We start from the raw sequence: 72,089 nt of genomic DNA, 5'->3' as shown, positions 1-72,089 counted from the left end.
GTAGAGAGGATATAAAATGTAGACTGCCAATGGCAAGGAAAGTGTTTCTGAAGAAGAGAAATTTGTTAACATCCAGTATTGATTTAAGTGTCAGGAAGTCATTTCTGAAAGTATTCGTATGGAGTGTAGCCATGTATGGAAGTGAAACATGGACGATAAATAGTTTGGACAAGAAGAGAATAGAAGCTTTCGAAATGTGGTGCTACAGAAGAATGCTGAAGATTAGATGGGTAGATCACGTAACTAATGAGGAAGTATTGAATAGGATTGGGGAGAAGAGAAGTTTGTGGCACAACTTGACCAGAAGAAGGGATCTGTTGGTAGGACATGTTCTGAGGCATCAAGGGATCACCAATTTAGTATTGGAGGGCAGCGTGGAGGGTAAAAATCGTAGAGGGAGACCAAGAGATGAATACACTAAGCAGATTCAGAAGGATGTAGGTTGCAGTAGGTACTGGGAGATGAAAAAGCTTGCACAGGATAGAGTAGCATGGAGAGCTGCATCAAACCAGTCTCAGGACTGAAGACCACAACAACAACAACATACACTGGGATGTCTACGGATTCACTACAGGGGGTGCAGACAGACAGTCTTACGACCTACTTTTGAACACGTTTTCCGAAAACGGTTTTGAGCAGCTAGTTCAGCAGCCCACACTCAGTGGAAACATCTTAGACCTGCTAACTACAAATAGGCCTGAACTTATCGATGCCCTCAGTACAGAGATGAGGATTGGAGACCATGATATCATAGCGACTACGGCTACGAAAGTTAATAAATCAGTCAAGATGGATCGGAAAGTATTTCTGAAAAATAGAGCAGATAAGAAGTTGTTAGCATGCCACTTGGACAAAGAGCTGCAATCACCTATTTCCCGTATGATGGACATAGAGGAATTATGGGCATAGTTTGAACAGACTGTAAACCGTGCTCTGGAAAACTATGTGCCTAATAAGTGAATTAAGGACGGAAAAGACCCACAGTAGTTTAACAACGAAATTCGGAATATGCTGAGGAAGCACAGGCTGTTCGTTGTACGCTCAATTTAAAAGAGAACGCGGAAATGACTATAGGCAAACGTTAGTAAACATTCGCGCGTCTGTCGCCAGGTCCGGATGGAATCCCAATTCGGGTTTAAAAAGAGTACACCACGCCACTGACCCCTTACTTAGCTTGCATTTATCGCGAATCGCTCACCTACCGCAAAGTCACAAGCTACTGGAAAAAAACTCAGATGAATCTAATATATAAGAAGGAGTAACACCTTATAAAAAAATCTTGGTTCACCTGGCCTGGGTGATAGTACCTCGTGAGGGCCCCTTGCCAGGGACACGGTCAAGACCTCAACGGCAGTGAAGGCGGAGATGAAGATCATCGGTACGGCGGAACTGGCGGAAGAGGCAACCTTGCTTTTTGGGATACTATGAAAGCTATCGTCCAAGGTTACTTGGACAAAGGGCATGACGGTTCCACAGGTTAGTGGCGGTAACCCTACAGCGTCTGTTCCACATGTTAGTGGCGGCTGATCTATAAAACTCAGAAGTGGAACTCTGAGCTTAACCAGACTGAAATCTCAATTTCAGTCACAAACCCAGTCCAATTAAATCAACATGGATACAGCACCTTCAAAGACAAATTACCCCAGTGGGTCAAATCCCACGGTTGAAAAACCGCAAGTGGTCTATTCGGATTCTGGGGAGACCACAGAAGTGTGCATGGAGGTAAATCGGAATACCTCAAAATCCCGTAATAACAAAATCAAACCAAAATCTAGAATTTGGCTAATGACATTTAATGTAAATTCTCTCTTAAAAATGGGAAAACTAAAAAACATCCTGGACAAATCCAGAGAACGTAAAATCAAAATTATTGCATTTCAGGAATCACGATATACAGATGAAAATCCTTTTGATTCGGAAGGATACAGGATATACAAAGGAAAACCTGGAAAACGAGCCATGGCAAATTGTCCACAATTTGGAACTGGATTTATAGTAGATACATCAATACTTGATTCAGTCGTAACTTTCAAATCTTACTCGGGTCGGCTCTCCACGATGACAATAAAATCAGCTAATAAGATATACACCCTAATCAACGGACATGCACCAACTAACATCACTAACAAAAACAAAATAGAAGTAGAAGAATTCTGGAACCAATTAGATAATATTCTCCAAAAAATCCCAAATAACCATGTCAAAATCCTTATGGGCGATTTCAATGCACAAATCGGTAAAGAAAAGAAATATCGATATTGGGTAGGCAAGTGGTCAGGGCATACACAGACCAACCGGAATGGCATGCGACTCATTGAAATCTGCAAAAACCATGACCTATTTTTCAAATCAAAATTTTTCAAGAAAAGAGCCTCGAAAACGAAAACTTGGATCCCACCTAATCCATTACTAGGTGAATATCAGTTGGATCATGTAATGATCTCCCGCGTAAATACAGTAGAAATCATGAAACTTAAAGCCCTTAATGGACTAGACCTAGATTCCGACCATTACCCAACAAAATTCTCCCTAGATGTCATTCCAGAAAAAAGAAAATTCACTAAGAAATCTCCACACCGTAAATATGATGTACAAAAGATAAATGGCAATGAACAATTTACAAAAGAAACGCAAAATTTAAAACCACAAAATTGGCAACAACTGCAAGCAGGACTTTTAAATGCAGCTGAAACTGTAGCACCGCAAACAAGAACACGTAAACACCCATGGTGGACAGATGAGTGTGACCAACTGATAAATCTCAGACAACAGGCGTGGCAAAATTGGTTGTGCAACAAAAATCAAAAGACCCTGGAAGATCTCAAAGATACCAGGAAAACAGTCACAAAAGCAACACGAACAGTCCGTAAACAACACGAAGACAAAAAATTGTAGGACATAGAAAATGATTTCAAGAAAAACAATTCCCGAAATTTCTACAGAGTATTCAAACAAAAATTAACAAAGTACTCTCCTCCATCACTCCAGTTCAAAAATGACCATGGGGAAATTGCTCATACCAACACCGAAAACTGTGAAATTCTTGCAAAATACTTTTCTAAATTACTGAATTGTGAAAAGCCTGCAGAAAAATTTGAGTTCCATCGTACACAACGAAACCCAGACTCAAAGCCACCAAGTTTACAAGAGATTAAAGAGATAATTCAGTCACTGGAAAATAACAAAGCATCAGGAGAAGACCAAATCATCGCAGAATTATGGAAAAATGCAGGAGAAAATCTTATTGCAAAACTCAAAGAAATTATACATGAAATCTGGAAAACTGAAAAAATCCCCACAGATTGGAAGACTGCAATCATACATCCTCTGTACAAAAAAGGAAGTAAGACAGACCCCAACAACTATCGTGGTATCTCTTTATTGTCAATAACATACAAAATTCTGTCTAAAGCCCCATTAACTGCGCAGAACCTCAGCTGGATTCAAAACTAGGCGAATCCCAAGGTGGGTTCAGAAAAGGTCGATCTTGCATAGAACAAATCCTTAACTTGAAAAACTCAATGAAATACTTACATAGTACTTCAAACAAAAGTTATGTCATCACGTTTGTCGATTTTAAAAAAGCATATGACAGTATAGACCGAGAATCCCTTTTTGAAGTATTAGCAGAATTTGGACTAGATCAAAAGACAACAAACATCATAAAAGAAACACTCACGGGGACCAAATCCAAAGTAAAATTTATGGGAGAATTGAGCACAGAATTTGAAATAGACACAGGAGTACGACAAGGGGATGTACTGTCCCCAGTGCTCTTCAATTGTGCTCTTGAAAAAGTTGTTAGAGAATGGAAAAAAAGCAGGTGCACCAGCACACAGACTGGGACCAAGACATAAGGGCATAGAATTACACTGTTTAGCATATGCTGATGACATGGCACTGATCGCACAAGACATTACCGATGCACAGAAACAGCTAGAATTATTACAAGAACAGGCAGCTAAAATAGGATTACAAATTTCATTTGAAAAAACAAAATTTATGACTGACGTCAAAGATGCACCTTCTGATCTCAAAATTGGTAATAACTACATCTCTCGAGTAAAAGAATTTAAATATTTAGGTGAATGGATTGCAGAAAATTGTAATGAAAAGAAATCTGTCTGATCAAGAGTCCAAAAAATGGAGACGGCGTTTCAGTTAACAAAAAACATTTACAACAAAAAGAGTCTCTCGTGTAACTGCAAAATACGACACTACACAACAGTAATTAGACCCGAATTTCTCTACGCATCTGAGACACTAAACCTTCAACACAGAACACTAAAAGAGGAATTAGAGGTGAAAGAACGTAAGATAATGAGGAAAATCCTAGGACCAAGAACTAAAGATGGGGTACATTATCCAAAACCCAATGCAGAAATATATAAAAATATCTCCAAAATAACAGACGCAATGCGCATGAGAAGACTCCAATTCATAGGGCACTTAGAAAGAATGGACTCAAACAGGTTAACGCACAAAATCCATACATTTTTAAAGAACAAAACTAAAAGGACCGAATTGGTACAAACAGACGGAAAAAGACCTGAGAGAATTAGGGTCTCCAAATCTACATGATAGAAATGAAATAAGAAGAGTCACAAACACACGGGGATTTGAGGAAGAAGAGAGAAAAACTAACCGACATACATGGCCTACGCAACGAAAGCTAGCCCATTCGTTGTTTATGAAGGAATACTGGGCGAAAAGGAAGGCCAACAAATGTTGATTACGCGTGGTCCTAAGTGATCCATCCGCGAAGAAGAAGAAGATAAGAAGGGTAAAAGAACGGATCCGCAAAATTACAGACCCATATCTCCACTTCTGATTGCTGCAGAATCCTTGAACATATTCTCAGTTCAAATATAATGAACTTTCTTGAGACTGAGAAGCTTATGTCCACGAACCAGCATGGTTTTAGATAGCATCGCTCGTGCGAAACTCAAGCTTGCCCTTTTCTCACATGATCCATTAAGAACTATGGATGAAGGGCGACAGGCAGAGTCCGTATTTCTAGATTTCCGGAAAGCATTTGACACGGTGCCCCATTGCAGGCTGTTCACAGATATGTGAGTGGCTGGAATACTTCTTAAGAAATAGAACCCAGTACGTTGTCCTCGACGGTGAGTGTTCATCAGACAGAACATTACCGTTAGGAGCGACCCACGGAAGTGTGATAGGACCGGTATTATTTTCTATATACATAAATAATCTGGCGGACAGCGTGGGCAGCAATCTGCGCTTGTTTGCTGTTGATGCTGTGGTGTACAGGAAGGTGTAGAAGATGATCGATTGTGCGATGATGTTAGATGATAGACAAAATTTCTTGGTGGTGCGATGAATAAAAGCAGGCTCTAAATGTGGAAAAATGTAAGTTAATGAGGATGAGTTGGAAAAACAAATCTGTAATGTTCGAATACAGCATTGCAAGTGTTCTGTCTGACAGTCACGTCCATTAAATGTCTAGGTGTAGCGTTGGGAAGCGATATCAAATGGAATGAGAATATGAGAACTGTGGTAGTGAAGGCGAATAGTGGACTTCGGTTTGTAGGGAGAATTCTACAAAAGAGCGGTTCATCTGTAAAGGAGACCCCTTATAGGACGATAGTGCAACCTGTTCTTGAGAACTGCTCGTCTGTTTGGGATCCGCACCAAGTCGCGTTGAAAGGAAGACATCTAAGCAATTTACAGGCGTGCTGCTAGATTTGCTACCGGTTCGAGCAACACGCAAGTGTTCAGGAGATGCTTCGGAAACTCAAATGGGAATCCCTGGAGAGAAGGCGACGTTCTTTTCGAGGTGCACTAATGAGAAAATTTAGAGAACCAGCATTTTAAGCGGACTGCAGAAAGATTCTACTGCCGCGCACATATATATCGCGTAAGGACCACGAAGATACGATACGAGAAATTAGGGCTCATACCGAGCGTATAGACAGTTGTTTTTCCCTTGTTCTATCTGCGAGTGGAACAGGGAAGGAGTCGACTAATACTGGTACAGGGTACCTTCCGCCACGCACCGTACGGTGGCTTGCGGAGTATTTATGTAGATGTAAGGAAGTCGTACTTCCCCCTTATTAAAAACATCGCGGAAGTACTGATAAACCATGCTCATCGTACTGCTGAAACAGGAATAGCTAATTTACAGACACCATTCGTGTAAAACGACTAACGAAGCAACTACTAAGAGAAATCGATTTTTGATGGGCTTACATGCAAATACGACAGCGAAAATAGGTTTGCGAGATTCGGTTTACGTCTTCCGCAAACTGTGTTGCGTGTACACGTGGGGACAGACTGCTTGTAGCGGGCAGACGTCAGCCACGGACGCGGGAACTGGCTGTTGGCCAGCTAACGAGCCCGGCCCTCGTCCACCGCCGCCCCTCCACCTCCTTGCTCTGCTCCGACGCTCTCGCGTTTTTAACGAGCGCCCGTGTTTACTGTGTTAATCCTGGGTCGGAAATGCGCCGCGCTGTTTGTTCAGCCAACAAGTCTAACCTAATGTTTGCGATACGGCGTCGCATCAGTATGTAAATCCTTACGAGAACAGCGCTTAGAACAGCGTCGTCTGCAAATAATGTCAGAACGCTACTGTCACAGCCGAAAAGTCGTTCATATAATTTCCGAATGTTAAACAGAAACGAAAGAATCATCGACTGCGCCCACAATGAAGCGTAATCGGACCTCACATCTAACACTCTAAATGTACACAAACTATTGTCACATATGATCAGCAGCACGATCCACTGGACCACAAAGCCATGCCACTCGCCTGTGTGTAACATATTACGAGTGGCGTTCAATAAGTAATGCAACACATCTTTTTTTTCTCTGCCAATTTCGGTTGAAAAAATGCGGAATTTTTTGTGGGTCATCCTGGAGAACTCCTGCTTCATCCCCAACAGTTTCATGAAGTTCGGATAAGCGGTGGCGGCATACGTAGCCATCAAAATGGCGTCTGCAACGGAGATGCGTTCCAAGCAGAGAAAATGGCTCTGAGCACTGTAGGACTTAACATCTGAGGTCATCAGTCCCCTAGAACTTAGAACTACTTAAACCTAACTAACATAAGGACATCACACACAACCATGCCCGAGGCAGGATTCGAAGCTGCGACCGTAGCAGTCGCGCGGTTCCGGACTGAAGCGCCTAGAACCGCTCGGCCACCTCGGCCGGCTGCCAAGCAGAGAGCTGTCATTGAGTTTCTTTTGCCGAAAAAACAGAGCATCGCAGAATAACTACGGAGACCTGGCAGTGAACATGAGCACGGTGAGTCATCACCATAACAAGGTCGCGCAAACCTATTCGATCTAGAGTGTGCCGGTCGGCCGCATACAGCTGTGACTCCTCTCATGCGAGGTGATGGCAGGATTACAACCAAACACCTCACTGCACAACTGGACGTTTCTGTTGGTACAGCTGACACACTCTTCCACAATTTGGAATGTTGAAAGACGTGTGTCTGCTAATCTAGACAATTTTTTGTCGAACGTTTTCACAAGCGACGCAACAACGGTTCATCACTTCGAGGCGGAAACAAAACGACAATCCATGGAATGGGTCCACACCATCTCTCTTCCAAAGAAAAACTTCAATGCCCTATCCTCAGCCGGTACAGTAAGGGCGACGGTCTTGTGGGATTCTGAAGCGGGTATTGTGTTTGGTGTTCTCTCTCATGGTGCAACGATCAACTGAAGCGTATTGTGCTACCCTCAGGAAATTGAAGAAACGACTTCAGCGTGTTCATTGCTACGGTGGGAAACTACTCCTCCTCCTCCTCCACGACGACGCAAGGGCTCACACATGTCTGTGCGCCCAATAGAAGCTCACAAAACTTCATCGGACTGTTCTTCTACAGCCTGTATCTCGCCCCCTCCTGACCTCCATCTGTTTGGCCAGATGAAGGATGTACTGCACGGGAAGCAGTACGTGTACATTGGGGATGTAGCAAGACGTTGGCTCCAACGTCGACCAGTAGGGTGGTGCCATGCAGGCATAAATGCCCTCCCAGTGAGGTGGCGTAAGGCTATCACATTGAACGGACCTTATGTTGAAAAAAGGTTTATGTAGCCAAATGAGTTGAAAATAATCTTTCTTTTGCTGGTGCCTTGTCCCGCAGTTTCTCAGGGTCGGCACGGTTTGGAACGGATTTGGCAAGGTTAGTTGGAAGGGGTGGCCAGATCCCCTTCCTGCCGCCACCCCGTACTCCCCAGGATGGAACTAGTGTACCCCAGCTGTCTGCATATAGTGTAAATCGTGAAATAGCGCGAACGTCTTCAGATGTTTGCGAGTCGTGTAACTGAGGCGGAACGTGGGGACCAGCCCGGTATTCACCTAGCGGGATGTGGAAAACCGCCTAAGAACCACATCCAGGCTGGCCGACTCACCGGCCGCCGTCGGTAATCCGCTGGGCGGACCGATGCGCGGCCGGCGCGCCTGCCCGAGTCCATGAAGCAGCGCATTAACGCTCTCGGCTAATCTGGCGGGTAAATGAGTGGAAAATAATATGGTGTATTAAATCCTCAACAAAACCAAACTGCTTTCAGGAAAAGAAAATGTGTTTCATTACTTATCGAACGCTCCCTATTATGTACAAGGAGCTATAATTATTGAACGAAACTAAGGAATTGCCGAAAAGCCTGACTTCAAGTCAAATTGACACAATATCTCGACGGTACACATGTTCGTCATCTTCAGGTGAGACGCTGCCGTTGCCGAGTCTCGTCAAACTGAAGCTGCGCTGGAGGTGGAGCGTCTACATTGGCCAGCTGAAAGTACTGAGCGCATGCGCAACTGTCGTGAGTGCTGCTCCCCTGCAAGAGGTACCAGCACAGCCGTCCGTGGTGAAGGCAAACAGAACTGAGGCATCGCTGTCGCTGTTGAAATGTAAGTATCATGGCGGATGAAGTTTGCATCACTACGATGCAGTTGTGTACAAGAACGTAACGTAATCGTGAAATTGTAAGTGCAGAGAGCAGCTATCTTTACTTCGTCAACGCCTAGTGCAAAATTTAGTAGATCATTTTAAACATAAATAAATGTAAAGGAAGGCACGAAAAGAGACGAAAGGATCGACAACCACTGGAATCAGTCAGGACCACTGAGTATCTGGAAGTTGCTTCCAGACTCACAACGGGAGGCCACGACGTTGGGATCACAGATTTACTTCAAATTTCGTACACCTTTAGTAGACCGTTAAAGAAACGTAATGTGAAAGTAGTACGGTGCTATACTGTGGCAATTTCGAGAAAATTGCGACAGTTTTACACGTCTGTTATGTACCGGACGATCTGTTTCAAAGGCACCGGCCGTAACAAGCCACTGTGGTCACGCGGCTAGCGGTGGCGCTTAGCTGAAGGGTCGTTGACGAGGCGACGATTCGAATCCTGCAAGCACTTATTTCTTAATCTACATTTTTTTCATCACTAGTCACGTTATTTAATTTGTATGATATTTAACAGCTAGTATAATGAGAAAACCCACGTGCCTTTTCAAGAAGCTGTAGTGAATTTCATATGTTATTTGACTATTTACTACTTGTAATTAAATTTTCAAGGACGAAGGACAGGGCAACGAAGCCCAAGTCAAACCTCGATAAATAATGACGCGAATGACGTTATTGACAATCATTAATATAGTAAGTCACAGTTTGCCAGACCACAAGAGTAATATAGAATTACTGGTCGGATGTAGTCTCGTCATCACACGTTGCAGGATGTTAACTGTCATACAGTCCGCCCCCGGTAACTGAGTGGTCAGCGTGACACACTGTCAATCCTAAGGGCCCGGGTTCGATTCCCGGCTGGGTCGGAGATTTTCTCCGCTCAGGGACTGGGTGTTGTGTTGTCCTAATCATCATCATTTCATCCCCATCGACGCGCAGGTCGCCGAAGTGGCGTCAAATCGAAAGACCTGCACCAGGCGAACGGTCTACCCGACGGGAGGCTCTAGCCACACGACATTTCCAACTGTCATACAGACATGGAAAACATAAATTGAAACTTCATGCTCATACTTCGTGGAATTACACATGTATTTTTTCCATGATATTACCTCTCAAATGTCAAAAATTAAATAATATGACCAATGATGAAAACAAACAAAACAGAATGATAATTATGTTTGAGCGGGAGTCGAACCGTCGCCTCATACACCACCACGAACTCTGACAAGCGGTATTTGCGCACAGATACATACGCCACATAATAGACGCGTACAACTTCTCTTGCGATTTTCTCGAAATTGCCAGAGTAGCGCAGTTACTATTTGCACATTATTTTGTTTTAATGGCCTAGTAAAGACGTACCAAGTTTGAAGAAAATCTGTGATCTCAACGTCCTGGCCCCCCCTAACCAGGCCAGCTGCAAGTGTCCTAAGTACATAAATCATACAAAAAAACAACTGATTGCTCACAAAACCCTCGTCCGAGTAATTCTTGAGTACTGTTCGCAGGTGTGGGAGCCTAACGGAGTTGGACTGCTGGAGGAGATTCAGATGATTCAAAGAAGAGACACGCCTGGCATTACCTGAATGTTTCGTCAGCGCAAGAATGCCACATGGAAGCTCAACAAATTTCAGATAAAGACGCTAAAAAAAGGGTGCTTCCTTCGTCCGACAGAAAACTGCCACAATCCATATCCAAAAAGGTCATGCTACGCATTACGGCCCCAAGCAGACATCACGCATAATAATCACGATGGTAAAAATAGAGAACTTGGTTGCCATACAGAGTCGTGTCGACAGCCTATATCGCCATGACGTTTGAATAGGATTGCTTGGGAATATATCGGATGAAACACACACCCTCAGCCACGCCCCGTTCAGTGCCTTCGCAATTACATATGTACATGATACAAGTTCGTAGCTGTGTGAGTATCTGACGCGATGAAATGTTCGTGTGGCCCCAAGGAGACGTTACCTGTCGCGCACCAAAGGCTCCGAAATACACTTGTCGGAATTACGTCGAACGAGTGGACACACCAAGTCTACATACTCGTCGTTCCACACAGCTGTTACATGTACGGTCACTGTAAACTCACACGAGATGTAGAAACAGAGCATTACCCAGAGTCGCTTACCGATGAATACCGTCGATCCGAGCGTGTTGCTCACTAGAGCTGTTTTGCCGCTTCTCCAGAAATGACATCAGCCTAATGGCAGAGTCTTCCAGTGACGCCACGCAACTGAAGGTTAAGCTGTTTACGTGGAGGAACGCGTAAGTGACTTGGTATTCGTGTTAACCGGTAAAGCGTCAGTGAAGGAATTTTCAGTCCAGCAGACTCCGCAAAGTCATCTACAGCAACATACATATTTCACAAGCCATTGTACAGAGCGCGGCGGAAGGTGCTTCGTAACAAGATTAGCGACTTTCTCTGCCATTTCATCAGTTTGGTGAGCGAGAAAAAAGTCTGCCTATAGCCTGTGTATGCGCCCTCGTCTCCCTTACCTTTCTGTCATGATGTGTACGCTATATATGTGATTATGGCATTGGTATCCTCCTATACCGGATATCTATAGTTACCTACAAGCATTATTCAAAGACTGCCATGAATAGTGTCCAAAACTGCAGTAAAATGTGGTGCAAAAACTACGCATTCACATTTAAAACATAAACAAATGAAATGCATTTTGAATTATCATGTTAAATTATACGAGCAGCACTTACCAAAGATGTAATAAAGCAAAACCCCAACTACCATTGTTGTTTACTCTACTGACAGTCTGCTACTATTCATACAACCGCATGCGTTGCTGGGGCATGTATCGCATCGCGAGACCAGTTTTAATACACTTTTATATTCCGACTGTAAAAACGACGGTTTAGTTTATAATACAATGAACGTTCATAAAATTTAACTGTTGGGCGCACCAATTTAAATAGTGATACCTAGAAATAAGTACCATGGTAACTAATCTACAAGCAATAAATGACAGAGATTACATATGAAAAAAACACGAAAGAACGGTATACATACTCTGTGGACGATCTGTAGCGTATCTCCGTTGAAAATACATTCTCTGCAACTTTCTAATTGTACATTTCTGCTTTTAGTGTGTACTGTGCGGTATGAAATGTGTAAATGGTGTTTAATATGTTTGAGTTTCTGCATAAGACGACGACCAGAAAAACAGCAAGAACAAATTGGCATTAACCATAAGGAAATGACGACCATTAATTACGGAACTTTGCATGTTTCTGTATTACAGTAAATGCACCAGATTAATGCAGCAGCTGCTACATTGTGAACGTCACGCATAAATGACGTAACACGCGAGAAAACACACTTGAAAATGAGAATAATTTCGAAACAAGTCGTACAAGAGATAAATAGAAGAAATTCGGGACTGGGAGCAGATAAAGTTCTCGTGTACGACTTCGTACACAGTGATAAGAAGAGGTGAGCTACAGGGTGGTGTGGCGACTGTCGTCGTATGAAAGCTGGGCGGGAGAAGAAATGATCAGTGAACAAGTATGACAGAACTTGTACTTCTCCGAACGTACAAAGTCATGACCAGTGAAAAGACAAGAAACAGAGCCCAGCTATCACAGTGTCAACACTATGCGGCGTCTGCATAGCATTTCGTAGTGGCGAGGCCCCTAATTTCCTACCGCTGTCCGTTCCACCTTGCGGCAGCAGAGGGCGCTCGTAGTACGGAGCCGCTGGAGGTGTGGCACAGCGGGCGCACACCACTTAGCCCGTCCGGCCCCTCGCGGTCGCTGTTGGTGTCAGACACAAACTTGCTACTCCATTAACAACGTAACAATGCCCGTGGGGTAGGTATCTGTGTGTGATACCACAAATGTTGTTTTATAAACAAACAGAGTCATAGTTTCCCATAGTTTTGGTATTATATACACAGAGCGGTCCACTGATAGTGACCGGGCCGAGTATCTCACGAAATAAGCGCCAAACGAAAAAACTACAAAGAACGAAACTCGTCTAGTTTGAAAGGGGAAACCAGATGGCACTATGGTTGGCCCGCTAGATGGCGCTGTCATAGGTCAAACGGATATCAACTGCGTTTTCTTTAAAATAGGAACCCCCATTTTTTTTATTACGTCTTCGTGTAGTACGTAAAGAAATATGAATGTTTTAGTTGGACCACTTTTTTCGCTTTGTGACAGATGGCGCTGTAATAGTCACATACGTATAAGTACGCCAGTGCGGACGGTATTTGCTTCGTGATACTTTACCCGTGTTAAAATGGACCGTTTACCAATTGCGGAAAAGGTCGATGTCGTTTTGATGTATGGCTATTGTGATCAAAATGCCTAACGGGCGTGTGCTGTGTATGCTGCTCGGTATCCTGGACGACATCATCCAAGTCTCCGGACCGTTCGCCGGATTCTTACGTTATTCAAGGAATCAGGAAGTGTTCAACCACATGTGAAACGTCAACCACGACCTGCAACAAATGATGATGCCCAAGTAGGTGTTTAGCTGCTGTAGCGGCTAATATGCACATCAGTAGCAGACAAATTGGACGAGAATAGGAAATCTCAAAAACGTCGGTGTCGACAATGATACATCAACATCGATTGCACCCGTACCATATTTCTATGCACCAGCAATTGCATGGCGACGACTTCGAACGTCGTGTACAGTTCTGCCACTGAGCACAAGAGAAATTACGGGACGATGACAGATTTCTTGCACGCGTTCTATTTAGCGACGAAGCGTCATTCACCAACAGCCCAACAGCGCTAACGTAAACCGGCATAGTATGCACTATTGGGTAACGGAAAATCCACGATGGCTGCGACATTGGCGAGTTAATGTATGGTGCGGAATCATGGGAGGAAGGATAATTGGCCCCAATTTTATCGATGGCAATCTATGTGGTGTCACCGCCAGACACCACACTTGCTAGGTGGTAGCCTTTAAATCGTCCGCGGTCCATTAGTATACGCCGTACCCGCGTGTCGCCACTGTCAGTAATTGCAGACCGAGCGCCGCCACACGGCAGGTCTAGAGAGACTTCCTAGCACTCGCCCCAGTTGTACAGCCGACTTTGCTAGCGAAGCTACACTGACCGATACGCTCTCATTTGCCGAGACGATAGTTAGCATAGCCTTCAGCTACGTCAATTGCTACGACCCAGCAAGGCGCCATAATCCTTTGCTATATATATTGTTGTTATAACATGTACCATCAAGAGCGATGTTCTACAATTGTGGATTAAAGTTAAGTATTATATCAACTACGTACTTTATTTGCAATTCTCAAGATATTGTCCTGTTCCAGACCTCACGCCAGTCAGCGTGTAATTAAACGCGTGCATTTCGGCCTCCTCTAGAAAAACAGTGCTGGCTCTTCTGCCAACACAACAATCTAAATGGTGCAATGTATGCAGATTTCTACCGATGTTACTACGTTTCACTGCATGACAGAATGGCGATGTACTTCGAACATGATGGATGTCCGGCACATAGCTCGCGTGCGGTTGAACCGGCACTGAATAGCATATTTCATGACAGGTGGATTGGTCGTCGAAGCACCATACCATGGCCCGCACGTTCACCGGATCTGACGTCCCCCGGATTTCTTTCTGTGGGGAAAGTTGAAGGATATTTGCTATCGTGATCCACCGACAACGCCTGACAACATTGTCAATACATGTGCGAACATTACGGAAGGCCACCTACTCGCTGTTGAGAGGAATGTCGTTACACGTATTGCCAAATGCATTGAAGTTGACGGACATCATTTTGAGCATTTATTGCATTAATGTGGTATTTATAGGTAATCACACCGTAACAGCATGCGTTCTTAGAAATGATATGTTCACAAAGGTACATGTATCACATTGGAACAACTGAAATAAAATGTTAAAACGAACCCTATTTTAATATTAAAAACCTACCTGTTACCAACTGTTCGTCTAAAATTGTGGGCCATATGTTTGTAACTATTACAGATTCATCTATCACAAAGCGAAAACAGTTGTCCAATTAAAACATTCATATGCCTTTACGTACTACACGTGTGGTGTCACCGCCAGACACCACACTTGCTAGGTGGTAGCCTATAAATCGGCCGCGGTCCGTTAGTATACGTCGGACCCGCGTGTCGCCACTATCAGTGATTGCAGACCGAGCGCCGCCACACGGCAGGTCTAGAGAGACTTCCTAGCACTCGCCCCAGTGGTACAACCGACTTTGCTAGCGATGGTTCACTGACAAAATACGCTCTCATTTGCCGAGACGATAGTTAGCATAGCCTTCAGCTACGTCATTTGCTACGACCTAGCAAGGCGCCATGTTCAGTTACTATTGATATTGTGAATAATGTACAGTCAAGAGCGACGTTCACCATTTATGGATTAAAGTTAAGTATTCCACCAGCTACGTCCGTTTTTTTCTAAAGTCTAATTGCCTTGTCCTGTTCCAGACCTGACGCCAGCCTGCGTGAGCTAAAACGCGTGCCTTTCGGCTTCCTCTAATAATCACGGTGTTGGCTCTCCTGCCAACCCACAACAACACGAATTTGTAATAAAATGGCGGTTCCTATTTAAAAAAAAACGCAGTTGATATGCGTTTGACCTATGGCAGCGCCATCTAGCGGGCCAACCATAGCGCCATCTGGTTTCCCCTTCAAGCTAGACAAGTTTCGTCTGTAGTTTTTTCGCTTCACGCTTATTCCGTGAGATATTTGGTCCGGTCACGATCAATGGACCACCCTGTATATATATAAGAAATATAACTAGCAGAGCTCCATATATCGGATGAAAGTATCGATGTATCGACGGAAGAAAATCGACGTACCAACCCATAAAAATATCGCCTGCACATTGTAAATATACTGCCGGTTTTAGAGCTGTATGTTTATTATTAGATATTCGGTACGTTAACAAACTAGGAGGCTGCCTATCCCCCCCAGAGAAAGAATTGAAAGGAAAACTATGCACGTTGACGCTTGGCGGTAACCACTTTGTTGAAAACGTTAATTGCATATAAATGTCACAATAAAAGGTGTCCGATGGGTCCGTTGCTCGGTTTCATCACATATCGGATTTGTTCGGAACACTTTATGTCGACCACCCCTTTTTTTCTGCCAATGCCAGCGACGTAGCAGCTGTAGTGTAAAAACTGAGTGGTGAAGTCAAATGTTTCAGTTTCTGTTGGTGTCGCCGAGCGCCAATTACATGAGCGTTTCCCCTCTCAGTCTCTGCCCCTGCAAAGACCAATCTTGCCATTTATATTTTTGTTCATCATTTTCAGCAGCAGCAATAGCGATGTGAAGAAATAGCAGACTAGCGTGCTGCTTCTTCACATCGGAAACCTTGTTATTCCATTCACACCGCCACTACCCCAGAGCAATCGGACTTCTTCAAAATGGCTCTGAGCACTATGGGACTCAACATCTGAGGTCATCAGTCCCCTAGAACTTAGAACTACTTAAACCTAACTAACCTAAGGACATCGCACACATCCATGCCCGAGGCAGGATTCGAACCTGCAACCTTAGCAGTCGCGCGGTTCCAGACTGTAGCGCCTAGAATCGCTCGGCCATCCCGGCTGGCCGGACTTCTTTCTTGTGCCACCTATGCTCGCTTCACACAGTCAAAGAGAAAGACTGGAAGTATGAAAGCTCAAAAAGTAGTAAGATTCCTTCTCACAGTGACAGTAAAATTACGTTCCTTGTCAACGACCCTTCAGCTAAGCGCCAACGCTAGCCGCGTGACCACAATGGCTTCAAGGCCGGCACCTTTGAACGGATCGTCCGGTACATAACAGACGCATTAAACTTTTGTTGCGATTTTCTCGAAATTGCTGGAGTATTGCACTGTACTACTTTCACATTACGTTTCTTTAGTGGTCTACTAAATGTGTACGAAGTCTGAAAAGAAGAAATATTTACCAAAAATTACGAAAAAATAATATATGAAATAATAATAATATTGGCACTCGATATTGCCATTTAGATATCTAAGTATCGATATAATGGGGAAAATGCCGCCAATGTGTATCGATATTTCTCTGAGCAAATACCAATATATCGATAAATTATCAACAATCCTAATACTTTATCATGGCACTTGTAAGTAGGATGTTTAGGTTTTTTTATTGGTAACGCCACGTAGCGCTCTGTATGAAAATCACTGGCTGTACTGTGTGCAGTCTGTGGCTGGTTGGCATTGTTGTTTGCTATTGTAGTGCTGGGCAGCTGGATGTGAACAGCGCGTAGCGTTGCGCAGTTGGAGGTGAGCCGCCAGCAGTCGTGGATGTGGGGAGAAAGATGGCGGAGTTTTGAGAGCGGATGATCTGGACGTGTGTCCATCAGAAAGAGTAAATTTGTAATATTGGATATCATGGAATGATATATATATTATGACTTTTGAACACTATTAAGGTAAATACATTGTTTGTTCTTTATCAAAATCCTTCATTTGCTAACTGTGCCTATCAGTAGTTAGTGCCTTCTGTAGTTTGAATCTTTCATTTAGCTGGCAGTAGTGGCGCTCGCTGTATTGCAGTAGTTCGAGTAACGAAGAATTTTGTGAGGTAAGTGATTTATGAAAGGTATAGGTTGATGTTAGTCAGGGCCATTCTTTTCTAGGGATTATTGAAAGTCAGATTGCATTGCGCTAAAAATATTGTGTGTCAGTTTCACAGTCATTTATAAGTTTTCTAAGGGGACGTTTCAAACTTTGTGCCTTTCAGGCGGTGACTGTTCCTTCTGCATTATCTCGCAGTCCGGCAAGGAATTGTGTGAGCCGCTGGTGGAGCAGAAAATCGCTGACAACCAGATTAGCACAGTGGTCCTACGCGAAGTTCGTGATTTTCGTGTTGCGGCCGAGACATAATTGTCAAATATAAAATCGTGACTTCAGAGTCATACAGGATGTTTCACGTAGGTATTGCCTTATGTGTGATAAGGACTTCATGGCGTTTAGATTTTTGCAAGAATCGTCTGACAGGAATGTTCTGTTGCAGATTACACTGAAGCACAGTGAAAGAGCTTTAAAATGGCACCCAAATCAGTTCTAGAGTTTAGGAGTCATACTCAAATTGACTTTTCAAAAAGTATGGAAGATCAGATAATATTTCATAGTTTGAAGTCCAAAAACCAAAAACTTGACATGGTTAAAATCTGTTAGAATTGGGAGTATTTGTTAACCGCGTGGACACTGTCAAACTTCAAAATATTTTGGTAGATCGAGGTAAGAAAATTGACCAAAATTGTTGTTTTTTGTAAGGACTGACTCTGATCTTGCTTCGCAACAGCTTAATTTTCAGAGAGGACGAAGGGTCATATACTATCGTTCATCAAATTTTCACATGCATTATACTAGACAAGGGAAATTTGTTCAGCACTCTGAAACAGAACATCATGGTAATGGTGGAATGACAACAATAAAACGGCACGCTACGTAAGAGGAAAATCCGTGAGAGCAGAGGAATCTGACAAAAATCTGCAGTGTCCCGGAGAAATGGCGTGAAGCCTGTACGGTTGTGGGCCACGACAGCAGGGCGGCGCGCCCACAGGTATGTTGGAGGTCGCCCTGCATCCGGCTGCCGCGTAATAACACAACAGCGGCCGTTATGCAACGCATTAAAGGCCCGCCGCCTTCCTTTCCAGCTGCTGCCAGCCCCGCACGCCGAGGTACACCTTCCCCGCGGCACTCCGGCGTATCGATGGGACACGAAATACTAGTGAATGTCCGCTCGAAGAACACACTAGGCGCCGTGGCTGATGAAAGCGGCTGTTCCGGCAGAAGTCGGAATACGGCGTCTGACTTAACACCGACTGTCACTTGTTTCCGGTCGCTACCAACGTCAGCTGCAGTTGTAACACTGGAAAGCCATGAAAGGCGGCCGATGGTTGAGAAGGGACAGCTCACTTACACTTGGATTCTAATTTAAATCTCAAAAAAGAAGTGAAGGTGCACCTTATCTCAGAAGACCCCAATGGTAGACGCAATGGACTGCCATTCCCCCTAATTGCTTTACGGATGACAGTGGTCGAAACATAAATTAGAATTTCTAATATGTTGGACACCGTTGTAGCATATCAATCTGTACATTGAGCAAGCAGCAAGGGAAAGTGAGGAGAAACTTGCAACGAGAATTTAAGTTCAGAGAACAGAAAAACTTTGCGGTTTGCCGGTTGTAACGGGACATCATCCTCTAGCACTACTTTCCCTTCAACAGTAGTTATCGATACCAGTATTATTTTTCGAATTTTGGACAGGTCAGTATTATCTCAACTGCTTTACTGAAAACTTACATATAATTTTATACACAGTATGTTATATTTCAAGCTAAAAATTTATGAAAGGAATTACTTTATAAAATATTTTTAGTGTCGAAGTTATAATCGTTAAGTACCAGACCTGAATATATAACTGAAATTATTTTTTTAGACACATTTGAAATTACGAATATTCGCACACTTAAAATTTCTATTATTAATTACCCAATCTTGTACTGTTTACTATGTTTATTTATGGATTCATTAATTAAATAATAATCAAAATTAATAATGTAACGAAAACTAGTAGGAATTCATTTGTTAAGAAAAATTGTAAGCCTTTTAGAATATTGTTAATTCCGCATAGTGTGGGAGTCATAAGCTTGCCTCCGATGTGATCGGACGTATATTTGTATGATATGTGCGAACAATGTAATTTCGGCTTTGTTAATGTGAAAAATCAAAATACTGCATGATATACTATAATATCAGAAAATCTGTGGAAAATACATATACGTAAAAAATTCTGCAACAGCAATCTTCAAATTTATTTAGTTCAAATCAACTGTGACAATCTGATGTTAGATTTTTAGCTTCAAGAATCAGACCCCTAGACAAGAAAAACTGGAGTCGTTTCAACATGACACGCTAAGTAAACTCGAAACTTTATTGTAACCTTCGCTCCTCTCAAATCTTAATAAAAGCCTTTGCTTATTAATTACTTGGAATGGGGATTGTTTAATGTCGACAATAGATGGAAGAAGGAAGGAGGGGGGAGATTACACGGTTACACTGTAATTCTATCAGAGATACCACAGAAATTGGAAATGCTGTTGAAAGAAATGGACAGTGTCTTGAAAAGAGTTTAGAAGATCAACATCAACAAAAGCCAAAATTAAATGTAGTCGAATCAAGTCAGACGATGCTGAGGGAATTCTATTAGTAAATGAGAAACTAAAAGCACTCGACCTGATTTTCTATTTGGCCAACGAAATAATTTATGATGGCCAAAGCAGATAGGAAAATGCCATTACTAAAGATAACAGAAGTATTCAGCAATGATATAATTATGGCTTTTGGAACAGACAAATGTAAGAAAAATAGCATAGTCAAGGGAAAACACACTAAACAAGAAGATTACATATTGGATAACCACAGCGACTGCATAGAAGCGATGGAAAAAACGGATGCCTATAAATATCTAGGATACAGACAAAAAAAATAGGAATAGATAATACAAATATTAAAGAAGAACTAAAAGAAAAATATAGACAAAGACTAACACAAATACTGAAAACAGAATTGACAGCAAGAAACAAGACAAAAGCTATAAATACTTAAGCTATACCAATATTGACCTACTCATTTGGAGTAGTGAAATGGAGTAACACAGACCTAGAAGCACTCAATACACTTACACGATCACAATGCCACAAATATAGAATACAGCACATACATTCAGCAACAGAAAGATTCACATTAAGCAGAAAGGAAGGAGGAAGGGGATTTATCGACATAAGAAACCTACATTATGGACAGGTAGACAATTTAAGAAAATTCTTTCTAGAACAAGCAGAAACTAGCAAAATACACAAAGCAATCACTCATATAAATACATCGGCTACACCATTGCAATTTCATAACCACTTCTACAACCCTTTAGATCGCATAACATCAACAGATACGAAGAAAGTAAATTGGAAAAAGAGAACACTCAACGGAAAGCACCCGTATCATCTAACACAGCCACACATCGATCAAGACGCATCCAACACATGGCTAAGAAAAGGCAATATATACAGTGAGATGGAAGGATTCATGATTGCAATACAGGATCAAACAATAAACACCAGATATTACTGCAAGCATATTATTAAAGATCCCAATACCACAACAGATAAATGCAGATATTGCAAGCAACAAGTACAAACACATACAAATACAAACACATACAAATACATCACAAGCGGATGTACAATACTAGCAAATACAGAATAAACCAGAGGACATGACAATGTAGCAAAAATAATACAACAACTTACCATACAACATAAACTAATAAAGCAACACGTTCCCACATGATGCAAGTATGCACCACAAAATGTACTGGGGAATGATGAATACAAATTATACTGGAACAGAACCATTATAACAGATAAAACAACACCACATAACAAACCTGACATCATACTCACTAATAAAAAGAAGAAATTAACACAACTAATCGAAATATCTACACCCAATACAACAAATATACAGAAGATAACAGGAGAAAAAAATTGAAAAATACATCCAACTGACTGAGGAAATCAAGTACATGTGGCATCAGGATAAAGTTGACATTATACCAATTATACTATCAACTACAGGAGTCATACCACACTATATCCACCAGTACATCAACGCAATACAGCTACATCCAAACGTATATATACAACTACAGAAATCTGTAATTATTGATACATGTTCAATTACCCGGAAGTTCCAAAATGCAATGTAATATATACCGCACAGTTAAAAGGAAGTTACGCTTGATCAGGGTCCGCGTCATTTTCCATTTTTAACCATACATAACGTCCGAGAGAGCAAAGAAATAATAATAATAATAATAATTGGTGTAACTGAATCTACATATGGTTGGAAAATGAGAAGTAATGAACTGATCTACGAAAACACAGAGAATATCAGAAGTAAAGGCAAAGCGAAGATTGATCATTTTTGGATACTTCTACCGCATGAGTAACCAAGGTAAGGAAGAAAACTATTCTTACATTTCTGTGTAACTAAATGGACAATAGCATGGCGCACTGAAATAATAGGACAACAAGAAAGAAACAATAAAAAAGAATGGCAGATAACAGAAATGAGCCTTTTGGGAAAAAAGTACTTAATCTAGAAGGCTTTTTAAGGAAGATGAAGAGAGAAATCAGGAGCAGTGTGGACAGAAGAAAGGGAAAGAAAGCACAGATAGAAGATGAAGGAATAGTGCAAAAATTGGAAACAACTAATAAAGAAGAGCAGCTGAAGTTGTTGTATCATCCTAATTGAGAACAACAGTATGAAAACAATGACGACAATAACCACAGTAACTAAAGAACAACACTACAGGAATGTCAGCGTTATTACTATTGTTTAAGTAATTTTCTCACAAAATAATGTTTCTGTCGAATAAGACCAACAACTTATTAGGAGACTAGCATGGAAGCAGCACGGGTGAAAACGTATCTGGAGGATAAGTTTGCTGGTCCGAGAAAGAGTGAAAAATTGGGGTACCGTTAGCAGATCAAATGGAAGATACAGCAGAAGCAAATGGGGAATAGGAAATCTGCGAGGACAGGCATTTCCGGGCGAGGAGCAGGGATAGGAAGCTTGCGGACGCATAAAAAAAAACCAGCGTCCTACCCCGTCACATACAGAGACGGGTCAATTCAGTATTAATACAAGAAAACGTAATCCACAGAAGGCTGTAATGTAAACGATGTTTATGTAAATCGTGCGATTAGCTAATTTCGACGATTTATCATTTTCAAGCACATGTGTCATATTGCATATTACATGTCGTAACTATCAAATTATTTTTCACTGCACATAAAAGTTAGATTTTATATTCCCTCCTTACACTGGGAATGGACCCACACCAAAGTTACAACTTTAACGTCGTAATGGTAACTTCGCTCTCATCTTTACATTACAGCCTGCTACGGCCCATATTTTCCTTTAGTTTTGTTGGGATGCGTCGTGGTACCCGCGGCTACACGAGCATATCAGTAAGATGTAATATGCATATGGCTTTGTTGGCCAAGGGATATTCTGTTCGGGATGTTCAGCTGCTTGGTTGACGCCACTTCGAAACTTCCGCATTGATGTCTACAGAAAGATGACGAGCGCAACATACACACGCAATCTAGGGCGGTGAAAGTCCGAGCCCTTCAGGAATCGAAACCGGAAAATCGTCATCGAGGGTCAGCAGCGCTAACCATAAAACCACGAGTATTTGACGTAAATCAGTACAGCTTGTTAGGCTGAGTGATGGAAAGAGAGCTAAAATAAAACGTGGAATTTCTAAAATTATTAAATAACGTTAAACTGACGAAGAATGAAAATAACTAATTTGTAGTTCAGTGCAGTGCAAAACAATTTGCACTTATTCTCACGTACAATAACGTCAACTGTCCTCCCGTATCTACCTGTTACCCGCGGCTTCTCCATATCATAATCAAATGAAGCCTCCCACGTCCTATATTTAGATGCACGCCGTCTTCCATTTTAATGTACAGCGTTTAAATGACGCCCCCGTTGTCAGTCTTAAAACGTCTCAAAAGCTGTAAGAGAAGCGTAGCGCTCAATGGCTAAAATGCGACGGGCTAGTGACTGATGTTAGTATGTAAGTATGGATTACACACGTTTAGAGTTAAGGGTCGACGGAAGCGTCCGATCCCACGCGTCGGCTTTGACCCGTCACGTAAGGGTGTTGTCGTGTGTGACGTCACGACGGCGCGGAGTTTGGTTTGAGTGTGGCTGTCTCCAGTTCTGTTTTATCTTATTTTATTTACTTTTCTGATCTGTTCGTTCTATCTCTTGAGATTTTTCTTTTTAATTTAAAAACACTTACTACTTATTTTAATTATCTGTTTCCTCCAATTTCTGTTTTAGTTTATTATATTTATCTTTCCGATCTGTTCGTTCTATCCCGTGAGATTTTTTTTTAAAGACAAAAAACACTAATCAGCTACTGAAGCATCTTTATCTTCTATGGGTTGCAGGGGTTACGACCCCTGCGGAGGTGGGTGGGTATTCATGCATGGCTATCTTCACTTATACGTTGTAGCTACGCAAGGCGTCTAAATTTGTTTATATTTAGTTTGCCCCCCACCCAAAACACCCCATTTCCCGCGCTTGTCCCGTTAGTGTCATTAGGCTTCTTGTGGAAAGTGTGTGTGTTTGTTTTTGTTTCCGCCATACTGTATGATTAAATGATGATGGCGTCCTCTTGGGTAAAATATTCCAGAGGTAAAATAGTCCCCCATTCCGATCTCCGGGCGGGGACTACTCAAGAGGACGTCGTTATCAGGAGAAAGAAAACTGGCGTTCTACGGATCGGAGCGTGGAATGTCAGATCCCTTAATCGGGCAGGTAGGTTAGAAAATTTAAAAAGGGAAATGGATAGGTTAAAGTTAGATATAGTGGGAATTAGTGAAGTTCGGTGGCAGGAGGAACAAGACTTTTGGTCAGGTGATTACAGGGTTATAAATACAAAATCAAATAGGGGTAATGCAGGAGTAGGTTTAATAATGAATAAAAAATAGGAGTGCGGGTTAGCTACTACAAACAGCATAGTGAACGCATTATTGTGGCCAAGATAGACACGAAGCCCATGCCCACTACAGTAGTACAAGTTTATATGCCAACTAGCTTTGCAGATGATAAAGAAATTGATGAAATGTATGACGAGATAAAAGAAATCATTCAGGTAGTGAAGGGAGACGAAAATTTAATAGTCATGGGTGACTGGAATTCGTCAGTAGGAAAAGGGAGAGAAGGAAACATAGTAGGTGAATATGGATTGGGGGGAAGAAATGAAAGAGGAAGCCGCCTTGTAGAATTTTGCACACAGCATAACTTATTCATAGCTAACACTTGGTTCAAGAATCATAAAAGAATCCTGGAGATACGAAAAGGTATCAGACAGATTATATAATGGTAAGACAGAGATTTAGGAACCAGGTTTTAAATTGTAAGACATTTACAGGGGCAGATATGGATTCTGACCACAATCTCTTGGTTATGAACTGCAGATTGAAACTGAAGAAACTGCAAAAAGGTGGGAATTTAAGGAGATGGGACCTGGATAAACTGAAAGAACCAGAGGTTGTACAGAGTTTCAGGGAGAGCATAAGGGAACAATTGACAGGAATGGGGGAAAGAAATACAGTAGAAGAGGAATGGGTAGCTTTGAGGGATGAAGTAGTGAAGGCAGCAGAGGATCAAGTAGGTAAAAAGACGAGGGCTAATAGAAATCCTTGGGTAACAGAAGAAATATTGAATTTAATTGATGAAAGGAGAAAATATATAAATGCAGTAAATGAAACAAGCAAAAAGGAATACAAACGTCTCAAAAATGAGATCGACAGGAAGTGCAAAATGGCTAAGCAGGGATGGCTAGAGGACAATTGTCAGGATGTAGAGGCTTGTCTCACTAGAGGTAAGATAGATACTGCCTACAGGAAAATTAAAGAGACCTTTGGAGAAAGGAGAACCACTTGCATGAAAATCAAGAGCTTTGATGGAAACCCAGTTCTAAGCAAAGAAGGGAAGGCAGAAAGGTGGAAGGAGTATATAGAGGGTTTATACAAGGGCGATGTACTTGAGGACAATATTATGGAAATGGAAGAGGATGTAGATAGAAGAAATGGGAGATACGATCCTGCGTGAAGAGTTTGACAGAGCACTGAAAGACCTGAGTCGAAACAAGGCCCCGGGAGTAGACAACATTCCATTAGAACTACTGACAGCCTTGGGAGAGTCAGTCATGACAAAACGCTACCATCTGGTGAGCAAGATGTATGAGACAGGTGAAATACCCTCAGACTTCAAGAAGAATATAATAATTCCAATCCCAAAGAAAGCAGGTGTTGACAGATGTGAAAAATTACCGAACTATCAGTTTAATAAGTCACAGCTGCAAAATACTAACGCGAATTCTTTACAGACGAATGGAAAAACTGGTAGAAGCGGACCTCGGGGAAGATCAGTTTGGATTCCGTAGAAATGTTGGATCACGTGAGGCAATACTAACCTTACGACTTATCTTAGAAGAAAGATTAAGAGAAGGCAAACCTACGTTTCTAGCATTTGTAGACGTAGAGAAAGCTTTTGACAATGTTGACTGGAATACTCTCTTTCACATTCTAAAGCTGGCAGGGGTAAAATACAGGGAGCGAAGAGCTATTTACAATTTGTACAGAATCCAGATGGCAGTTATAAGAGTCGAGGGGCATGAAAGGGAAGCAGTGGTTGGGAAAGGAGTGAGACAGGGTTGTAGCCTCTCCCCGATGTTATTCGATCTGTATATTGAGCAAGCAGTAAAGGAAACAAAAGAAAAATTCGGAGTAGGTATTAAAATTCATGGAGAAGAAGTAAAAACTTTGAGGTTCGCCGATGACATTGTAATTCTGTCAGAGACAGCAAAGGACTTGGAAGAGCAGTTTGTACGGAATGGACAGTGTCTTGAAAGGAGGATACAAGATGAATATCAACAAAAGCAAAACGAGGATAATGGAATGTAGTCAAATTAAATCGGGTGATGCTGAGGGAATTAGATTAGGAAATGAGACACTTAAAGTAGTAAAGGAGTTTTGCTATTTGGGGAGCAAAATAACTGATGATGGTCGAAGTAGAGAGGATATAAAATGTAGACTGGCAATGGCAAGGAAATCGTTTCTGAAGAAGAGAAATTTGTTAACATCGAGTATAGATTTAAGTGTCAGGAAGTCGTTTCTGAAAGTATTTGTATGGAGTGTAGCCATGTATGGAAGTGAAACATGGACGATAAATAGTTTGGACAAGAAGAGAATAGAAGCTTTCGAAATGTGGTGCTACATAAGAATGCTGAAGATAAAGTGGGTAGATCACATAACTAATGAGGAGGTATTGGATAGGATTGGGGAGAAGAGAAGTTTGTGGCACAACTTGACTAGAAGAAGGGATCGGTTGGTAGGACATGTTCTGAGGCATCAAGGAATCACAAATTTAGTATTGGAGGGCAGCGTGGAGGGTAAAAATCGTAGAGGGAGACCGAGAGATGAATACACGAAGCAGATTCAGAAGGATGTAGGTTGCAGTAGGTACTGGGAGATGAAGAAGCTTGCACAGGATAGAGTAGCATGGAGAGCTGCATCAAACCAGTCTCAGGACTGAAGACCACAACAACAACAACAACAACATATTTGTGCCGTCATGGGTCAAAGCAGACGGGCGGGATCGGACGCTTCCGTATTTCCAGAGTTGTAACAGCATTTTATTCATTATGTCGAATCGTATCATATAAAATATATCAAACAATGAAAAAACTTTTACAAATATAATAAAGTTTAACAGTCAAAACAAAACAGCTTTTTCAAAGAGTAATTATTGTTCCGTATCTCGCGCTATAGTCTTCAAAACAATAAACACAGCGTTCAAGCTATCTCTGTACCAAATATCATCCAAATCGGTTCAGCTGTTTAGTCGTGAGAGTGTAACAGACTTACTGTCGTATTTATAATGTTAGTATGGATGTGGACCCGCACACAAACAAAATTTTAATTTGTTTGAAGAATACCTGAACGTGGTGGCCTAAAGGTTACTAGCATGCACCACGCATAGCCACAGCTATTTGTTGAGAATTCTCAGAAATATTTCGCCGTTCGTCCTGTTTTCCTTTCCATTTCGACACTGCCGTAGGCCTCACCCTCTTCCAGCATTGGATTTGTTGGGCGTTTTGAATTGCTTTCGACGAGAGCTTTCTTCTGACTGGAGTTTTCTATAATTCCGTACACGAGATAACATTTTTCAATTTTGTAATTTTCAGTTTATTACCTGTTTTCACTTATTTTTCGTGCGAATATTTTTATCCACACTTTCGAATTCTAGTAGCTCTCCGCGAGCTCTTTACAATGACACCTGAATTAATGTCCTACATAAACACTCTCCCACGCTACACCAACTCACAACAACCACGCGCATGCGCCTACACTGGCGCTATGACGTCACAGAAAAAACAAATACTGTGCGCAGCGCCGGTTCCAGACGATTCTTTCAGTCCGCCTCAGTAGCTGGGCGGTGAGCGCGGCGGAAGTCCAATCGAAGGGCCCCGGGTTCGCTTCCCAGCCGGGTCGTAGATTTTCTCCGCTCGGGGACTAGGTGTGGGGTGTAGCGTTGTCCTTTCGTTCGTGTCATTGTAACTGACATAACACTGTTGAGATGGCTGTATGGGAATCTACCGATAACCAATAAATTTTTTTAAAAAAATCTTTCTTATTTGTCGTCCCTCTCCCTTTTCCCTCACACACTTTCACCCGTGTCAGCTTTCGCTACTAATTGTGGTACACACTGTGTACAAAACTTAGCACTTGCGCACCCCTGGTGGTCCCCTCAGATTCGCGCCTCGACACTTGTGGCGTCCCACGCAGCGTGGCACTCCAAGCCCCAAGCAGTGGCTTGCGTCGCTTCGGCCGTAACGCTCGCAATATCAAGAGAGCAGTTTCTTTATGCACAACTTTTGAAAATATGTTAATTTAGTCATTTACTTTATGATTAAAAATTTTTGAAAAAATATTATTCTTAATGAATTATTCTACCCGACTCCATAAATGTTTTAAATTTTTCAGCTGAACTTAACCCAAAAATTTAAGTGGTAGCAGTAGGTGTCACCTTCTCCAATGAATGTCATATTCAATATTTTAGGTTCATGACCTGACTTACACATCAATATCTCTTTAAAAAATATGTTGTGAGTCAAAGTCAACAGCAGTTACCGAAATCTGCTACAAACACGGACAAACATGATCTACCCGTCATGGACTCAAGAACCGTTCAGAGGGTAGGCAAAATAATGCGAACAGTGGTAGTAATGGGATGGTTGTGTTTGACGGTCAACAACGCGAGTAAGACACATGCCGTGCTGGATTGTGCGTGTTCAGTACGGACTAGGCATTAGTGCAGGTTGTTGACAGTGGTGCACACGTCGTATTTGCACTCAGAGGCCGAAGTCGATGTCCAATGGAAGACCTAACTTCCAAAGAGGGCAGATTGTGGGGGCCCGATTAGCTGGAGCATCAGTAACCAAGACAGCCGACTTATTCACTGTTTCAAGAGCAACTGTTTCAACAGTGATGACAGCCTACACAAAATCCAAATGACAGAGATCGTCGTCCGCTAACACGAATTGTGTCAATACAACACAAAACTACGGCGGCTAAGGTGACTTCGGAGCTCAATAGCCATCTTCTAGACCCCGTATCTATCGACACTGTCTGCTGAGAACTCTATAAAGCGAATATTCATGGACCAGCTGCTATACCGAAACCATTTGCGACGACAGCCAACGCAAAGAAGCGTATGACGTAGTGTCAGGAGCACAAATCCTGGACGGCTGATCAGTGTAAACACATCATATGGTCCGACGAGTGTTTTCACTATTTCCAACATAGAGCCAGGTTTATGTCTGCATAACGCCACAGGAAGCCTACAATCCTGATTGCTTGATTCCAACGGTTAAACATGGAGGTGGAAGTGTGATGGTGTGGGCAGCCATATCATGGTATTCTGCTGGTCCCACCATTACTCTAAAAGACCGTGTTACATACGATTATGTGCATATTCTAAGTGATCAGGTACACCTCACGATTCAAATGTTGTTCTCCAACAATGAAGCCATATTTCAGGACGATAATGCACCCATCCACACAGCCAGGAAAGTTCAATCGTGGTATGAGGAGATGCAACTGAACTGCAGCATCTTCCCTGGCCATCACAGTCCCCTGACTTGATCGTCATCGAACAGTTGTGGGCGGTATTGGAGCGCAGACTCCAGAGCAGATTCACCAAAGGAGTTAGAAGAGGTTGTGATCGAAGAGTGGCATAACATTCCACTGGAGACTATACAATCATTATATGCCAGTATTCCAAGAAGAATCGCAGCTGTAATACTGGCATATGGGGATCCAACACCTTGTAAATAAAACATTCACAAGTAATTACAGGTGTTCACATTATTTTGCCTGTCCCCTGTCTATACATCAAAAGTCTTGTAGTTACTAGCGATTTAAATCTGACGGCATTTTGTCACACGAAAAAGTTCTATCGGAGAGTGAGTAAACTTTTTCACGTCAAAACTACTAAAAATGGAATATAGGAAGTATTCGCATGCATGCATCCGAACGCTATCCGAATGACACACATATTACGACAAACATTCTAGTTCTGAAGATAACTTTTTGTCGACACATGCTAATCATACAGCGATGAATAAGATATCGTTAGAAAGGTTTTTTAACCGGTTTCTAACATTGCAAATCGATTTTGCGTAAAATCTACTATTTTTAGAATACTTTAACATAAAAGAGACTATGATAGGCGGAAGGAGATTATGGATGCCCAGAATCATATCTACATTTCACGAAGCTAACTTATTAATAGGAACAAAAGACTCCCCTTTCATATTATTTTATTAAAAATAACATTTTATTTCTTTTAAAGTACTTATTAACTGGATAACTTGTATATAGCATAATCCTGATCACTGCGGTAGTCCATTATCTCTATCCTTCATAGAAGTTGACTTTTCTAAACGAATACATTTTTCCGAAACGACACACATATCTGTCACTGTCACCTTGACTTGCTAGCTATTGCTACTACGGTCTAATGTGTATACTACAACTGAAAATGCTTGTCAAATTGAAGTTCTAGGTATGTGGCACGTCGCACAAGCCGGGACAAACATTCCGAATCCACATAAATATATGTGTAATTGCTGCTTCTGTAGCGCACTTATGCACTGCTACTACAGCACGAAATACGAAATAAAATTAAAATCTCAAAATACAGTTAGAGATGATTGTGGTCTTAGCGATATACCAAGTAACAAGCCACCACTACGTTCTAACCTATTGTAACGCCCTATAAAAAATGTTGTTCAAAATTATGTGCACCACAATTTACATACAAAGATGTATCACAAATTCATGATTATTATTTCACGTGATTCTTTTCATTTTTAAGAATGTTTTCTCTTTATTCGTACAACTACACTTAACGACTATGCTTATTCCAAATACTGTCACCATTCACTCGGGTCTCCTGGTATCTACAAATACCATGCAGGCATAATATGTTTGGTGATTAATAAATAGTGTTTCAATGTGGTTGATAATTACAGTTTTCTAGTAGTTTTGAGTTTTATTTTCTAAGGAACTGTGCTTCGTTTCCTCCAGTCTCTCTCCTTCCACGAAGAAAGATTACGCCGGTAATAACACCATTTGTGTGGCTTTAGTTTGAAATACAAAGCAAAAGCAATTTCGCACGACTCCAGTTTTTGTCGTGGTGGTCTTGAGCCTACTAGTAGATTTCTACAGCAGCAAAAGAGAGGTAATAGGTTCGGTCCTTCATTGGGTTTGAGTTATTCAAATACGGCTAACGGACGATAATCCTCTCGCCATCAGATGCCACTGTTTCATATACTCAGTGCTTCGAAATACCAGAGTGGATTTTAAATTCACTCTGACTGACGGTAACTGATTTCGAATGGACCGCACCGCTGTCTACGAGTATTATGTGCTTGCTTCCAACAGTCATTTCAGAGGAGAGCCGTCTACTTCTTTGCTTAAGACAAGTCAGAATCACTACATATATATATATATATATATATATATATATATATATATATATATATATATATATGTGTGTGTGTGTGTGTGTGTGTGTGTGTGTCTCCCAACCATCAGGAAATAAAATTTATACCAACTATTAGACGAAGTCCCGCCCGAAGTCCTGTCGCCGCCTTAGTTCACCACTTTTCGTATAACTGTAATCTTTAAATACTTTGTCACTGTTTTTCCAAATGTTAACAAAAGAAAATAGTTATTTACGATTCTCTTTTCCTGGGTGGTGACTCTTTGCGACCAAGCAACCGATTTTTTAAGTATTTGTCTTGGTGCTATAACTCGCAAAAACGGATTACACACTAGAATATAATCCTTTTCAATGACTAAGGAACCGACAGCAAACGTACAAAATGGAAACGCTGTCGTTGTTTACAGATTGCCGTAGAACAGAAAGTGGCAAAAAAGCTGTATCGTCGAGAGGCATTGTTATTCATTAAACACAATGAAATTTATTTTACACATCTTTATCAAATGGCTGGTGCATCAGGGCGACGGAATGAGTCAAAACCGCAATAAAACCACATACAAACTGTCACACATGTTTGAAGCCGCAACAGGATACGCACGGGTTAATACTATAATTGGCTCACACGTTCGTTTTGTCACTGAGCGAGAATTGATATAATGCACCGAAATTTCATTGTGGTCGCGTAGTCTGTGATGCAACTCCCTGAACACGCGATGCAGCTGAGGGGTGCATACGATTTCAGAGACTTCTGACGAATTGCATCAAACATCAAACTCACTGAGCCGAAACGTTTCATTTACAATCAGCTGTGGTTTAAAGTTACCTTTAGACTGACCATATTTTACAGCAACAGTGTTTTTGACAACACTGCTGCAATACAAGTAAATACTGACGAAATATGAACGAATAGTCAGACCACATTTCTGATAGAGTACGTAGCTGCAGTTAGTTGCCAGTGTTGTCCATGTGATCCGGTGAATTTTTTTTAATTGACTTGCTTTTGCATGATTCCGATCCAACGTAAACACTTTGTATAGCTAACGCAAAGTCGTAATATTGGGGCAGGTAATAAAAAAACCGCGACATGACAAAGTACATTTCAATGAAAGAAATTCAAGTTTTAGAATTACAATGGACTAGTTTGTAATTAAATTTTAAACAATGGAAAGTTTACAAGGATTTTATTAAACAACACACTTCATTACTAAAGAAAGAACAAAGTATCATCTACAATGGTGTTTGACGTGTTACATACATGAACATGTGTTTATGATATTTTTGGTGGTGTATGTCGGCCTCATTTTGGATTTCTGACGTGGAACGGCTTCAAATTTAGACGTTTATGGTTGTGTTGGACATGGATGTCATATGTGGATAATCGGCGAATTAATGTGCTGGCTATGTAAGGCAGTTTGTGTAAAAAGATGCAGACACGGAGTGAGTCTCTCCTGAAACAATTTTAATTCTTAAGTCACTGTGAATTGTTGAGTTTCTAACGAACCATGGAGCATTTAATATTCTTCACAATGTCGTATTTTGGGCAGCCTGAAGATTGTTAATATGCATAGACGCAGCACTTGGAGAGGATATACAACATTACTAGTTCTAGTAGCAATTTGTAACATAGGAGACTTTATCCAGTTCCTGCTCATTAAGAGATATAAAGCAGCTAACATTATCTTTGTCTTAGTCGCTGTGTCATGTTTCTTGGCGGTAAGGCGTTTGTCAAGGGAACTACAAGTATTTGGTGAATTCAGTACAAGGAATCTTTTCACTGACTAACAGCACCGGAGTTTGTAAGTATTGACTTTTTCTTATATAAAAATTTGGTTGACTTTTGCCAGCATTTATTTTGACCCGCCCGGTCGGTAAATAATTTTTCAAGCAGTAGTAAAGCTCGTTGGAGTTTGTCCAGAATGTAATGAAATGGAACACTTACGGCCGTCTTTACGATGTCATTTATTATATGGCTACTAGTTTCGACGTTTCAGTGCAACATTTTCAGGCCGTAACTGACACAGAGTGTGTTAACACAATCCGTATACGCGATTTATCAATGGCCGACATCGCAGACTACCTGTGAAAGCCATGTCCTCTCTTCTGCTATCAACTATCAACCATTCTAAAATCAGGAGTAAGCTATGAAGACGCGTTGCCATAGGGACATCTACAAAATGGCGTTATAGACACGCGAAGCAGGTGTTCTTATACATTTCTTTGCGCAACTGTCTCAAAATTTCATAGGTGTTTTCACGAATACACGGAAAAGAAATTTTTCGATATTACGGTTTTTTTTTTTTTTTTTGTTTTCACTTCTAACAGAAAATCAGCAAAATGAATACCTCGGCAATGCCGGGTTTGTCAATTAGTTAATAATAAATTTATTAGTATAATTCCTAACGTCCTACTCTATTCGACGCTCTGCCCGCAAAAAGAGAAAAAAGATTAATGTTATTTTATCAATGTTGGGTGTTGTGAACTGCGCGGCCTTAATGACAATCTTTGCATTGTCAACGTAAACATCAAGTGTATAACACATGTGCGATGTTCAACACTCGTTTTAAGAATATTGTGAAATGTACCACAGTAATTTACAACAATATGCGTGCTGTGTGGATTTCAATATCATATACACCAAGCTAGAAAACCGCATCGACCACAGCAAAGCAAATCGCCGTCTACTGGAACGCATTGTAGAGCAGACGACATGCTGTTGATCAAAAGATCTGAGTGACGAAAAATATTAGCTATCTGAAGACGGGCATGGTAGCCCTAAGTCGGTTATGGTATTAAAACAAAACATTTAAAAAATGTTTGTGGCTGGTTGTGTCATTCACCAACACAAAAAATAACAACAACCGAATATGGAGCGAATTTACTTCGTAGAATTCACTTATCGTAAATACTACACTCCTTGCACGAAGCACAGAAAACATAAAATCTGTATCCAACGGTGTTCTTTGACCGATATGTCACTAAAACCTGGTCCACAGGATCCTTTCTTATCTAAATTCAATACTGATGGGTGCGTGCGCCGCATGTTGGCTTGTGGATCAGCCGTCAACCCCTCCACGAATGGGTCATTGATGTCACTGGTCAATTGACTGTGCGGAGTGTACAGTTCTAAAATCACGAGTAAGCTGTAGACTGTGCAGACGCAAGGGACGGTGCTCGTCATAAGTCAACCAATTGTCGTCCCGTTCGCTCGTGGTAACAGTAATGGATTTCGTGCTTCTGATTCGTCTTAGTCTTGTTTGCTCGTCTTCGTGACACATTGCAAATGTAGCGTGAGGAATCGATTGAATGTGCTACGGATGCTCTTTTACAAGAGATGCCAAATATCTGAAGAAATGCCTTATTTATGTTCTACAATATCTGGATAAAAATAGGTTTGCATTGTGCATAAATGAGAATGTAAATAGATTAAAAACTTGTTTGATTAAAAGTGTTTCAACAGTAAAATGTTTGCTCTAATAGAGTAGAAAATAGCTTAGGATGTTATTTGGCACTGAGAGAGAGAAAGAGAGAGAGAGAGAGGATAAAGTAAAAAAGATGCTGTGTATTGTCTTCTAAATATTGTTTGATATCTTTCAACGTACATATTTTCTGAAGTTGATGTTTTGTAATGTTTCACCTCCCAGAAGTGTGCAGAATTTACCGAACTGCCTCTGCCGACAACGTCCAGTATGGGTTTTCGTGATTCTGTGAGCATATTTCAACATGTAGTGTGTTGTAAGAAGAACGGTCCCTCATAGGCTCACGTCCACTATTTTGGTGCCAAATTCCACAGCAGACAGCTCTCACAACGCACGCAGTTTTGGAGCAAACGAACACCCGTGACAGGCGAGTCTGTGTACAGGAATCACAAGCCATTAGTTCTGCGGTAGATGCCAACGGCCCGAGTACAGGATAAATACAAGAAAGTCGTTCGTGTAAAAGTGACAGGAGAGATCGCCACATATTTGTATCGGCGCTGTGGTCTGGTCTTCCCGTAGCCTGCAGCGGCACCTCCGTGGCGTAATGTTGCGGATTTGGCAGCACCCGAAGGATGGCTAGCTCAGCAGCAGACGCGGCGCCTGGGAGGGCAGCGGCAAGCTGCCGCGGGCGGCCACTTGTCGGAGAGCGCCGCAGTGCCACTGCAGTGCCCGTGGGGGGCGCCACCTTGTCTCTCTCTCTCTCTCTCTCTCTCTCTCTCTCTCTCTCTCTCCCCATCACTTTTTTCAGCGTTGTCACTCCGCAGCAACAATCTACCTGAAACTAAGTAGCAGATCAAAACGGCGTGCCGGAACGGGACTCGAACCTTGGACCTTTGCATTTCATAGGAAAGCTCTCTACCGAATAATCGATATCCATGTACGACCCACGACCTGCCCTTACAACTTCACTTCCACCAGTATCTCTTCTCGCACCTTCCAAACTCCACAGAAATTTTCCTGCATACCCTCCCAGAGTAGCACTCCTGGGAATAAAGTCGTCGGCACATGGGACAAATTACCTCGTTGACTTGGCGCTCTACAAGTTTTGTGACGTCAGTTCCAGCCATTTCACGCTGAGGAACCATTTCTTTATGTGAAACAAAATAATTTCGGCAACGTGTCACGAAAAGTAGAACCAACAGGAAGCAAGACCGCTACCTACGACGTAAGTAGAACATGCGAGACGCCATATCATATTCGTCGTATTCACCTTCGCTGGGTTCTATGTCTTACGTTATACCCTATGAATATATGTTTCCAAGGACCAGCACATTAAACGCTAGCACTAATCGTATTTCGTACCATATCCTATAATAAAATGCCGGGTAACTTCATATGGGTGGTTACGGAATTTTCCTATTTTGCTACTTTCGCATTATAGCTCCCGTGTTACGAGTGTAAGCTGATTTAAAGAAAAGGCCCATTGAAGATTCATGAAAATGTGTCGTCCTTGTTAAGATTTCTCGTAATTAAATGTCGATTAATAACATTTCGGCGATTAAAACCTTTAGAAGACTGTAACATAAATGACGAGGTCACTAACTGCAGACTTTCGGCACAACGTACTTGGTTAAGTCGCCACCTTAAAGAAGCGTTGGTGTAAGGTTGTTGAAATTTCCAGTGAAATTGTTGTTGTTCTGGTCTTCAGTCCTGAGACTGGTTTGATGCAGCTCTCCATGCTACTCTATCCCGTGCAAGCTTCTGCATCTCCCAGTACCTACTGCAGCCAACATCCTTCTGAATCTGCTTAGTGTATTCATCTCTTGGTCTCCCTCTACGATTTTTACCCTCCACGCTGCCCTCCAATACTAAATTTGTGATCCCTTGATGCCTCATAACATATCCTACCAACCGATCCCTTCTTCTTGTCAAGTTGTGCCACAAACTCCTCCCCAATTCTGTTCAATACCTCCTCATTAGCTATGTGATCTGCCCATCTAATCTTCAGCATTCTTCTGTAGCACCACATTTCGAAAGCTTCTATTCTCTTCTTGTCCAAACTATTTATCGTCCATTTTTCACTTCCATTTCTCTAATTATATGGCTGTAAGTGTGTTCTCTGCCAGGACTGACTTCGTTTGATTTGCTGAAATTTGCCGTCCTTATTGAGTGGACATGTGAACTGCGGCAAGTCCTTTTCCCCGGTGCAGTGCAGCAACTCGACGTGGCATGGACTCAACAAGTCGTTGGAAGTCCCCTGCAGAAATATTCAGCCATCCATAATTGTGAAAGTGTTGTCGGTGAACGATTTTGCGCAGGAGCTGTCCTCTCGTTTACGTCCCGTTTGATGGCATTCATGCCGGGCGGCCCCGATGGCTAAATCGTTCGCTCGAACTGTCCAGAATGTTCTTCAAACCATTTGAGAACAATTATGGCCCCGTGACATGCTTCACTGTCATACATAAAAATTCCATCATTGTATGGTAACAATGCTCGGTTCAGATCGACCAGAGGGCCCAGTCCACTCCACGTAAAGAGAATCCATACCATTATGGAGCCACCACCAACTTGCACAGTGCTCTGTCGACAACTTGGCTTCGTGGGTCTGCGCCGCACTCGAACCCTACCATCAGCTGATACCAGCTGAAATCGGGACTCGTCTGACGAGGCCACCGTTTTCCAGTCGTCTAGGGCCCAACCGATATGATCACGAGTCCAGGAGAGGCGCTACAGGGGATGTCGTGCTGTTAGCAAAGGCACTCGCGTCATTCGTCTGCTACCACAGCCCGTTAAAGCCAAATTTCACAGCACTGTCCTAACGGATACGTTCGTCGTACGTCCCAATTGCTTTTTGCAGTTATTTCACGTTATGTTGCTTGTCAGTTAGCAATGTGCAAACGCCGCTGCTCTCGGCCGCCAAGCAAAGGCCGGCGGCCACTGCACTGTCCGTGGTGAGAGGTAATGCCTGAAATATGGTATTCTCGGCACACACTAAACACTGTGGATCTCGGAATATTTAATTCCCTAACGACTTCCGAAATGGAATGTCCCATGCGTCTAGCTCCAACCAGCATTCCGTGTTCAAAGTCTTACTTCCCGTCGTGCAGCCATAATCACGTTAGGCAACCTTTTCACGTGAATCACCTGAGTACAAAAGACAACTCCGTCAATTGACTGGCCTCTTATATCTTGTGTACGCGATACTTCCGTCATGTGTATAAGTGCACTGTGACTCGAACTTTTGTCATATCAATGTATCTTTGATTTTGGTCGTATTACACATTTCATGGATACTGAAGTTTTGTTATGAATACCACAGGTAGAAAGAACATCATGAGTAGCATTTGGTCAAGAGAGTAAATTTGGTTTTTAATAGAGCTAAAGTAGTAAACCTATGCGCGTTTATTTTCGTGAACAAAGTGTATGGTTTGCGAGCCAAATAAAGCCGACAACTGTCACTGGAGAGTGCCGAGAGCACAAAATGAGGTTAACCATCTCGTCCCGTGTGCCAGTAGTACTGGGTCTCGTGAATTTGCAAAATCCCGTCTGCATGCACGTCAACGTTAGCTGCCTTGTCCCGTGTGCCGACGGTTTAAGGATAGTGCGGAAAATGGCTTAGTCACAACCTAGGGGATTGTTTCCAGAACGAATTTTTACTCTGCAGTGTGCGGTGTATGTGAAACTTCCTGGTAGATTGAATACGTGTGCCGCACTGGGACTCGAACGTGGGACCTTTGCTGTGAGGGAGTGTCGTGAGTCGCATTCGGATAGCTCAGTCGATATAGCTCTTGCCCGCGAAAGACAAAAATCCCAGTTTCCAGTCCCAGTCCCACAAAGTTCTAATTTGCCAGGAAGGTTCAAATTGGCGTCCACTAAACTACATTACGACGAAAATTCATTCTGGAAAGCATTTATCAGCTACCCGCTCACCAGCGTAAACGCTTGTTGCTTGTTCTGAAGGAGAACGAAGACAGACGTGTCATTAACGATCAGGAATCAACAATATTCTACAAGCATCTTTTTACAAATACTAACACAGACTATTAGGTCCAAACTTGAGTTGTCCTCACACAGGTCTCTGCTTTATCATAATCGTAATAAAAGAGTTCGCACTAAATACTCGGACCTTTATCTACAAAAAATTATCGACAATGGCACATTTCCCATTCTAGTATGACGTTTACACACCAACGTATACACACACAGCTTGTTGGTTGATTCTTTTCGCGGAATTCCATACGATATACTTCTCTGCTCTCCAGTTCCGATAAACGGAACTTGACTATACTGCTGTCCTTTTAGAGCTATTCCAGAAATTCGTCCATTTTTAGACGGCGCTACCGAATCTCTTCTCAGATTGTCATATCGGCTAGCTACCAGCGAAGTGTTGCGGACTTCAATAGGCCAATAGTCCACTGGTGTCCATTTTCAAAACAAGACTCTTTTTCACATAGGCCTCTGACGCAAGAAGCACAATGAGATTGTTGTGCTTTCGAAATTGGCTACAATGCATTATCAATCACAATATTTTACTTAATTTCAAAGAGAGAGAGTGTGTTTATACACGAAGGTTCATACTCTTGAAACTGACTACAGGGATGTGTTATTGGAAAGTTATTCACACTGCTGCGAGATATTTGCTTGTCTTTGAATGCTACCTTGTCAGTAAACATCTCCCTCAATTAACAATATTCATTTCTGACATTAACTTTTAGCTCAGAGAAAACATTATCCTCTCAATGCTTCTCTTTATTTCGTTACATTGACAATCTCTACTAGACTGCTTGTTTATATAAGTATGTAAAGCCGTCAGGAACCAAAATCTTTCTAGATCATCACAGTGTTTCATTACGCAAGTCCTTACTCAAAGCTCTGAATGCACCGAGTCACTTAGCTAGATGCACTTTCTGTATACCGGGGAATAAAATCCAGAGTGTGAGTAACTTTTATTCCTCTTTAGTTGCGCGAGGCTTTGAGGAGGACTAAGTAACTTACACTATGTGATCAAAAGTATCCAGACAACCCTAAAATCATACGTTTTTCATATTAGGCGCCACCTACTGTCAGGTACTCCATATCAGCGACCTCAGTAGTCATTATGACATCTAGAGAGAGCAGAACGGGGCGCTCCGCGGAACTCACGGACTTCAAACTCGTCAGGTCATTGGGTGTCACTTGTGTCATGTATCTGTACGTGAGATTTCCACACTCCTGAACATTCCTAGGTCCACTGTTCTCGATGTGATTGTGAAGTGGAAACCTGAAGGAACACGCACAGCATAAAAGCGTACAGGCCGTCCTCGTCTGTTGCGTGACAGAGACCGCCGACAGTTGAAGAGGGTCATAATGCCTAATAAAGAGGCAGACATCTATCCAGACCATGACAGGAATTCCAAACTGCATCTAGATCCACTGCAAGTACTATGACAGGATGGAGGTGACAAACTAGAATTTCATGGTCGAGCGGATGCTCATAAGCCACACATCACGCTGGTAAACGCCAAACGACGCCTCGCTTGGTGTCAGGAGCGTAAACATTGGACGATTGAAAAGTGGAAAAAACGTTGTGTGGAATGACGAATCACGGTACACAATGTGGCGATGCGATGGCAGGGTGTGGGTATGGCGAATGCCACCTGCCAGCGCGTGTAGTGCCAACAGTAAAATTCGGATGCGGTGGTGTTATAGGATGGTCGTGTTTTTCATGGAAGGACCTTGCACACCTGTTGTTTTGCGTGGCACTATCACAGCATAGGCCTACATTGATATTTTAAGCATCTTATTTGTGGTGTCACCGCCAGACACCACACTTGCTAGGTGGTAGCCTTTAAATCGGCCGCGGTCCGTTAGTATACGTCGGACCCGCGTGTCGCCACTATCAATGATTGCAGACCGAGCGCCGCCACACGGCAGGTCTAGAGAGACTTCCTAGCACTCGCCCCAGTGGTACAACCGACTTTGCTAGCGATGGTTCACTGACAAAATACGCTCTCATTTGCCGAGACGATAGTTAGCATAGCCTTCAGCTACGTCATTTGCTACGACCTAGCAAGGCGCCATTACCAGTTACTACTGATGCTGTAAAACATGTACCGTAAGAGCGATGTTCACCATTTATGGATTAAAGTTAAGTATTCCACAGTTACGTCCTTTTTTTTTTTTTTTTTTTTTTTTTCTTCTAGTCTCATTTCCTTGACCTGTTCCAGACCTCACGCCAGCCTGCGTGAGCTAAAACGCGTGCCTTTCGGCTTCCTCTCATAGTGGGTTGGCTGTCTTGCCAATCCACAACATTATTGCTTCCCACTGTTGAAGAGCAATTCGGGGATGGCGATTGCATCTTTCAACAAGATGAGCATAATGCACGGCCGATGGCGGAGTGGTCACACGACAATAACATCTCTGTAATGGACTGGCCTGCACAGAGTCCTGAACTAAATCCTATACAACACATTTTGGATGATTTGGAACGCCGATTTCGTGCTAGGCCTCACCGACCGACATCGATCTCATCAACAACGCCTCTCTTGCACTATCTCCCACTGCAGTTGGTCCAGCGTTGCTGTGACACTCGTGCGCTGACTAAACGAACAGGCGACGAAACACCTGATTCTTCTTTGAATCTTCTCAATCTCTTCCAACAATCCAACTCGTTAAGGGCTAAACTCGCGAACAATACTGAGGAACTGATCAAATGGGGTTTTTGTAAGTTACCTGTTTCGTACGTGAGCTATATTTCTTTATGATACTTTAAATGGATCTGGATCTGACAACAACTTCCAGATACTTAACGGATCTGGACGAGGACAGTGATTGGCAGTAGATCGGGCAATATCATTTATTTGTACTCATTCTATTACATTTATTTAGCATCATCTGCTGAATTTTGCACCAGGCGCCGATTATGCAAAGGTGGCTGCTCTGTATTTCGTTATAATTTCATAATTATATCACCTTCCAGAACATTACTGCGTAGTCAGCAAACATCCTCAAAGGGCTATAGATACTATCTACAAGGTCAGGCCATTCAGCATACCTGTATAGTGGACGTACCAGCCCATCACACAACCCTATGAAACGCCGAACGGTATTTTCGCTACTGACGATTCCTCGCGTCTGTTCTCCAGAGAAATCTTCAAACCGTCCACAAACCTGTTCGGATATTCCATACAGTACAGTATTTTGTTTACTGGCCGGGGTTACGAAACTGTATCGGAAACTTTCTGTAAATTAGAAACTAGCATCAGTTCGCGCTTCGCCGTCTACTGCCTGCTGCACATAACAAAAGAACAGCACTAACTTAGTGACGTTCCGATATTACTTATCTTGGTAATCTTAAGAAATGCCACAAGATCGGAAACGCAAGAGAATCGAATAGTTTTGGGGAAAATTGTAACCTTTCACCACTAGTTTAATGAAAACTGAAATATATGCAGGAAACAATACTTAACATAACTCTCAAAGCAATCGACAGAGGTAACTTTCATGCCATAAGTCAAGAACTGTAGATTAAGAAGTGGACATGGTTTTATCTTTGCTTGTTTACCATCTTTGGAAGAAGTCGCGTGCTTCAAAAGGGACTTATAACCCGAAACCCAGATCGTACGTAACAAATATTTGTGAAACAAGGCAAAAAATGTGTTTCGCCACGTTAATACAAAAGATTGCTTTCAATGATAGTAATGGAACATTTCTTACGTAGCCTTCAAAATGGCGTCTGTAACGGAGGTGTGTTCCAAGCAGAGAGCAGTCATTGAGTTTCTTTTGGCGGAAAACCAAAGTTCGCATTATTCATAGGCGCTTGCAGAATGTATGTGGAGACCTGGCAGTGAACAAAAGCACGGAGAGTCGTTGGGTGAGGCGTCTATCATGATTGCAACAAGGCTGCGTAGCCTGTCCGATATTCCGCCTGCTGGCCGGCCGCAGACAGCTGTGACACCTGCAATATTGGTACGTTTGGACATTCTCATTAGAGGTGGTGGGCAGATTACAATCAAGCACCTCGCTGGATAACTGGATGTCTCTGTTGGTAGTGCTAACGCACTGGTACACCTGTTGGGCTACTCAAAGGTTCCTCGCCTCTCAACAGAAGACCATAAAGAACAACGAAGAACCATCTGTGTGGAATTGCTTGCGCGTTACGAGGCTGATCGCGACAATTTTTTTGTCGATCATCATCACAGGCGATGAAACATCGGTTCATCGCTTCGAACCGGAAACAGCAATCCATGGAGTGGCGCTGCACCCTCTGTCGATAAAGTCACGACTTCAGCGTGATCGTCGCCACGAAAATGCGAACGAACTTCTCCTTCTCCAAGACAACGCGAAGCCTCACACAAGTCTGCGCACCAAAGAAAAGCTCACAATACTTCACTGGACTGTTCTTCTTCATCCACCCTACAGTCCGAATCTCGCACCTTCCAACTTCCACCTGCCTGGCCCAATGAAAAATCCATTCCGCAGGAAGCAATACGTGGATGATACGGAGGTTTTTGATGCTGCAAAACGTTGGCTCTCACGCAGAACAACAGAGTGATAGCATGTGGACGTAGAGCCCTCCCAGTAAGGTGGCGTAAGGCCGCCGCATTGAACGGAGATTATGTTGAAAAATAGGATTTTGCAGACAAAAAGGTTGGGAATAATATGGTGTACTGGAGTCCTGAATGAAACCAACACGCTTTCAGACAAAAAGTGTTGCATTACTTATTGAACGCTCCCTCATACAATATCATAATTCTCACGGTTTACTATGTATTCACAATGAGTGCTTTTAACTTTAAAAAAAATTATTGTAAAATAGTGTTCTCGCCTCGAAAACAATCTGTAATAATGACTCTTATGGGTGGGAAGAAGTTGTCAAGGTATATATTTTATTCGGTTGGGATGTTTGTTCTTTACTCTTTATGTTTTCATTTGATTTTATATTCAAGAAGTTATTGACAACAAATCATTATATGCATATTTCACCGTATATATAAGACAAATCGTTCTCAGGACATAGTACTTAAAAATCAGAGGTTGCCAACACAGTAAACGATTGATTATTTGACGGAGAAATCGTGAAATTATTATCTCGTTCTTCAGGCTTATCTGATTTATCGCTTAATGACTTCCCTTCGATCCCCTGTAAAAAAAAAATGCAGTGACAGCAATTTTCACTACCTCAAATAGCCACTAATCTTCCAAAACAAAGTTTCTGAGGTACCGAAGAAAAGAGTGTAAAAAATGTGCCCAGAGTTGGCTCGAACTCAAAGCAAAAGTGCGTACATTTAGAAAGCGAATATTTTACGAAAAATAAAAATATTTGTAGAAGAAAACGGTTTCTCTATTTTTCTAAAAATTTAAATGGTGACTCTGGCACATAAGGCTGCGTTCACAGTGGCACCGACAACAGTAGTCAGACACCGTCTCCAGAGGTCGCCTGATGACATCGGCCGACAGCTGGGTTGCAGTGCGCCCGATCTCCTTCGTTAGTTTATGGCAGGGTCAAGGAGGTTAGGTAAGGATATATGAAGTAGGTTAGGTTTTAGCATCTTCTACACTATGCAAACCACTGCGTGGGTGCACGGCAGAGGGTACATCCCACTGCACCAGTTATTAGGGTTTCTTCTTGTTCCGTTCACGTATGGAGCACGCGAAGAATGATTGAATTCCTCTGGGCGTGCAGTAATTATTCTAATCTTATCCTCACGATCCCCGTGTAAGCGATACGTAGGGGGGTGTAGTAGATTCCTAGAGTAATCATTTAAAGCCGGTTCTCAAAACTTTGTTAACGGACTATCTCGCGATAGTTTACGTTTATCTTCAATAGTCTGCAATTTCAGTTCCCTCAGTGTTTCTGTAACACTCTCCCATGGATTAAACAAACCTGTGACCGTTCGTGCTCCCCTTTTATGTATACGTTCAACATTCCCTGTTAACCCTATCTGGTACGGGTCCCACACACTTGAGAAATGTTCTAGGATGAGTTGCACGAGTGATTTGTCTGCAATCTTTCTAGTAGACTAATCGCACTTCTCCTATATTCTACCAATAAACTGAAGTCTAACACCTACTTTACCGACGACTGAAATAAAATGGCTCTGAGCACTATCGGACTCAACTGCTGAGGTCATTAGTCCCCTATAACTTAGAACTAGTTAAACCTAACTAACCTAAGGACATCACAAACATCCATGCCCGAGGCAGGATTCGAACCTGCGACCGTAGCGGTCTTGCGGTTCCAGACTGCAGCCGCCTTTAACCGCACGGCCACTTCGGCCGGCCCCGACGACTGAACCTTGGGATCATTCCACTTCATATCCCTACAACAGTTACTTACACGAAGGCATTTGTATGAGGTGGCCTTTTCCAACAGTGACTCATTGACATTACAGTCAAGGATACGACGTTTTTTGGTTTTGTGAAGTGGACAATTTTACATTCCTGAACATTTAGAGCAAGTTGCCATTCTCTGCACCATGTTGAAATCTTATGAAGATCTGACTGAACACTTATGCAGCTTATCTCAGACAGTACTTCATTGTAGGTAACTGCATCATCTGCAAAAAGCCTGATTTTACAATTAATATCGTCTGCAAGATTATTAATACACTGTACAACATGAACAGCATGGGTCCCTACAGACGTCCCCGGGGCACACCCGAAGTTACTTTTACATCTGACGATGAGTCTCCATCCAAGATAACAATTTGTGCCCTCCCTACCAATCACTTGACACATCACAACAAGTGTAGGTGTGGTACTGAGTCAAATTCTTTTCGGAAACCAAGAAACACTGCATCTACCTGGTTGCCTTGCTCCAAAACTTTCAGTGTGGAGTGGATACCACGACGCCTCTGTGCCTGCATACGAGTGCTGCTAGCGGCTTGTGCTATTAAAGAGACGCCGAATGCACGTGAACGAACTTTCCTGTCTTGTAAAGAACGTGGCGAGCACTATACACTCTGTCCTCAGTAATAACCAGACGAGATTTCGAATATATGAGATGACGGGAGATACGTTCTGTTACATACTCGAAATAATTCGTGGAAGCCTTGAAAAGCAAGTTACGAACACACTGTTTCGCTGTATTCATTTAAAGTGACTATTATTTAGCACACGAGTGAAAGAAAAGTATAAATTGCATCGAAAGATACACTGAAAATCTAAAGCCCTTAAAACTGGAAATACATACAGCACACCACATTTTTAAACCACATTGCCCTACTGACATAAAGAGCGAGTAAGCAGTAATAATAATTTAGAGAACTAATGACAATCTACATTTTAAAAAATCCAGAACAGTAGCTATAAGCGCACAGATTCGCCACCCTATTCATTTGAACAAATTATTTTTGAAGCTATAATCTATGCCTAAAATTTCAATAAAGCTTTTGCCTATTTGAGGTTTCGAATAAACTTGAGATTCCCGCCCATAGATTTCGAACTATATCCCGATAATGATATTTTCATCATCAGAATGCCACAAACTCAGTCTTTCTTGACTACACTTACGAGTTACTCTCGCTCAATATTTCGTGAGTGAGAACGTCTGTCGTTCTGACTGCAGAAAACAAACCCATCTGAATTTCAGCCCAGTTTCGTTTGGGGAGGGGGGGGGGGGGGGTCTGTACGTTCGGGAAATGAGATCGGCTATACCGCTATAGCGTGACCGCACACACAGTGCCATACTGATTTGAAAAGATCCGCCGTCTCCGACCGATGTCGGTCGTCGGCGGAATCCATCGATATCGGAGCCACTGTGACCGCAGCCTAAGTAGTCAACACATTTTGCTACTGGCGGTATCTACACTTTCGCTCCGGCATTCAAGTATCGATACAGTTTTAGATACTGATATCGACACCTAATGTATCGAATCTAGCACTGGAACGCCCGTAAGTGCGCTGGGTTATCACTCAACCGAAGCATGTGGTAATGTTGATTCTTACAGAGCAGTTGATTGGTCCCTAGTCCAAGCCCTCACACTTGCGCAGGATATATATCGGAAGTGTACATCATAATTACGTCAGTGATATAGACCTATTGTTCTGCCGCTTGGTTGAAAATGGTGACTGGCTATGTTGAAAAGCATTCTCCTGCTAGAAAATCACACGAAAGGGGGCGCCTACCAAGTACGATACGAAAAATGTTATTAACGATAGTGTTCCACAACAGAATTCATCAAGGAGCCAACAAATCTAAGATTTTAGAGGTTATGAACTTCGGATATGTTACTGGATGATAAGGTAGGAGGAATACCAGGCTGTCTATATTGGGATTTCTGATCTGGATCAATTTACAGTTCTAATATTTTGGTATGGTTCACATCTAGAGGAGTATTATGGCGAAGATAATCATGTATCTGGATGGAAAACTGTGTCGCTGTCCAAGAGACAGTTTTACTCCGTGCCTTCGCAACTTCCTCGCAGCTTTCCTATACCTGCTAACTAAAATGATGTTGCCCTGTTACTGAAATTGAAATGCCAGCGAAGTGTGTATGGCTTGGAAGGAGAACGTTGCCGCATTTTTCACCGTATGGTTCTGTAATTAGTCCTTAAGCGTCTTCCGAATTGGCAAGTTGAAACTACTTATAACCACCAAACCAACACGATGACTAATGCGAAAATATTTGCCACTTCCTCTAAAATCTCTTCGTTAGCTCATCAGTCGCGAAAATACATCGGGTCAATGACGACAACATTGTTAGACCACTGTAAACCACATCACTCGATAACTGAGTGGTAAATAAGTGTGTTGGGTTTGTCAATCGATGCCTTCAGTTTGCACTACTGATAATTAGTGATGCGGGAAACTTACAAACAACAGTCAGTAATATAGCCTGGCGATGTATCGATAACTGCTTTTCACTGCAGCTCTGTTTTTTGCTGAAGAAATGAATCACGGATCAAATCATTTCCGGTACTGTATAACCGTTTGTTTCTCGTATTAATAAGTCGAGAATAGAGCATGCTCGAATCGCTTAAATCAACAGCTGTAAAATTCCAATCTTAAATAACCGACTGTACTTCGAATCCATATCACAATTAATGTAAGTACCTAACTGTGATCATTTTTTTTCCTTTTTTTTTAAGAGTGGTTGTAGTGGTATAAATAAGCATACCTGTCTAAAACAAACACATCAAGAAACAGAATAACATACTGTGACATACCCTGCCAGTGAACGACAAGAATGTGTGAGTGAATGAGTGAGTGCGTGTGTATGTGTGTAATGTAAACAAACGTTTCTATTGAAAGAGCTGTCTATAGTACACTTGCGTAGTGTACTATGACATATGTTTGAGCATGACCGTGTTGGTAGTGCCAATACAATTAAAGACGTTTCTGTGTGACATGAATACTAGTGTTCCGCAGCGAAATACAAATCAGAAAAAGGATACGTTGTCATCTGTACCTGCAGATCAGGCAGGAACTTTAATCCACGGCTGCTTAACTACTATAACAAAACCGGCATGTCATATCGCTAAATAGTTTCATTTCCAGTGTTTCGCTGCTTTATAGAAATATTGTATTCATAGTTCATCGTAATTAATTGCTTATTTTGAGGACTAAACAGCGGAAGATTCTTATTCTACTAGAGATATAGCATTATGTTGTAAATATTTTTATCTATGCTGTAGGACGCTATCAACACATATCGTTCAGAATGTCTCAACGAGACAAGCGGAATAATTATTCTATGAAAGTGAACTGCACTGACAACGATTGTAACGTAGTTTATCTCACGCACAAGATAGAAAAGAATGTCCTAGCTAAAACGTGTCACTTCTAGAGATGAAATATCAAACGACAGAGCGAAAAAATATTTTTGACAGTTGGCGTATGCAAAGAATTCAGTGTTTTTCTCCCCTCATTCATGTATTAACTCATCGTTAATGACAACATTATGCTACACAGAAGATTTCATTGTCTTTAAAATAAAGAAAAAATCTAGAGAAACAACAATCTTTAGAATTTGCTTACTTCTTCCAGCGATGCAATCGTCTGTCTGCATTGTGGCATCCGTGAAACGAAGGTTGAAGTTGTTGGCGAATTGTAATCCTCGCGAGTTTCTTCGACGAATTCACTCACACGAATCAAACCCGGCATTTTGATGGTTTGGTCTGAAGATATATCAGCCCAAAACCCACAGTAATATATTTACCACAACTACATTGGCACCACCTTTCACTTTCGAAGTCTCAATGAACACTAACACATGTAGTAGTAGATCCACAAACCATCAAGGCTAGGACGCTACTAACTTCAGACGCGTAGTTATGACACCTGCCGCTGAGAGAGCTGCTGTAGTTTTCCTCTCCGCGCCATCTGTGGAGTAGATCTTTTAACTACAACGGTGGGGAATAATCGATTTCGCCAGCGGCCGTGGTTTCTGAGGCAGCTTCCCGGAGAAGAAAAAGATCATGCATGCCATCAACGTTTTCACATTTGACCTGAGTATTTTCAATTTATTTTCTTTTAGTCGTAATATTTGAGTAAATGCAAAGTACATCGGTAAACGATAAACTGGCAGACAAATAAGTGGGCGAGCACAGTGAGCATTCCTTACGTGCAGAGGCGAGATTATCGGTAGGAATGTCTTACTGTTAAGTTTTCGTATTCAGTTAACACAGGACATTAAAAATTAACGTTTGTATCTTGCAGGTAACAATCGTATTGGAGGAAGTGAACTGTGTTACTGATTTGAGCTTTTCTCATTTATAATGACATTTTCGTAATACCTGCACTCTGCTAATACGAGTGAAACCCCGATTCTTTAAAGAATCCAATTCCCTTGTATGAAGCAGCTTCAAAAGTATGATTGCAAATGAGTTAAGCTGTTATATTTGCTTTAAGCATTTAAGCGAGAAAAAATTGACGCATGATTTGAAATTATGCTTCAAGTTTTTTAAAAGTTGCTAAGTGTTCTCATTATGAAACACTGGATGAATAAAAACTTGGTTATTTGCGTTGTGTTTTAAACAAAAGCTAGTTTATCACGCATTTCTTTGTTTACGATGCCTTATTTCCTGAACTTCATGTCGTACAGTGATATACTTTTGTAGGTACATTCAGTGATATACGTGTATATAAACGGTGTTGCGAATAGAGTTAGTAGCAAAGAATTAACAAATTAAAACGTCATGCCTCATCCTGAAATTTTACTGCGCGCCTTTTAAAGTAAACGGCAGTTTTTCACACATCTAAATGTTTATGGTTTCATATATCCCGAACTGTGTGTCACACAGTGATATAATTCTGCTGGAGCATTTAGTGATACATGTAGACACTTCCGACAAAGTTTATTACCGATTGAGTTGGTAGTAAAGAGCCAATAAATTAAAACGTCCTGCCTGAGGCTGCCGTTTTAGTGCATGAATGGCGGAAATGTAGTAATTGATAAACTTTGTTTCTTCATTTTGTAAGGGGTGTCATGGAGAAAAAGTTTCTAAAATGTTTTAAATTATGTGTACAACATGTTGGAAGTCGCTAAGTCCTCTCATTCTCGAATACTAGATGAATAAATTCGGACATTTGAGCGCGGTCAGTTACGTTGCTTCGAGACAAACAGTTTCTGACTGTAATACTTGGATTATCGTGAAGATTACACCTCATAATGGGTAGATTATGAGAGCATTTCAAATTTTTAAATTCGGTCAAAAATTATATGAAATACTGATAATCAAAATATTGTTGCTCCTGGATGCCGTTATAGGCAACCTGCAAATGGATCTATGTACCCTGCATCGGGTTCCGGGATAATCGTTTACTAAAATGGGCTGAGTATCTTATTAGTGTCATTGCATCCTAAACTCATTACTGCCCGTAATATGTTCCTGCCGCACAAGGGGAAGATGTCAAGTGTGTAACGTTTAAGACTTGTCGTGAGGAAATTCCTTTAGCTTGTGCGGCTTGTACTCTACGCTGACAATTTGGTGGAAGTTGAAACTGAATGCCGTACTTGAACCTGTGTTTCGCCGTTTGCGTGTTGTACCATATCGGCGTAGTTGAAACGGTGGACCACGGCCATAAGTAGACCTTTGTGGTATTACTCGAAGCCAAGAGTGTATAGCTTGTCTCATTTAATCGCTGTGCTAAGTAATTCTGTAACATTCTTCTTCGGGGGCGTTACTGTTATTCGTAGACATACTGTTGCGTTGTGCACAAGGTCTTGTGTGCACGCATGCAGACTTCATTACGCGGGATTCAATATTTGATGTGGTGGCTGTATCGGTTTTTTCTCGAAATCAATCCATCAGACTATTGTAGCAACTGTCTTTTCTTTAATGAACGTGTCATCACCACCTAATCAGTAAAAAACCTTTCAGACACTGAAAAAGCACACAGAATAATGAGTACACCACGAATATTGAACAGTAGACAAAGGAGCATGTAGTTTATGAAGGACTTCTTGATGTTGGTGCAAAGACATCGTCATCGTTACACGATAGGGAAAAAACGAGCGTGGAAAGACGAAAGCAGATTAAGAGCTTAACTTCCCGTCGATGATGGAGCACAATCTCGGATTGTGCAGAGGAAAGGCAATGTGATCGGTCGTATCCTTTCCAGCAGAAGCATTCTGAAAACGCGTGCATTGTCTTACCAATACGTAACCATGGAGGAGAGGGGGGGGGGGGGGGGGAGCGGTAGCGTGGGGGGCGGGGAGGGGGGTGTTCACGGTGCGGCGGGTTTACTGGCTGCTGTTACAATTAACTCAATTGCTTCTTTAGTTTCCTTAAAACCATTGCCTGTCCTGAGACGAGGCTTAATGTGGGTGACGTCAGTGCACAAACCCCATCATCTCTACTGCGTTTCTAGTAACCGTGGTTGTAACTAAACATACGCTCAGGGCTTCCCAACGTGTGGTCCGCGGACCCCTTAGCGGTCCGCCGGCTCTTTCTAGGAAGTCCGCGGCCACCTTTCACCAAATCGTCTAAAATAATGAATAAAATAATTGAATAAAAATGTAAACAAATCTTCACTTTTTTTCGTGTGAAAAACATGTGTACTTTTACTTCAGGTCGTATTCCCAAGCAGCCTTTGCAGTTCCTAAATGAGAACGCATACACAGTTTAGTGCCGGAGAATGCGGCTTCTCTGATCGACTGTTTCGCAACAATACGGCGGTCGTTTGTGCCCCGGCTCACGGCGCTACATGCGCTGAAACCTTTTACGCATGAGCGGAGCGAGCTTTCTCGACCAATCACAGCGCTCGCTGGCACGTATGCGGCCCCAGGCATCATTAAATGTTAAACTTGCTTTGTCAGTGCACTACCTATTTCATAAGTCGAATTTTGACCTTCAAGTTGTTTTCATTCATCTGTACACCAAAGACTATTTATACTTCGGGATGGGGGGTCATTGGGAACATGGTACTTACATTAAGAAGCTTTCAGTTCCCATGGCTTTCACTCTGAAATTCAAAGTTACTGTGCTCTTGACTGACTAGGGGTCCGCCGTGGATTTTCAACTGAAGAAGGGGTCCGCCAGCTGAAAAGGTTGGGAAGCCCTGCGCTATAAAATACCTTTCGTTCTTCTTTCACTTCGTGATTTGATGGTGTCAACTAGCGTGTGTCCGTATTGTTCGGAATTTTTTCTTTTGATAATAACTAATAAGCATGATACTTCCAATTATGAACGTTTTCCGTTAATGATGGTAGACCTGAGCCTATACTTGACCCACGTAAATCAACCCAATATCTTTACGCTTAAGGTTTTCAGATGATTATGTTCTCTCAGTTCTCGAATAATACTGCTATTTTCGTTTGTTACTTTGGAAGATAATTATCACGAATAATAAACATTTTAAAATCTCTTTCAATCTTAAACAGTCTGTGTTAACATTTAGGGTAGTTACGAGATGATAATGTGTAGGAATGTCGAATTCACCGACGATCTATGTCAACAAGTTGATGATGTATTACACAAAAGAAATAGAAAAAGAAAAAAAAAAAGACACACCACTAAGGAATTAACCGGATGGGACGGCAATCACTAGATGTACACGTACGGACGAAAAAAAGATTACAATTTCAGAAAAATTGGATTACTCATTCAAGGGAAAGAGCTTCACATGTTGCGCAAGTCTATAACGTGTTGGTCCACCTCTGGCCCTTAAGCAAGCAGTTATTCGGCTTGCCATTTATTGATAGAATTGTTGGATGTCCTCCCAAGGGATATTGTGAAAAATTCTGTCCAACTGGTGCGTTAGATCGTCAAAATCCCGAGGTGGTTGGAGGGCCCTGCTCATAATGCTGCAAACGTTCTCGAAAGGCGAGAGATACGGCGACGCGGCTGACGAAGCTAGGATCTGGCAAGTACGAAGACGAGGAGTTTTAACTCTCGCCGTGTGCGGGCGGGCATTATCTTGCTGAAATGTGAGCTCAGCATTAGTTACCATGAGGGACAACAAAACGGGGCGTAGAATATCGTCGACGTAGCACTGTGCTGAAAGGGTGGCGCGGATGACAACCAAAGGAGTCTTGCTACGAACAGAAATGGCACACCAGACCAACAGTCCTGGTTGTCGCGCCATATGGCGGACGGCAGTCAGGTTGCTACCTCACTGCTGTCCTGGGCGCTTCCAGACACGTCTTCAGACTGGAATTTCATGGACTGGAGTAGAATTGCCTTTACTGACGAGTCCCGCTTTAAACAAAGCCCGACGACCAGCGAAGATGTGTCTGGATACGCCCCGGACAGCAATGGCGTATCAACCTGACTGTCGCCTGCCATACGATGCGAAGTAATGGTCTGGGGTGCCATTTCTTGTCATAGTAGGACCCCTTTGTTTGTCAACCTCGGCACCCCTACAGCACAGCGGTACGTCCACGCCCCGTACTGTTGTCCCGCATGGAAAGCCATTCTGGGGTTTCATTTCAGAAAGATAACGCCCACCTGCAGACGGAGAGAATTTCTACTGCTTGTCTTCGTGATGGCCGAATCCTACCTCGGCTAGTGAGGTCGCCGGATCTCTCCCCAATTGAGAACGTGTAGGGCATTATTGGCAGGTCCTCCAACCAGTTCGGGATTTTGACGATCTAATGCACCAACCGAACATAATTTGGCACGATATCCCTCAGGAGGACATTCAACAACTCTAGTAATCGATGTCAAGCCGACTAACTGTTCCCGCAAGTGCCAGAGGTGGACCAACCTGTTATTAACTTTGTCATTGGGTGATGCTCTTTCTCCTGAACAAATTGTGGTGTCACCGCCAGACACCACACTTGCCAGGTGGTAGCCTTTAAATCGGCCGCGGTCCGCTAGTATACGTCGGACCCGCGTGTCGCCACTGTCAGTGATTGCAGACCGAGCGCCACCACACGGCAGGTCTAGAGAGACTTCCTAGCACTCGCCCCAGTTGTACAGCCGACTTTGCTAGGAATTGTTCACTGACAAATACGCTCTCATTTGCCGAGACGATAGTTAGTATAGCCTTCAGCTACGTCATTTGCTACGACCTAGCAAGGAGCCATTACCAGTTATATTGAGATTATATTAATGTCTAAACAAGAGCGATGTTTTCCAATTGTGGATTAAAGTTAAGTATTCCAAGAACTACGTTCTTTTCTTTATAGGATAATTACTTTACCTTGTTCCAGACCTCACGCCAATCTGCGTGAGCTTAAGCGCGTGCCTTTCGGCTTCCTCTCATAGTGACTTGGCTGTCTTGCCAAGTCACAACGCAAATCATTCAATTTTTCTGAAATTTAATAATATGTTCGCCTGTACATGTACATTACATCTATCGATTTCCGTCCAATTCGCATAACTGCTTTGTAGCACCTTGTTGTTTTTTTTCCTTAGAGTGTATTTTTTATTGTTTTAACACTTACTTTGTTACGAAACGCTCCACAGAACTGGAGGAGAATTCCATGTTATTAAATTTGAAGCTCGCGAGAAGAATCATTATATATCATCTTCGTATATCCATAATTGAAACGGACGACTTGGGACGTCAGCTAGTATAATATATGTTAAAAATGACGAAATTCCTCCAGCTGTATTAATGGGTTGGTTTTATTGGCAACTAGTTGCGATTTTGTTACAACATCATCTTCAGGCCCATACTTGTTGACAGTAACCGTATGTGTCTAACACCAGTAGTCAGTGGTGAGATAGGCGTGTTGAATTACTACCTGCCTTCCGCATGGAACATGCCTATCTCACCACTGACTACTAGCGTTAGACACATACGGTTACTGTCAACAAGTATGGGCCTGAAGATGATGTTGTAACAACATCGAAACTAGTTGCCAATAAAACCAACTCCTTAATATAGTTGGAGGAATTTCGTCAGTTTTTAACATACATTATATATCAGGATCATTACTGGATCTAGCGACAGGAAATGAAAGAGTATTACAGCCTGTAGACAAAAAGTTGTGGAATATTGATGTTAATTATTACTGTATTTATTGATTGATAAATATGACACTAAATTTTTTTGTGTGCTGATATTTATGCCAGCCTAAATATTCATCAACTAACATCGACGTTAAAAACATTGATTCCTTTGGGTCGATAATTTTCGGCCATCGATTTTTATGTATCGATGCCGAAATCGAAATCAGGGTCCATCATTTGTCAACGTCGCACATTCCTCCAGTGATGTGCACATAAGAAGGCGGTTGCTTGATGCGCTCTGCACAGAGAAGTGGAGAATACTGTCCCTGTCTCGCACATCACGCCCCAGACGTCGCGTATGCACTGGTAATTGGCAACACTGGGTTATGCGCCACGCTGCAACTGCTTCTGACTCTCCAAAAGTAGCATTTATTCGCTCGGAAAGCTGCCTCTGTCACTTCTTAACGTAATATTTATGTCTCTCATGCCGCACATAATGAACATTATACTCATTCACCATACCGAATTTAAAGTGAAAATCGGTGCTAAATGAACTTATGGGTTCCCCGACGGATACGCTAGAGGCAGTTGCGACGGAATGGCGCTGTTCGCTGGACCGTCACATGGTTTAGTGTTCCATGGTAATGCGCATCGCCTCATCATCCACCTTCTTGTATGTACATCACTATAGACCAGATTAACATCATAATGTCCACACAAATATCGTCAGTGCAACGAAACAGTCGAATTACAAACGATAACCGCTCTCGAAATTTTTGATTGGTCCTTTAATGCGACAATACCATGTTTTTGCGAAGAGCATAACTTAATCATAGCTAACACTTGGTTTACGAATCATGAAAGAAGGTTGTATACATGGAAGAACCCTGGAGATACTAAAAGGTATCAGATAGATTATATAGTGGTAAGACAGAGATTTAGGAACCAGGTTTTAAATTGTAAGACATTTGCAGGGGCAGATGTGGACTCTGACCACAATCTGTTGGTTATGAACTGTAGATCAAAACTGAAGAAACTGCAAAAAGGTGGGAATTTAAGAAGATGGGACCTGGATAAATTGAAAGAACCAGAGGTTGTACAGAGTTTCAGGGAGAGCATAAGGGAACAATTGACAGGAATGGGGGAAAGAAGTACAGTAGAAGAAGAATGGGTAGCTTTGAGGGATGAAATAGTGAAGGCGGCCGAGGATCAAGTAGGTAAAAAGACGAGGGATAGTAGAAATCCTTGGGTAACAGAAGAAATACTGAATTTAATTGATGAAAGGAGAAAATATAAAAATGCAGTAAATGAAACAGGCAAAAAGGAATACAAACGTCTCAGAAATGAGATCAACAGGAAGTGCAAAATGGCTAAGCAGGGATGGCTAGAGGAGAAATGTAAGGATGTAGAGGTTTATCTCACTAGAGGTAAGATAGATACTGCCTACAGGAAAATTAAAGAGACCTTTGGAGAAAGGAGAACCACTTGCATGAAAATCAAGAGCTTTGATGGAAACCCAGTTCTAAGCAAAGAAGGGAAAGCAGAAAGGTGGAAGGAGTACATAGAGGGTCTATACAAGGGCGATGTACTTGAGGACAATGTTATGGAAATGGGAGAGGATGTAGATGAAGATGAAATGGGAGATATGATACTGCGTGAAGAGTTTGACAGAGCACTGAAAGACCTGAGTCGAAACAAGGCCCCCAGAGTAGACAACATTCCATTAGAAGTACTGACAGCCTTGGGAGAGCCAGTCCGGACAAAAAAGATGTGTGAGACAGGCGAAATACCCTCAGACTTCAAGAAGAATATAATTATTCCAATCCCAAAGAAAGCAGGTGTCGACAGATGCGAAAATTACCGAACTATCAGTTTAATAAGTCACGGCTGCAAAATACTAACGCGAATTCTTTACAGACGAATGGTAAAACTGCTAGAAGCCGACCTCGGGGAAGATCGGTTTGGATTCCGTAGAAATGTTGGAACACGTGAGGCAGTACTGATCCTACGACTTATCTTAGAAGAAAGATTAAGAAAAGGCAAACCTACGTTTCTAGCATTTGTAGACTTAAAGAGAAAGCCTTTGACAATGTTGATTGGAATACTCTCTTTCAAATTCTGAAGGTGGCAGGGGTAAAATACGGGGAGCGAAAGGCTATTTACAATTTGTACAGAAACCAGATGGCAGTTATAAGAGTCGAGGGACATGAAAGGGAAGCAGTGGTTGGGAAGGGAGTGAGACAGGGTTGTAGCCTATCCCCGATGTTATTCAATCTGTATATTGAGCAAGCAATAAAGGAAACAAAAGAAAAGTTTGGAGTAGGTATTAAAATCCGTGGAGAAGAAATAAAAACTTTGAGGTTCGCCGATGACAGTGTAATTCTGTCAGAGACAGCAAAGGATTTGGAAGAGCAGTTGAATGGAATGGACAGTGTCTTGAAAGGAAGGTATAAGATGAACATTAGCAAAAACAAAACGAGGGTAATGGAATGTAGTCGAATTTAGTCGGGTGATGCTGAGGGAATTAGATTAGGAAATGAGACACTTAAAGTAGTAAAGGAGTTTTGCAAAATAACTGATGATGGTCGAAGTAGAGAGGATATAAAATGTAGACTGGCAATGGCAAGGATAGCTTTTCTGAAGAAGAAAAATTTGTTAACATCGAAGATAGATTGAAATGTAAGAAGTCGTTTCTGAAAGTTTTTGTATGGAGCGTAGTCATGTATGGAAGTGAAACGTGGACGATAAATACTTTAGACAAGAAGAGAATAGAAGCTTTCGAAATGTGGTGCTACAGAAGAATGCTGAAGATTAGATGGGTAGGTCACATAACTAATGAGGAGGTATTGAATAGAATTTGGGAGAAGAGGAGCTTGTGGCACAACTTGACTAGAAGAAGGGATCGGTTGGTAGGACATGTTCTGAGGCATCAAGGGATCTGCAATTTAGTATTGGAGGGCAGCGTGGAGGGTAAAAATCGTAGAGGGAGACCAAGAGATGAATACACTAAGCAGATTCAGAAGGATGTGGGCTGCAGTAGGTACTGGGAGATGAAGAAGCTTGCACAGGATAGAGTAGCATGGAGTGCTGCATCAAACCAGTCTCAGGACTGAAGACCACAACAACAGATCCGAATATCGAAATTAGCCAGTGATCGGAACAGATCTTCTCTCACAAAGGTTGAGCTTCCTGTGCCAGCAGGCGGTAGATGTTTTCCATGGCAGAACAACGCACACGTACGTTTGAAACTTAAAGATGAGATGCAAGAAAAGTAACATGTAAATTCTGTCTACTATACCGAAACCTGAGTTTTTGTGTAGTCCTACTTGAAAACATTTAAACGACTGTGTATTGTAAAACGCACACACAATGTTATCTCCTTTTCGCAACGTCACACATCGATTACTGTAACATCTTGTATGTTTTCTGCCTTCCATCATGGGTAGAAATTATGTCGTAAGATTGTAATAAAGTATTGGAGTAGTAATTCAGTAAGTAACCTCGGTCTGAAATTAAACACAATCAAAGATAAGTATCAAATGCACATCTCTGCCTACCTTTTATTTTTTCCTTTCCATAGATGAAGACGATGTATTTCTATTTTCTTAAGGGGAGCCGGAGGTGTCTATGCTGCCCATGTTAAAATCACTAAGTTTGAGGAACAGTTATGAATAAACTATCAAATAGAAAAAAATGAATTTTTTTTACATATAGAATGTTTTAGTATTGCAGTTATGACAGAGGGATTTTGGAGTATCTTTTCTAGTTTCCTTCCAATAATTTTTTTTATTAATGACCCAAATTTTTTTACAAATAATTGCTTTATAATTAAACTGAAATGAAACTACTGAACATATTGCCAAATGGCTGTGTTACAATGTAAGTTTGACCACTAGGAGTGCTGTATAAAAATTTCATCTCTCTAGCTTGAGTGGATTTTGAGAAAATGTTCCTTATATTCGAAAAATTCTGATTTACGGGAAATGGCTATCAAAGTTTCTCAATACATTCCTGCACTATAGGATGGATTATCAGGGTCTTCTTCTTCATCCTCCAAAAGCTTCCTCTTCTGTCTTCTTTTCTGGCCTGTTGTTCCACCATACTTCATATGCCTTTCTCTTCTTTCTGCTCCTCTTATCCTTTCTCTGTCAATATTTCTTAGTGCTCGTACAGTGTTCACCCCAGCTGTAAATCCTAATGCCTTCAGAACTTCACACTTCACACTGTTCCCTTGGTTGTAGGTTGCTATTGCATCATAAATGCCAAAGTGCAGTGTTTTTATGCTTACAAATACCCTTTTAGGAATCAGTTTCCAAATCAAATTGTTTACGCTCTCATTAGGATTCTGTGTCTTTCCGTGTAGACATTTGTGTAACAATTCTGGCTGTGCTAAGTCATGAAAAATTGGTTTTATTGCATTTATCACAGCTGCTGGCAAACCATGTTTGTGATCATAGTCCTTTTTTGCATTATATTTGCACCAGGAATCTTTTGGGCACAGGCTGTGTTGAGGGTATTCATTGGAAGAGGCAGTATGAAGGAACAATGCCCACACTGCTTTTCGCATGTCACTAACATTACTAGTATTTTGCCTTATAGCATACCCATAGTATCTCTGTAGACGTTCAATCACCTGATCAGTAAGCCTGCCTCTCCCTCCTATTGTCTTTCCATCAGTGAGCTTACTTGAACCCAAAGTTTGTTTGAGCCTTCGAAGCCGTGCACCCATACGCTTTTGCACATGCCCAATGCATTACAACTTTTCAACTACAAATTCATTTCGATATGGTTTCAGTTCCTCTATAGTCTTGAAACCTTTGGAGTCACCATCCCCAAGGTAGTATTTGCTAGAAGATGTCACAGGGCTATGGCCGGCCATGTGTTGCTTAGCAGAAGAACGCACTGTTTCAGTAATTGTAGTATCGCAACTTGGTATTAGTGTTAATTTTCTTTTCCCTACGTTCTTCCTCTTCTTATATACACGGTTACTAAAACGTGGCATCGTAACCAGAACAACGCTTTACACAAGAAGTATAATACTGCCAACAACAGGCGCAACATCACACACATCCATGCCTGAGGCAGGATTCAAACCTGCGACCGTAGCAGTCGCACGGTTCCGGACTGAGCGCCTAGAACCGCGAGACCACCGCGGCCGGCTCCTCGCAGTGTAGTTGACAACTCTGCATGGTCGTTGGTGCATGTGGACATGGTACAGCACAAATCTCCAATGCATCCGACACATGCTCACTGGGGCCTGTCCATTCGCTGAATACCGTTTTGTTCCAAGACCTCCTCCCCCACGTGCTGTCCAATGCAGTCGGACATTGTCATCCGTAAAAATTAAGTAACGGCCGAATGCACCCCTAAAAGACACACATTGCGGAGTAGGGACCACTGTGTTACAATAATGTTGATGGAGAGTGTACAGTGTTCAAAGATTTGGAGGTCAGTACGCCCATACAACATTATGCCTCCCCACGCCGTATCACCTGGACCACTATCGAGCGAGGTGGCGCAGAGGCTAGCATTTAGGACGATGATCCAAACCCGCGTCCGGCCATCCTGATTCAGGTTTTCCGTGATTTGTCTAAATCGCTTCAGGCAAATGCCGGGATGATTCCCTTGAAAGGGCACGGTCGACTCCCTTCCCTAATCCGAAGGGACCGATGACTTCGCTGTTTGGTCCCTTCCTCCAAATCAACCAACCAACCTGGACCGCTAAAAGATGATGTTCGACAATGCTGGAAGTACCCTAATATGGCGAGAGGTGGGAACACTAAACGCATCTAGGAACATTGTCGAACATGATCGTTTTGGTCGTCCAAGTGTTATGGTGTTCTGACGCATCATAGGAAATCTTAACTTTTCGATCTCCGCATTCACCGCTGGACACAAAGATATCGAGCATCTTTGGTCGGAATTTAAAGGTATTGTCCATCATGTGCTAGAGAAGTATGCGCCTAGCAAAAGTATAGGGGAGGGAAAGGATCCACCATGGTACAACAAACATATTATGAAGTTGCTGAGAAAGCAGAGAATTTTGCACAGTCATTTTAAACGTAGTCACTGCCCCGCTGACAAACGGAAATTATGCGAAATGAAAGCAGTTGTCAGAAGGACAATGAGAGATTCTTTTAACGAATTTGAAAGCAATATTTTATCTGAGGATTCTAAAAAAAACCCAAAAAATTTTGGTCGTACGTAAAATCTATGAACGCTACAAATAATTCAGTACCTTCTCTTGTTGACAGTACGGGTAATGTAAATGATGATGATGAACAGAAGGCTGAAATTCTAAACCTAGCTTTCAAAAACTCGTTTACGGTAGAGGAATGCAGCGCCATTCCACCTTTCAATTACCGAACAATCGAAAGGATGGCTGACATAGTGTTTAGTGTATCCGGAATTGTAAAACAGTTAAGATCCTTAGACGCCAGGAAGGCATCTGGCCCAGACGGTATCCCCGTAAGATTTTATGTTGACTATGCTACAAATATAGCACCATTTTTATCCATCATCTATCAGAGATCATTGGAACAGGGGAAACTTCCAGGGGACTGGAAGAAGGCCCAGGTCATAGCAATCTATAAAAAGGGTAGAAAATCGGATGCACACAATTACCGGCCAATTTCACTGACATCGATTTGTTGTAGAATCAGGGAACATATTTTGTATTCAGACAGAATGACCTTTCTAGACTCTGAAAAGCTCATCTGCAGAAACCAGCACGGTTTTAGAAAACAGCGGTCATGCGAGACACAGCTGGCCCTCTTTGTGCATGATATACAACAGGCTCTAGATACCGGCTCCCAGGTTGATGCCATATTTCTCGACTTTCGAAAAACATTCGACTCAGTTCCGCACTCTCGCTTGCTACAAAAAGTGCGCGCTTATGGTCTATCCGATGACATATGCGGTTGGATAGAAAGTTTTCTAACAGACAGGGAGCAGTATGTCGTCCTGAACGGGGTGACTTCAACAGAAACAAGGGTAACTTCAGGTGTACCCCAGGGCAGCGTAATGGGTCATTTGCTTTTTACGATTTACATAAACAATCTGGTTGATGGTATTGACAGCGGCCTTAGACTGTTTGCCGATGATGCTGTGGTCTACAGGAAAGTAGTATCACACGAAAGTTGTGAACAAATCAATGAGGATTTGCAGAAAATAAATGCGTGGTGTAATGACTGGCAGTTATCTCTCAATATTAGTAAGTGCAACATACTGCGTATAACAAGGCGAAAATCCCCATTAATGTACGAGAACAAAATAAATGCACAGTTTTTGGAAACGGTAACGTCCGTCAAGTATCTGGGTGTGACTATTCGAAATGATCTCACATGGAATGATCAGATTACTGTAAATTGCGGTTTATTCGCAGAATCCTGAGCGATGCTGTCCTTCAACAAACGAAATAGCTTACAGCACGTCCAGTCTTGGAGTATTGTTCGTCTGTATGGGACCCTTACCGGTTGCGTCTGATTCAAGAGATTGAGAAGGTCTAAAGAAGAGCGGCAAGATTCGTGACTGGTACATTTAGCCATCGCGAGAGCGTTACAAATCTCAGAGAGTTTGAAGTGGGACACACTTGCAGAAAGACGGCGCGCTAAATGGAAGGGGTTGCTCACTAAATTCCGAAATCCGATCTTCACCGAGGATGTAGAACATATATTATTACCACTAACTTTCAAATCGCGCAATGATCACCATTCAAAGATAAGGGAAATAAGAGCTCGTACTGAGGCGTTCAGACAGTCGTTTTTCCCTCGTGCGATCCGCGAGTGGAACAGAAGGGGGGAAATTTGATTTTGGCGCGAATTGTGCCCTCCGCCACACACCGTTTGGTGGCTAGCGGAGTATATATCTAGATGTAGATGCTTCAACTTCCATAAGCAATAACCACTAGGGCGCTCGAAAGTATTGGCCACTCCTGAGGTAGGCCACTTCCCGGTAATGTAAGACATTGCCCTGTCTCGTAGCTAGGTAGACGCATATCAAAGGACTTACCTGTCAAACAGCCTCTTCCAAACAGCTCAGTAGGATGCGTCAGAGATGTTAATAATGCATTACAACATCCAGTCCTTAACAGCACATTTCGAAGACCCAGTCTAACTTTCATGTATTTCCCCTGGCAGAAACACGATTAAACAACACATATCTTCTGCATCCATTCAGTTCTCAGGATAAACAGTTCTTCGGACAGACAGATCAAACAAATGTTAAGGGTGTGATGGAACATATATACGAACTGATCTCAAACCCAAAGACTTAGGTACTTCAAACTTTACCAAAGAAAGCCAGAAGTGCTTAACTGGTGTCGTCTACAAGCCGCCAAAAACCAGCTCAGTGACTTCCTTTCAATCTGAATTGTATTCACTTCAGTGTCAGTACGAACACTTCATCATAATACGAGATACGAGTATAGATTTGGTGAGAGACACTGTCTCCACAATAAACCTAAAAAATTTTTATTTGGTTGCAACAACATGAATAGCCTTTCATTGAAACCTACATATCATACAGCGTACAGTCATACTCTTATATATGTGATCGCGAGGAAAAGATAAACAGAGTAACAGGTACATGTCAAGCTTCGGTTCCGGGTCTCTCAGGACACGATGTAATATTCATGGCTTACTCCGTGCAGTTCAGATCGCGTTATACAACGTGTAGGAACATTAAACATATAGGTCGTGACGCTGTAACAACTGATTGCTCAGAAACTTCATGGCATCAAATTCTCAGAGAGCCCACAATTGGTGGTAAACTCCATGAACTTGCTAATAAACCCACTGCTCTCTATCACGAGTACGCACCTATGCGTACAATCCGTGTAAGAAAACCTCCTGCTCCTTGGCTGACAAGAGAATTACATCAAATGATGAACAGCAATTCGAGGAAAATACGAAACCCGCACATTATGAAGAATACAGAAGAATACAGAAAACTACGAAACAGGCTAAAGCAATGCGTCTGCAATGACCAAATCAGGCACACTTGGTCCTTTGTATACAGCAATACGACACCCACGACCTTGTGGAAGACTACCCGTAGCTTGGGAATTGGAAAGGCAAAATCAGAAACTGCTTTCGGTCTCAGCTGACGAACTGAATGCATTTTTCTCGTCGTCAGTCAACCCCCTTCAGGCGAGGGACTACCGTCCAAATGAAACCCCTAAATACTTAACTAATCACGACACTTTCCACCTAAGCCGGCCGGTGTGGCCTAGCGGTTCTAGGCGCTTCAGTCTGGAACCGCGCGACCACTAAGGTCGCAGGTTCGAATCCTGCCTCGGGCATGGATGTGTGTGATGTCCTTAGGTTAGTTAGGTTTAAGTAGTTCTAAGTTCTAGGGGACTGATGACCTCAGATGTTAAGTCCCATAGTGCTCAGAGCCATTTGAACCACCACTTTCCACCTAAAACACGTAACAATAAATGCACTAAGAAAACAAATAGTGGGAATATCTTTTGAAGCGATAGGAAAAGATGTTATTAGCATAACCATGTCACTAGTAGTTTATTACGTCCCTTTTTCTCCCGTGAATGTAATACATCCCATTCCACAGAAAAGAAGTTTTGCCCGATCTGTCTCTAAGATCGAAAACCGCAGCCGCCTTGTGATTACCGGCCAATCAGCATAATGTCTACCGTTTCCAAAGCCTTGGAATATATTATTCGCCACCAAATTACTGAACACTTGTGAGAATTCAACTTATTTGACAACTACCAGTCTGTCTTTCGTAAGCACTGTAGCACAGTCACTGCAGTCTTCAAGGTAACTGATGGTCTGAAATGTGCCACGGACAACTGTGAGGCCGCAGTACTGCACCACTAGACTTCAGCAAATATTATGACATTGTTAACTCTGACATACTGCGCAGAAAAATCCGACTACTTAATTTCTTAGATAGTGCGTTGATGTGGTGCGAAAGCCACTTTTGTTTTTCTTGTATGCCGACGATATTTCTTGTCTTTCTCTAAATATCATTTCTGTGTCGACGACCTACAGGAATATGTAAGTCCCAAACCTGAAGATTTAAATATTTCGGTTGTGCAAATGAATGGTGATCTGTCTTCGGTAGTAGCATGGACGAAAGCCTTGGGTCTTAAACTAAATGAAAAAAAAAATTGCTAGTAATATTAGAAGCACATCAGAAATTAATAAGTTCCAAATTCCGCAATCAGTTCCCTCCTACTCAACGGTAACCCAATATCCGTTAGAAAGCAGGGGACAGCTTGGGTGTAACTTTAGACGAGCATCTAAACGGAGCAGAGAATGCTACCATCATCTGATGGAAGACTTCTGCTTGCTTCTATGACCTTAAAGGTTTCGGAGCGTATTTCCACAGCATGTGAAACACAAACGCGTGCAGTCACTCGTTCTACCGAGCCTCCACTGTTGTGATGTAATTCAGCAAGCCACGAGTAGTGAAAACGCAAGATGATTAAAGCTACCAGTGAATGCTTGTGTGCAGTACATCTACAGAATTCGCCAATATGATCACGTCAGAGCCTCATACACTATGTGATCAAAAGTATCCGCCCCCAAAAACATACGTTTTTCATATTAGGTGAATTGTGCTGCCACCTACTGCCAGGTACTCCATATCAGCGACCTCAGTACACATCGTGAGAGAGCAGAATGGGGCGCTCCGCAGAACTCACCGACTTCTAACGTGGTTAGGTGATTGGGTGTCACTTGTGTCATATGGCTGTACGCGAGATTTACACACTCTTAAAAATCCCTAGCTCCATCGTTTCTGATGTGATAGTGAAGTGGAAACGTGAAGGGACACGTACAGCACAAAAGCGTGCACGCCAACCTGGGCTGTTGACTGACAGAGACCGCCGACAGTTAAGGAGGGTCGTAATTTGTAATAAATAGTCAGACATCTATCCAGACCATCACACAGGAATTCCAAACTGCATCAGGATCCACTATGACAGTTAGGCTGGAGGTGAGAAACTTTCATTTCCTTGTCAAACGGCTGCTCATAAGCCACACATCACGCCGGTAAATGCCAAACGACGCCTTGCTTGGTGTAAGGAGCGTAAACATTACACGATTGAACAGTGGAAAAACATTGTGTGGAGTGACGAATCAAAATGTGGCGATCCGATGGCAGGGTGTGGGTACGGCGAATGCCTGGTGAACGTCATCTGCCAGCGTGTGTAGTGCCAACAGTAAAATTTGGAGGCGGTGGTGTTATGGTGTGGTCATGGAGGGGGCTTGCACCCTTTGTTTTGTGTGACACTATCACAGAAAAGGCGTACATTGATGTTTTGAGCACCTTCTTGCTTCCCACTGTTGAAGAGCAGTTCGGGGATGGCGACTGCATCTTTCAACATGATCGACCACCGGTACATAATGCACGGCCTGAGGCGGATTGGTTACACGACAATAACATTCCTGTAATGGACTGGTGTGCACAGAGTCCTGGCCTGAATCCTATAGAACACCTTTGGGATGTTTTGGAACGCCGACTTCGTGTCAAGCCTCACCGACCGACATTGGTACCTGTCCTCAGTGCAGCACTCCGAGAAGAATGGGCTGCCATTCCCCAAGAAACCTTCCAGCACCTGATTGAAATGCCTGCGGGAGTGGAAGCTGTCATCAAGGCTAAGGGTTGGCGAACACCATATTGAATTCCAGCATTACCGATGGAGGGCCCCAAGAACTTGTAAGTCATTTTCAGCCAGGTGTCCGGATACTTTTGATCACATAGTGTATATGCCCAGTTAGAGTGGCTGCGACCAGACATGTTGCTAAACTATCGTACACTATGCATGCTTCACCGGCTCCTCCGCGCACCAGCATCCCAGAACCTCGCATCACAGATAGCACCTTTCGTGCCACCATAACAGAAACACAACGTCTCAGTTGTCTAGTATCCCAGATGTGCTCATTCGTAAAACAGACACATTTGGGAACTCCTTCACTGTCGCTGCTTTCGGCTTCTCGAAGAAGCTGTCCTGGGGTATGTGCACAATCCGATGACTGCTACTTTTAAGCAGCTGGAACACTTCCTTTGGTCACCCTCATAGGCTTCCCCAAACATTACGAACATGGCAAACCTCTGTCGATACTTCTTTCTCTTTTCCTTTCTCCGTGAGTAATTCTACCTCCTCTTTCCTTATATTCATCAACTACATGTTATCACATTCGTGTTTCCCTCCCTCCATCTCCGGTCATCCCATAATTAAAATCCTTCTGTTATTTTTGTATTTATGATATACGAATATAAAGTGTGTCTATGTATTTTTTTTATTTGTAGTGTTGCAATCTTCCTAATGCCTGATTACATGCAACGGAGGGCCTGATGGCCTAATCTTGCTAGGTGACAGGCGAAATAAACCAATGAATAAATGTTACATGAGCGTACTGAGCTCCAGATCTTTCAACACGCTACACTCAGCGGTCAACGTTATTGTGACACTGTACTTCATTCGCGTGTGCGTCTTTTCAGGGGTGTATCTGGACTTGACTACATTTTTATGGATGACAATGGGCGACCGCATCGGACAGCACTGGCGGAGGAGCTTTTGGAACGAGGGGATATTCGGTAAACAGACTTGTTTGCCAGTTCCATCATCACATAACCAGTTTTGGTTTAGGCATCCTTGGCTGTTCCAATTTCAAGCAGATTGAAACTGACCTTTCCATCTCTTCTCAGATAGCCCAACATTCCTTTTCGCTTGACGTGTATATCTGTATCATTTTAGGTATTCGTTCTTATGACATTCTTTGAATGTGTTCATCCCATTTCTCTCTGTACTATATTTTCTGACATGTGCTTTTTATTCCCAGTTCACTCATTATTTCACTATTTTTCTTTTCGATCTATAAGTTTGTAACCAGCTCGAGGTCTTAGAAGTTTCATATCTGCTGCCTCAGTCCTCTTCTTTTGACTTGCCTTCAGGGTCCGTCTCCGACTAACATATTAGAGTTAGTATTGCCATCACATTATAAAATTTTAGTACTCTCTATTCTAGCTTTTCTGAGGGGAGTGCGCCAGCCGCTGGAATTTTTGCAGTTTGTATTCTTGATCATTGTGTGTGATATATGAGACTTCGCACGCCAGATACTTAAAAGCATTTATTTGTTCTAGCGGTTTATTGTCAATTATTATTTTTGCTGTTGAATGCTCCTTATGCCGGAATGCCATTATCTTAGTTTTACTTTTAGATGTTGTCATATTATAATCATCTGCCATCTTGTGCTAGAACCAAATTGCTCTCTGTAATTTATCTTCTGAGTCCGCTAAGATTATTTGATCGTCAGCAAACAGTAGTGTATTTATAACTTTGTTATTAAGCTTATAATAGAGCGCTACTTTATTCTTCCATGTTTTTATGACGTCGTCCTAGGGTATATTGAATAATGTGGGCGATAAAGGACACCCTTGTCTCACTCCTTGACAGACGTTCCTCGCAAACAGATTTTCTTTTTGTACTTCTGTTTTGTTGTGTATATACATACTTTGAATTACAATTATTAGATCCTGGGGTATAACATTCTTTTCTAAAACTTCCGATAATTTAACTCTCTTCTTTATCAAAAGTTTTCTCATAGTCAATAAAGGCTATGTATTTGGGATGGTTGTATTCTCTGTGTTTTTCAGTAATTTGGCAGTCTGGGAAAAACGCTGTCTAAGCAATATCTTCCCATCCGAGACCCATTCCATTCTTCAGTAAAAAACTTTTGCAAAAGTACCGTTAGCGTATTTGTTATTAGTTTTGCATATATCTTGTATCCACAGTTCAGAAGACTAATACCTCGATAACTGTCACGTTTTCTGCGATCCCCCTTTTTAAATAATGGGATGACAATCGCTGTTTGCCAATCCTCTGGTATGCTGCTGTATTTCCAACAAGTATTTACAGAATTCAGTAGTTTTGTGAGTATTGATTCTTAAGAATATTTAAATAATTCCTCATTGATGTTATCTTCCCCTGACATTGCCAGTTCCCCCGACTTACACCCCATCGAGGACGCGTGTGATGCATTTTGGAGACATATCGCAGCACGTCCATCCAGCAGTCGTCAACCGTGTTGGTGGAGGAATTGAACGAACTACCACAACAACTCATTACCAACCTTCAGGCCAGTACTGGAGCACGTTGTAGGGCAAGCATTGCTGTCTCTGGTCATCACACAGCCTATTAAGAATTATATCCGACTGTTTGCAATGTCCAGGGGACCATCATGAATCGCGGTCACATCAGTGTTATTATTGTCTTTGAATAAAGTGTAATTTCTGTTGGTCTCAGTGAGTAGTTCTTTCAATTACTCTTTGTGCTATACTGTAGCAGATCTTTCTATGTGTGGTCCAAGTTTCATCGAGCTATGCTACTTGCCAGTGACACATCAAGCGGAAGTTACTTTCGTCCTTACATTTTGCACACCAGCGTCTTTCTTAATCAGCATTGCAGCATCACTGGACGGGCACGTACATGTGTTGATGTTGTGATATTCCGTCTGAAGACTGGGTTCGATGCACTCTCCATTGTAATCCGCCCTGTGCAAGTCTCTTCATCGCTCAATAACTACTGCAACCTACATCCAGTTGAATCTTCTTACTGTCTTCGTGCTTAGGACTCCCTCTACGATTTGTAACGCTCACGCTTCCCTCCGATCACCAGGCTGACTGTTACCTGATGCCTCAGTAGTATACTATCAACCGATGTCTTCTTTTAGTTAACTTAAACTTCTTTAGTTAACTTAAATTTCTTTTCTCCCCAGTTCGATTCAGCACCTCCTCAGTAGTTATTCGATTTACTCATCTAATCTTCAGCATCTTCTATAGCAACATATTTCAAAAACCTTGTAGTACTTCTGATGAGGTACGCATTATAACTTCTTTTCAAGGCACTATCAATTCCGTTCAACTGCTCCTCTAAGTCCTTTGCCGCCTCTGACAAAATTACAACGCCATCTCTGAACCTCAGAGTTTTTGTTTCTTCTCCCTGGGCGTTAATCCAGTTCCTGATCTGTCCTTGGTTTCCTTTACTGCTTGCTCTATGTACGCACTAAATAACATCGCAGTAGGCTATAACCTTGTCTAACTCTCTTCTCGGCCATTGCTTTTCTCTAATGTCATTCGACTCTCATAATTGCACTCTGATTTCTTTACAAGTTGTAAATAATCTTGTCCTCTCTGTGTTTCAAACTTGCTACCTTAGAAAATTCAAACAATGTAGTCCAGTCAACATTGCTATAAGCTTTTTCTCGAATTACACTCTCACTTGCAAGAACAATGGTCCAAATCAGCTTTCTACCATGGGTTTCTTGTTTTTTGTGATTTCCCTAAATTGCTCCAGGCAAGTGTTGCGTCGTTTTCTTTGAATGATGAAGTCCAATTTCCTTCTCCGTCCTTAAAAAACAATCCGAGCTTGTGCTCCGTCTCTAATCAACTCTTGTCAACTGGACTTAAAACCCTATGCTACTTCCTTTCAAAATGTACACATTTTATGATTAATGTATGTTTGCCTCTCTTCAACCATTCTTCTAAGGTAAAATGTAGGGTCAGAAACGACTCATGTGTTCCTACGTTCTCCGGAACCCATACCTATGTTCCCCGATATCTGCTTTTACCAGTTTTTCCATTCTTCTGAAAATAATTTGTGTTATTATTTTGCAGGCATGACTTGTTAAACTGATTGTTCGGTAATATTCACACTTGTCAGCACCTATCGTCTTTGGAATTGAAATTATTACATTCTTCTTGAAGTCTGAGAGCATTTCACCTATCTCATAAATATTGCACACCATGTGGAATAGTTTTGACGTGACTGGCTGTCCCAAGGATCTGAATTATTTTGGGGGAATGTCGTCTACTCTACGGGCCTTATACCGACGTAGGTAATCAAGTGTTCTTCGAAATACTTCTCAGTATAATGTCACAACACATCCTCATTTGATTCCTCTGAACTTTCTATAACGTTCCCTTAAAGTTCATTTCTCCTTATAGTCCTGTTTATTCTTACCAGCTGGCCGTTGTGGCCGAGCGGTTCTTGGCGCTTTAGTCCGGAACCGCGCTGCTGCTGCGGTCGCAAGTTCGAATCCTGCCTCGGGCATGGATGTGTCCTTAAGTTAGGTTTAAGTAGTTCTAAGTCTAGGGGACTGATGACCTCAGATGTTAAGTCCTTTAATGCTTAGAGCCATTTGAACCATTTTTTATTCTTTCCAACTTTCAGCTTTGCCTTCTCTGCTTAGCACTGGATTGCCATCTGACTCTTTATATTCGTACAGCTGCTCCTCTTTCTTCCAAACGTCTTAATTTTTCTTTAGGCATCACTTATCTTCCGCCTAGTCATGGATATTTCTTCAGTTTTGTATGTGTCCTGTAGCAATTCGTGCTTAGGCATTTCGTATCTCAAAGCTACCCATTCGTCTTCTTTTGTATTCCTTTCCCATGCGCCACTCCAACACTGCCTAACACTCACTCTGAAATTCTGAACAAGCTCTGGCTCTTTCAATTAATTCAGGCCCCATGTCCTTAATTTCCCTCCTTTCTGACCGAGCGAGGTTCGCCGGCACGGTAGCTCAGCGTGTTCGGTCAGAGGGTTAGCTGCCCTCTGTAATAAAAAAAACTGAGTTAAATGATCAACGACGAACTTAAACGGATGTCTTACGATGTCCGCCCCGAGCGGATGCAACGAACGAAAGCGAACAAAATGACATTAAAAAAAAAAAGGTGGCGCAGTGGTAGCACACTGGACTCGCATTCGGGAGCACGACGGTTCAATCCCGCG

Source organism: Schistocerca americana, chromosome 1 (assembly GCF_021461395.2).
Source record: "Schistocerca americana isolate TAMUIC-IGC-003095 chromosome 1, iqSchAmer2.1, whole genome shotgun sequence".
NCBI classification, from domain to species: Eukaryota; Metazoa; Arthropoda; class Insecta; order Orthoptera; family Acrididae; genus Schistocerca; species Schistocerca americana.
This window is presented reverse-complemented; position numbering follows the sequence as displayed.